Below are 61,028 nucleotides of genomic sequence, written 5' to 3' on the forward strand. Positions count from 1 at the left end.
CCGTTGCAATCACCAATGTAGGAATGCCAAAAATCCAATGCTAATTCGAGGACGTTTTGGAGGATCATGCGTTCGATGGGGATGCCACATCTAAATCCTCCTCTTTCTCCTATGTCCTGGTCACAGCATCAGCAGTCCGCGATGCCTAGAATCACTCGAGGTCTACTAATGTGGGAGCTGATGGAGTTGGTCTCAGATTCAGACATTTCGTTAACGAGTGTACATCGGATTTTGAAACTTAATAAGTTTCATCCGTATCATGTCTCTCTACACCAACAATTACAACATGGCGATGATTTCGAAAATCGTGTGCAATTTTGTACTTGGGCTATGGAAAAATTAAGATTGAATGAAAATTTTTTCTGGAATGTACTATTTTCACCAATCACGGCCAAGTAAATCGTCATAACATGCACTACTGGTCACATGAAAATCCTCGTTGGCTAACACAAGTTGATCATCAAAAACCTTGGTCAGTTAATGTCTGTTGTTGGCAATAAAATAATTGGACATTTTTTTATTGATGACAATTTGAATGGCAGAAAGTATCGGAATTTTTTGTTGAACGATTTACCGGTTTTATTGGAAGACCTTACTCTGGAGCGAAGACTTACGCTATGGTATCAGCATGATGGATGTCCATATCATTCTGCTCTAGCCGCAAGAGAAGTTTTAGACGAAATGTTTCCTGAAAAATGGATAGGACACAGCTAAATGGCCAGCTAGATCACCCGACTTAACTTCTCCCGATTTCTTTCTTTGGAGTTACCTCAAAGAAAAAGTTTATAACCAGGTTCCAACAGAGCTGCTTGCGAATCAATAACTGAAGAAATGCTTGACAATGTGCAGAGAATGTTTTCAATGAGAATTCAGAAATGTTTAGAAGTGAATGGTCATCATTTTGAGCATTTAGTCGATGTATAAAGGTAACTTTATAAATTTTAATCAATGTTCTAAGGTGACTTCAAAAATGAAGAAGAATTTTAGTACTATTTTACGATTAATTAAATCGTTTTTTTAATTACATTTTGAAAAATGTTGTTTTATTTTTCTTTGAGACCAACTCCATAAGAGTCCAAAGCTCTCGAGCGCCTTGTTTACTTACAAGTTCAAGAGTATTTACAAGAATTTAATTTGCACAATGAGTTTTAGTCGGGTTTTCGTAAAGGTCATAGCACAACAACAGCGCTTATTAAGATTACAGATGATATTAGGTATGCATGCGACAAACGTTGTGTTATCCTTGTACTACTTGATTTCAGCAAGGCGTTCGATTCGGTTGATCACGATCTTTTGTTAGCGTCACTTGGATTTACCTCTTCATGTTTATCTTGGTTTCAATCTTACCTTTCTTGTGATATTAAATGTGGTGTATCCCAGGGTAGTGTGTTGCGTTCGTTGCTCTTTTCAATTTTTATTAATGCCTTCACCTATTGCATTTCTTGTAATTATCAGGTGTATGCTGATGACCTCCAAAATTACGCCACGACAACTATTGATGATTTTCCGGAAGCAATTGCACGTCTTAATCATGATCTTTCTAATATTTTGGATTGATCTAAACGTTATGGTCTTAAATTAAATACTGCTAAAACTCAAGCAATTGCGTTTACTGGCAAAACTTAAAGATTTTTCACCCATTCCCCTATTCAGATACGATTAGAAACCTTGGGGTGGTTATGGATTCTACAATGTCTTGGAAACATCAAATTTAATCCGTCTGCAGAAAGGTCTATCATAGTTTTTTGCACTCGCTAAAAGTCTCCGTTGCTTCCTTCCTCCCATGGTCCGTTGTAATCTTTGTTATTCTCTAATTTTCCCCCATATAGATTATGCTGACACGGCATATCCTGATCTTTCGGTAACACTCCGAAACAAACTGCAAAGACTTCAAAACAACTGTATAAGGTATATCTTTGATCTCGAGAGATCTCAACACATAACTCCATACTGTAATTATTTACAGATATTAAGCTGGCAGAATCGTCGATCGTTTTGTATATTGATTATGTTATATACTGTTCTTCACAATCAAACACCAAAGTATCTGTACTGTATATTTCAACGCTTGATCGTTTACTGTGCAGGCGATAACCCTTTGGAATAGTCTGCCATCTAAATATAATTTGCTCTCCAAGTATCTTCCTGAGAACCTCTTCTTCTTTTATTCTAGCAACTAACATTCTGCACCGTTTTAGTGACCATAGGTTTAACGTAGCAGCTTGCCATTTATTTATTGTTTATTTTATATAACTCAGTATATTTTTCACGGATTTCACGGATTGTATATTTTTCCCTCTGCCAATCGTTGATGTCGTATGCAATAGTTGCATAGGGTGGGGCCTCATCGTGCGATCGTGTCTTCAGACTACAGCGACTTGCAGTCCGCGTCCTCAATAATGTAAAGTATCGTGGTGACTGCAGGAATTCTTTTGTTTCATTGAAAATTCTGACATTTCCTTCATTGTATATATACCACAGCATACTCTACATTAAGGTACAGAGTCAGCATTTTGTCACACATGGTGAGGTCCATAACCACCACACTAGAAACAATGGGCGTCTCATACCTAAATATTCCAGATTATCAAGGGGTCACCAAAGTGTAAATATTGTTGCTGTCAAGTTTTTTAATAAACTGCCACTCGCTGTCGTCGGATTGCCTCTTAAATCTCTAAGGAACTGTCTTCATAAATTCCTGGTTGAGCGGGCCTACTACTCATGTACTGACTTTTTAAACGACACAATTACGTCCGAAAATTTCAATATATGTGTATCGGAACCGTAATTATTTTTGACTCCTATGGATCATGTGCGTAATTTGCTGTGTTTTGCTGCGTTTATTTTTGTAATTACGACTATTGTTGCTATAATTAATGTATTGCGTTTGCTATGTTATAATTATTATTATACTTGTCTGTCTAAGTAGTTAAATGTATACATTTTCTTTAATTTGCATTTTTTTGTTATGACAATAAATTTATTATTATTTTGACACACACCAACAACCTTTTTCTATATTTTGGTATGTTTGAAACATTGTCAAAAAACATAAAAATCAATTTTTGATAAATTTTTTTTTGAATTTTATGGAAAACGTTCCTAATAACTTCTCTGACTCTCTTCTTATTTATTAAGTTGTCTGAAAACGTAACAACGTAACAACTTATTATAAATAATATACTTTCTGAAAGGATGTGAAGTAATAAAAAAAGTTTTTGATTTTAGAATGTTTTTATTTATAGCTGAGGTCTTAATAGGCATTATTACGTTCTCGTTTAACTACCCTGAAAAATACCGACAAAATATTTCCCCTTTTCACTTATGGTCTAAAATCGTCGTCGTTACCGGTTGGGATTACTTCAGAATTCGGCTGCGCGGTTGATGCGAGATCATTTATTCGTGAAAAATTCCTTACTCGTACGCGAAATTTTGGAGTAAATTGAACGTTTCTTTTTTTTTAAGGTTAACTTAAAAAATCGTGGATTAATATTGTAGAGAGTAAAAAGAACGATTTAATTACAATTAATTTTAAAGAAACTAAAGGAAGCGGGTAAGGGTGCGCTGAATGGGGAGCGCGAATGCGAAAGAAATTGAAGAATTCAATGGGACCCTTTACAAATCAGAACTTATTAAATCTAGGTGATAACTGCTTTGAAAAACATCCGGTGTCGCGTACAAAGGGCCTGACAGATTTTTTCACCCGGGGCATGGGTCGGCTTTTGTTCTTTTTTAAATAAAAGTACATTAACTTATATTAACGTTCTGCGTGGGGATGTGTGAAGAACGCATAAAAGACCTATTGTGTCTGGGGCGATTTCTTCACACCCGTCGAAAGAAGGAGTCTACGTTCCCTTAAACGAGATTACCGGTCACTAATCTAAATGAATTAATACCTACGAACGCCTTCGTTATTGCCCGCCGTGCCGCTACTATCGCGTCACGGAGAAAGCGTTGTTCGTCTTTTGGACCACCCAACTATTCACAAGTTTAGCTCAGATCAATCAAGTGACAGAACCATCTGCATTTCAGAGATAGATATATAAACAAAACCCACTAAAAGCAAATTACACAATAAGATTATTTCGTATACCACAAGAATTAAAATTTCTTCTTAAAACAAAAAAAAAAAAGAAATTAAGATATTGACATGAATAGAATGTAATTACACTGGACGTATATACCAACTGGATGACTTCTTTATCCTGACATCTTAGCATGTCAATACATTTACAACTCTTTTTCTTGTTTCACGACGTGCACGTTTGATGAAGTGTTTACGTTGCGTTTACCTTTCCTTATGAAATATTCAATATTACCGCGGTAGTATTCGCTGCAGGTTATGCAACAGCATGGTGATGCAAAAGTATGTAAATATGGTATTAGTCAGAGGCGATTTCGTCAAACGCACACACGTTCAAACCGACCTATGGTATTTGTCCCGTGAACGAAAATAGACGTCAGGGTAATCCGCGTCGTCTGGAAAAAAGGGCTGTCGCCCTTAACGGCATCTGTTGATGTAGGGTGGAAGATGACGTACTAATTCGAGATTATTTACTGTCTGACATCTCAAAGCACGTGTTCGTGCTTTTTTTGGTTTGAATATACTTTGTAATACGAAAAAAAAATCTTTATAAGGAGTTCTATTTTCAGTGCTAAATTATATAGGAAATATCGCGCGTCTAATAATTTTTATTATATTTAATAATAGGTAAACTTTTGACCTTAGTACGGTCGATGTGCCAATTTACCGTGAGCACATTCCATAATGGGTAACACTATAACATTTGACTCGAACTAAACTCTTGTTTATTTTTAAACCTTTGATTGCTACATTTTTAATTGCCCTTTGAGGGAGGAAAGTTTCCATAAATTTTAACTGAACCGTTGAGTGCGTTCTTCGCGTCGTAAGCTTCCAGATCGTAAGCTGCAGAAGTTTATGAAAGAACAGAGTAACATGATGTCCTATATATTTTTCAAGAATGCTTTTTCACTCCGTACAGAGACACGCAGTAATTAGAGGGGCTCAGCTTGGCGGTAGGTGGAGACATGAGCAGTTAACTTTGATGCTGAGTCCAATGTGACCGTCGGTGTGAAAGCGCATTTGATAGCGCTGACGGAGCCGGTAGCGGAAATATATATCAGAGCCGGCACGGTCGGCATTATGTCCCAGTCGTATCTTCATTAAAATCTAACGAAATACCCCCATACGGCTAGGCCGACGGTAAATCTAAAATTTAAATACCCGAAGCAGTGCGCCGCCGCCCCTCAAATATTTACCGTCAATTATCTTCTCGCTAAATACTTCATCGCCACCCGGTTGGACTCTGACGATAGATTTTTACGCCGTCAAAATAAATTTTGAATTATCTAGGTCAGCGCTAATGCATCCGAACACGAGGTCAGCGTAAAATTGTTTTTGTTGCATTAAAAATTTATCCTTGACAGGATCCGCTGATTTTCACACCATCGTTATGTATTTGACGAAAAATCATTTCCAGCCCACTCATTACCAACAAATACTACAAATTTTTCATTATTTGAAAGTGCATTTGAACTACCGTGAGAATAATAGAAAAGATATAGTCTAGGTTCCTATACCGCAATACTTTGATTTTAGTTTGTGGGCGGGAGTGTTTCGTGACGTAAGTGGCAGTGGATTGCGCGCGCAACCTCAAGGTCATGTTTAGTGAGAGTTGAGTTTCCCTCAATTATTTTATGATAAATGGATTTATATCAAAAATTAAGTTGAATTATTTTCCATTTCACTACCGCAGTTAATTATATACGCGGTATTATTTTCTGCCAATGACGTAATGTGCAGTATGGTTGCGTATAAACCTAGACATATATATAAACCTTGAGTAGGGCCCGCATCGGATCCGGTTGTTTGTGAGTTTAGCGATATCTATTTGAGTCGTTGAGACGTATCCAATCAATTCAATTTTAACGCCTCTCTCGTTAAGATTGCCATGTTTGAATAATTTTAAAATTCGTAATAGCAAAGCCACGAAAGGTGTCATTGCGGTGTCATTGCGAGTAAGACCATCGTTATAGTAATGCGGCGCACTGACCGTGAGGCATCGGAATACCTCCGCGGGATAAATTATACATCGAGACACGATATCTCATACATGCGACGCATGTCCGTACGCATTATGACATCAAATGTTGCGCGCTAAGGTACCTAGTACATGTAATGACATAATATAAGTGTAATGGCAGCGAGAAGTATACATAATGCGGTGGCCGCGATGAAGATTTGCGGTCGAGTCCCGGAATACCTGTATGGCCAATTAAAAACGCTCTCGCGGTAGTTGTAAATTTGAACATGATAATCTGAAGAATTTGAACGATTATGCATCGTTCAGTTATTTGCTAAATTGTCATTTACCTTTCTTGGTGTGGACGTAATGTGTCTTTTCGACGATTCCTCCGCTTTGGGAAGTAGCCGTAGAAACAAAGTTAATTATGTTTGTGAGAGCCGCCGCTCTATCATCCTTCTTGTTGAATTGTCACGTCTTGTGGTTTAGTTTATGTCATTAACTCCTTTTAAGCGATCTTTGTTTAATATACTATAACGGATTATTACGGTGCTTGTTTATTTTTAGGTGAGTGCTTTAATGTAGTAGCTGCGGTGGAGACGTTTTCTTTTTTGGGTTTTAACACTTTTTTCCAACCTAACCGAGAATTTAATGAATTCGAGATTTATTTGGTTTCCCGGAAGAGGAACGTTGGTCTCGTAAAGGGAATCGTGCTCTTTTTAGAATTGGTCTAAGCGAATCAATAACCCAATTATAAGTTTTAGCCCCATATTGACGCGTATGTGCTCGGCATGCTAGCTCAAGTCAGCACTTCACGAGTGTGTTAGACTTTGCAAACTAGCTCGCCCTTGGTCAACAGCTATTTCTCGACAGTAATTAGCATAAGGGCCAATTTCCCAGCTTCCATTTAGCGAAATGAATATATCAGGATGCGGACGAGATCTGGGGCCTCCGAGCGGGGCCTTCAAAACCGACTTTACGATGTCGAACGTCGACGGCCGTCGCTTTGGTGCATTGTACGGCGATCTTGAAATAACACAAAGTATGTAAAGCGACCGGGAGTAACGAAAAAGCGGCGTGCCCACGACCGCGCATGCGTGCAGCATGGTCTATCATGTCATGTATACCCACATTACAGATGCAAGCGAATTCATCCGACATATATTATTGTTTGCAGCCATATTTGACAGCACCTTATGCTCGAGTACGCCGGGGATTAAAATCATTGAAAATATACTGCATGCGGTCTCTTCGCCGATGCAGAGACGTCTTTAACATTTTAAGGACCCGGCTTCGCGAACGTATTGAGGAGGAGTTATGGCCTTCTTTCTCCGCGCTTCGTTCCCTCACCTGCATTCCAAATTAATATCGATTTCGATATTAAAAATACTTCCATCGGTGACAGCCGACGAAACCCAAATCTTTTAAAGTTAAGTAAAACTCATCTCCTGCAACGAAGCCCTGCAAAACTTTTCCGCATTAAAAGAATCCTCGGGGTTAGATATTTTTGAGATGGGTTAAGAAGAGAATATTTCTAATTCAACCCTGCTCCGTGGTCGCCAGTAGAATATCATGACGACGGAGCACAGTGATGCATCAGACAAGGACTACAATAACCTTGGTAACCAGGTCTGCTTACCGATATTATAACTTATTACCATACGGGTCAGAGAATATACAAGAATGTCGCTTCTTTTCGAATTCTAGCTATACTTATTCGGCACAAGTTTGTTCCTAAATCGTTATTTATCGTATTTCTACAATTTACTTGTATTTTTCACGGCATAAAATTCAGATATTTCATTCGTCGTCCCCAGAAACGTGCGACCGCCGCGGAGACAGAATTGATTTGTTGTCCCTGGCACAATGGGAAAAGTGAAAGCTATCGTATTGCACCTAATATCAACAGCCGTTTGATAAATGTCTTACACCGGCGGTATTTATATAAAAATCTCGGCCGGGCGCAATAAGAAAATAAATGGGTTGCCCCATTAACAAGATGTAATACATTCAAATGGGATCCCCTCGGCATTTATCACTGTCAGATCTGGGCGTTCTTCAACTTTCATTTCTTGGAAAAAATCAAAACGCGAAGACCTTTGCTCTACTATACCATTTAACTTGGTGTATCACACATTTCATATATTCAAACAAAAAAATCTATTTTAATTAGATTACAGCCAACGTGATTAACTAGCCCTTTCAACGTTCACCGAGCTCTCTCTATTGATCAGCTAATTAACACGTTACGTCATCTTCTAATGGAGCTTGCTAAAATCTGACGTTACATTGTCTTAGATCCCAGTCAATTAGCGAAGCAGATATTAGACCGGCAACCCTTTGCGTTTCACGGATTAAAACTGAGGCAAAATTGAAATTCGTAATCCCAGTTGAACGTGTTGTGGTCATCGGAAAGCGAGCAAACAGAAGTGGATAAAATACCTGGGCGTGTAACACTATCTGCTTATGTAAAACGGCGTTGGGGGCTCGCGCGTGAAGACTCTCACTGTTTTTGTTTATTGTCTATATCGGGCGTATTTCATCTAAAATCTATTGTGTGTCAAAAGTCCGTGTAAAGGGGGGAAATTTCCATTTGCGCATATAAATAATACATGCGGTATACATTATAATATAAAGTATGGTAAATTTTGATGTATGCTCAATGGCGCAACAAAATCGTATTCGTAACTAAAGATGACAAAATTATTTTGCTTTAATGAATAAAATTAAGACGAAATAAAAATTGGTTGTACCAATTTGAAATGCATTTTCTAAATAAGCCGATGATGGTACACGTTTCGATTGCAATAGATTAGGGGAGTCGGGTCGTGGGCTCCACGGAGGAGCAGGAATGTAAACATGAATGTTGCATGAGTTCTTTTGAACGGTGACAGTCATAACTCACGCGAGGTTGTGTCACTGTTAGCGGCCGCGAGAATCGCTCTCGACAAACTTGTCACCGGTCGACCATTTTTGCACAAGCTTTTTTACACGCAAATAACAAACGCCGTATTATAATGGGTACAAGGCGGTGCAAGAGGGGAAGGAGAAAGTTTTTGAAGTCTTCTTCAAACGCAATTTTTATCCAACGGTCAATTTTAAACGCCTAACGAAGTGCTTCATAAATATTTCTTGCTTATTAGCCTCGGAAAGGTGCCGCCAATGGCGTTGGCATCTGCATAGTGCTCCAAGGTTAGAAGTACAGGAAGCGAAAAACATTAATATCTCTCGATCTATTGTGCGATGTGAAACGACGATGGTAGTTTTTAATTACATTCCGTCGGCCTGTTGCGTCATCAAATGATTTATACGTGTCAATATTGAAATGAGTCCGGGTCAATTTTCGCCGCGTGAATCGTACAAATACCCCATGATAGCTCTAATTATTACTTCTTGATTTATGACTTATACATTTTATTTATTGTATTGTTGTCTTTGTGATTTTCGGTGGCGTAATTAACCGCCATCATAATTAACGGCGAAGATGCAAGTCTGATTTATTTCAATATATTACTACCTGGAGAATAAAAAAAGAGGTGGTGAAGAAGAAATGAAGAAGAAGAGGTGATATTTATGGAGGGACGTCGCGCCAAAATTACCCGATACCTGAGAATTTGAGGCCGACTTAGTCCCAAATAAACGTAAAAGGCGAGAAGTAAATAAAATGGCCCTATGCTCATTATTTTACATATTCAAAACATTTCGTGCAAATACAAAATAATCAGTTGTTAAAAATCACGCGAAGAGGGCAGACATATTTTTACAACAAATCTTCGGATGCCGAAAATGCTTCAAGGTACCTTTCCACATGCAGCCTTCTTTTTGCATTCGCATAGCGGACCCGGCAGAATTTTTTAATTAACCTCTCTGCGGCTGAACTAATTATTTAAAGCCTCCGCGCCAAAACAAAACTATTACTGTAAATGCGTTTGTCTCAGATTTCTTGCAATTAAACGGCGACGTCGCTACGCCGCTTAATAAGACCATTGTTAAATTTCATACAACAATCAATTACAACGGCGGACGTCATAAGACGGCCAAGAATCCTACGTCCTTCTTTACGTCTGCTGGAATTGTATATAATTTGAAATTAATTGAGCTCTTTTTATCAAAGCAACCACCTACAGGAATCTCACCCCATAAAAACTTAGTGGCTCAAAACGGCCGGCGCGAGGTAACATTCCGATCCATACTTTGTCGTTTTGTTAAAAAAAAAATAAACCGAACTGTCGAATTTATTATCCAAAAACCTTTTAGATAGCGTTATTAAACCTGCGGTTTCTGATAAATACTCATCATTCATTCACCAAATACTAACTTTTCACTTAACCATTTCCCATAACCACCTAATACGAAATTTAATTTGTTTAAACCTATGTTCATACATCATAAACTTTTTAATTAAGTTTAATCATTTCTGGTAGGTAGGAGATGAATATTCATTGGAAAATAGCCTTCAGAATTTCAGCAAATTTATTGTAGGTGGCAAGTATATGTCGCATAAATGACAGTTGGGGCTAGACTGGATTATACTGTCAGTGGGATATTAATATCGACCACGTCGTCAATGCCATTAATTAGTTAATATTATCATATCCGGGTCGACCGGGTTTTGGTGGACTTTCCGTCGATGTCGTACGGAAATCTATAGTAAATTGATGGTCGTCTAGTAATTGAGCTGATATAAATGTACTTTTGGATACGTGTCCGCAGAAATCTGACTCGACGAGAACCTCATTTATCAGCGGACCTCTAGATCGTCCTAGAAAAGTTCTTCTTGCGAGAGAGCGATTGATCACGCCATTACCAGTTTTTACATCTCGACCGATCAAGCAACGACTTGTTTTCGGAAAATAACTCGCCGAGACGGCAAGAGATTAAGCTGCGGTTGATATTAATTATCTGCCAATCAAATCGGTATATCGACTGACTTTATAATCCGGAGTTCACTCTATACGAGCGCCATTTCATTAGGCCGAATCGTCTCATTTTAAATAAAAACACGGAAACGTGGTCGCTCAGGTAACCATCCCCCGTTTCAATTTATATAATGACGCTCTGTCACGGATGCCAGCCCGTTCTTTCAAAGGACACATGTTTGTGTATGATTTGAAGAGATAAAACGTGTCCCTTTATCTCTTTGTCGGCCCACTTTCATGTACCCAATTTCGTCGGTCTGCTTGTCAATTTACTCACTTTTCCATTCCACTCCTCCAGTATTCCCAATAATAGCCTATCAATTTTTTTTAACTTAACCTTAAGTATCATACTTAATGATTTTTTTATTTCCATTATATTTACATTTATGTGTTTATATTTACAAGAATCAAAAATTATCACTTCAAGATTTACGAGCATATACATTCATTAAGTCAAGGATGTTGAGTCAAGTATGCTCCGCATTATATTTTAGCCTACTTGCACATCTTCTGCTAATTGACGAACCATGATCATTAATTAGGAGAAGTATGAAGATTATATTGCTAAATCGATACAGATATGTATAAAGTTTTTAGTGCAATCATAAAGTTGCGAAATTTCCAAAATTTTTGACATTGTTGGCAAAAGACTGATAGGTCTGAAATCCGATATAGTCATTGGAGGTGATTTCTTTGGTAAAGGTATCACATCAAAACCAACTGACGTATAGAAGAATTAACAATATGTGTAATATATTCTAAATTAAATCCTACTAATAATTTCCTATTTGAAACGGTAGATGAATACATTGTCGGTTCACTACTTTTGAAGTTAAAATCAGGCTCGGTTGGTTTTGATGGTGTTTCATCCTTAATGTTGCATCTTTGCTGTCCCCATATTCTACCTTTTGTAACACATATTATAAACTACTGTTTAGCTAACTCAGTTTTTCAAGACGCTTGGAAAACTGCTAAAGTGATCCCACTGCGTAAGATAGCCAATCCTACTTCGTGTGGTGACCTTAGGCCGATTAGTATTTTGCCTGTTTTGTCTAAGATTTTGGAAAAAATCATGGCCTTTCAGATGAGATTTTTTGTTGAGGGTTGCAGTGTTTTGCCGACGACACAGTCTGGGTTTCGTAAAAATCATGGATGTGGTACAGCATTGATGCATATAACTGATGATATACTGCGGGCAGCTGATGATGACATGGTTACGGCTTTAATTCTTTTCGACTTTTCGAAAGCATTTGATACGGTGAATTATACAGTTTTGGATTCTATTCTAAAGTACATTGGGTTTTGTACTAATGCTGCTGCCTTAATATTGAATTTTCTTTCTGATCGAAGACAGGTCGTTTCCTGTGGCATGATCGTCTCGGCTGCCCGTGGATTAATGGCCGGTGTACCACAAGGTTCTGTATTGGGTCCGCTCTTATTTAGCACTTATACTTCTGGTCTCCAAAATTGTCTCAAATATTCTAAAGCTCATTTTTATGCCGATGATTCTCAGATATATTATTCTTTCAGACAGGATGATGCTCCTGTGGCCCAACTTAGGATTGCGGGTGATGTTGCTCGGTTTACCAAAATGGCTGCCAGTCACAACTTAAGATTGAATCCCTTAAAATCGGTTATGTTGTTGTTTGGTAGACGCAATGCCCGCAACGCTTGCTCTCATTTTAGAATTGAGCTGGATAGTGGTGACTTGGGCGTTGCGGGTTGTTGTCGTAATCTTGGCCTCCTAATGGATTGTGATGTCAGATTTAGGGATCATGTTACTTTAAAGGTCCGTAAATCATTTGCGGCGCTGAAGCTTATTTATAATATTAAAAACTTTTTATCTAGGGACATTAGGGCGAGACTGTGTGACGCCTTGGTACTCAGCCAATTTAATTTTTGCGACACGGTATACGGCACTCGTCTGAATCAGGTAACTGCCGGCCGTATTCAGAAAGTTCAGAACGCCTGTCTGAGACTGATTTTTGGGTTGCGTTTGAGAGATCACGTTACATGTTTTTTGAAGGAGGTGGGTTGGCTTAATATGGCTAACAGGAGGAAATTACATCTGTTAACTTTTTATCATAAATTACTTTTATTTAAGTCGCCTTCTTATCTTTATAATAAAATATCATTCCGGACTGATGTTCATAATTTGAACATCAGATCCAAGGGCTTGATTACTCCACCTCAGCACCGCTCGGTTTTGTTTCAACGGTCTTTCTCTTTTAATCTACCCAGGCTTTACAACCCGTTGCCAAGTTCTCTTAAGTCGTTGCCACTGAGCACCTTCAAAAAAGGGCTCCGCGAGATCATTGTCTGTGACCAGAATGGGGCTAATGAGTAATTTATATCATTTTCGATTTTTTTACTATGAGTGTTATTTTTATTACTTTCTCTCTGAGTGGCTGTTTTGTTGGTATTAGTATTATTGTCAAGATTGAATGTTTTATGTTTTGTTTTTGAATTTTTGATTTTTTTTTAACGCAGGGTTGGGTGGTAGAGAGGACTATGGTCCTAACTCCGCCCTGCGCACATTTGTAATCTTTTTTTTTTTCTGTTGTTTCTATTAATAAAGGCATTATTATTATTATTATATGGTAATAAAAATGGTAAACAACCAACCGCAGTAGTTTTTATGGAGTTAATTATTCTTAAAATACTTTTTTCCAGTGCCTACATTCTTAATGAGATCTTTGTTCGAAACTAACAAAAGATCAAGAAGTGTCTGCGATGTGCAGGTAATTCTGGTGGGCTCATCAATTAATTGATACAACCCAACAGATGCTAGGAATGACTCAAGAAGCACCGATGATCCTGACCAAGAATTCAATAAATCAACATTTACATCCCCAACACACAACGTACAATCCGACGACGTTATGCATTCTGAGATTGAATTTTCAAAGTTATCCATAAAATTTGATAGATTATCTCTATCACTTTTATCCTTACCCAAATTTGCTCTATAGAATTGTCCGTTTCAATAATATTAAAAGGTATATCTGCCCTAATATAGATACCCACGACCAACACGGTCCCTTCTGACAAGATCAAACCCTGGAATTCTTACAGCATGTCATAATTCTGAGCATCAATGAAATCAACCAATAAATTAAATGTAGGTATGAGTGATTTGAAGAGATAAAACGTGTCCCTTTATCTCTTTGTCGGCCCACTTTCATGTACCCAATTTCGTCGGTCTGCTTGTCAATTTACTCACTTTTCCATTCCACTCCTCCAGTATTCCCAATAATAGCCTATCAATTTTTTTTAACTTAACCTTAAGTATCATACTTAATGATTTTTTTATTTCCATTATATTTACATTTATGTGTTTATATTTACAAGAATCAAGAATTATTACTTCAAGATTTACGAGCATATACATTCATTAAGTCAAGTATGTTGAGTCAACTATGCTCAGCCTACTTGCACATCTTTCGCTAATTGACGAATCATGATCATTAATTAGGAGAAGTATGAAGATTATATTGCTAAATCGATACAGATATGTATAAAGTTTTTAGTGCAATCATAAAATTGCGAAATTTCCATTATATAAATAAAGAGAATAATACACATACACTCTTGAATTCTTTTTAAAATTTATTTTTTCTTTTAATAATTCCTAGTAGATCGTTATAATCGAGTCATCAGATATCAGGTTCATATTTTCCCGGATACTTAATAAAGTCCGATAAAAACTTGATCGGAAAATAAAGAAGTTTATCGAAGGTGGGATTAGGTTTCGGCGACAGGAAAAATTTTTAATAGAGCTCCCAATGGAAATTGTTTGCTCGGAAAATTGATCCTTAGTCAAAGATTACGTTTCGGGCAATCTCTCGCTCAGTGGGACTCGGCTAATCGCTTCTCTCATGGATACGGGCGAGAAATGTCCATCGTGACTTGACGTCATGCGGAAAAATAGTACGTTGCTAAAGCCGCTTAATTCGCTTTTAATTTATAAGGGAAATAAACCGGATGGAGGATATTTTTGCGAATCCAACTTTCAAGCTGGATCGAAAATAGAAAAATAATAAAACGGAGAGGATAAATCACGATTGTATTGTTTTTGAAATGGGGCGACCGAATTGTTCGGGATATTTATAAACAATGGCGAAAAGCGCAGCTTCCAATAACACGGTTGTTATTTGTTTTGACCGATGAGGGGATGAAATGGTTTTTTTATTAAAAAATCTCAATTGCATTAAGTCGGGCGGCGTGGCGGAATTTTACAAATCGGCAACATGTAAATGATCGATTTCCGAACCGAACGTTAAAAATGTGAATTTGGATCACGAAATTCAATTGAGTCCCAATACTATATACAATTCTATACACGACCCAAATATTTGAAATCATTGAATTTGTTTTACAGCTTTATCGCAGAATATAGATATTGAATAATTTTAACATTATATTTATTTTTATTTATAACGTTAATTTTTCTATAGATTTTATTTTTTGACTAAAATTATTTATTATGGAATAAAAATTAATAATAATTTGCCAACAAGGTACAACTTCAAACTGTTCATACGAACGTCTGCTCTTCCACTTAATCCCTATTTCGAGGGAGCTAAATACATATACTAAATCACTAATGAAGCAGCAATAAGCATAACAATAACAAGAACAAGGGCAAAGCAAAGCGGAAGCACATTAGCACAAATCAGTGAAAAGTTGACGTTTAAAATATCTAGTGATAATGGGTGTATTATTACAAGTCTTCGGGAAGCATGTCTCGGAATTGTTAAAACGTTTTTCCGTTGAATATTCACATTGTGAACATCTGTTCTATATGATAGTTTCTCAGCCAGATAATTACTTTGAAGTACAACGAAGCACAGTGCAACTCACGTCTCTGTTGCATATTTAACCAACCGCTGTCCATCAACGTATATGATATATGATCATATTTCCTATTGCTATGGATCATCCTTAAACAACAATTTTGAAGTTTCTGTATCCGGCAGGCAGTCACCCTTGTAAGATTAGGAGCATACACCACATCGCAGTAATTCATGCGACTCAGGACTAAGGTATCAAAAAGACGTGTTCTTTATTGTTTATTCAGCACATGCCTATTCCCATAAATCAATCGCAACGCAGTATACGCCCCCCGCAAACAGTTGCTCAAATCTCAACCTATGATCAATTAGCACACCCAAGTTTTCAATTTCTACAATTTTTTGAGCAAAACAGTCCCAGCAACGACTTTTGAGGGTTAAAAGCCCGTGTGTCCTCATTAAGTTGCTCCACATCCAATGGGGGAAAATGCAAGTACAATTGCGTGTCATCCGCGTATAAGTGTATTTTACAATGTTTTAAAACAGTATGAATATTAGCAGTATACAGAGCAAATAAGAGGGGACCCAAGACCGAGCCTTGTGGTACACCCTACGATATTTTCAATATCGATGACAGAGATGACCATGTAAATAAGAAGCAACCAACTGAATAGCAGCCTTTGAAAAATCCAAAGTCAACAGCATTGTAGCCAGTCCGCGACTTTGAGCTGCGAATATATTGTTAGTGACCTTCAACAGGGCTGTAGAACAACTATAACTCGGCCTAAACCCAGACTGGTGATTGGGTAATACGTTATTAATATCACAATGGCGACGAATTTGTTAGCTAACACTTGTTCCAAAATTTTTGACATTGTTGGCAAAAGACTGATAGGTCTGAAATCCGATATAGTCATTGGAGGTGATTTCTTTGGTAAAGGTATCACAACAATATGTGTAATATATAGTAATAAAAATGGTAAACAACCAATCGCAGTAGTATTTATGGAGTTAATTATTAAATACTTTCTTCCAGTGCCTACATTCTTAATGAGATCTTTGTTCGAAACTAACATACCATCAAGAAGTGCCTGCGATGTGCAGGTACTTCTGGTGGGCTCATCAATTAATTGATACAACCCAACAGATGCTAGGAATGACTCAAGAAGCACCGATGATCCTGACCAAGAATTCAATAAATCAACATTTACATCCCCAACACACAACGTACAATCCGACGACGTTATGCATTCTGAGATTGAGTTTTCAAAGTTATCCATAAAATTTGATAGATTATCTTTATAGATTTATCTCTATCACTTTTATCCTTACCCAAATTTGCTCTATGGAATTGTCCGTTTCAATAATATTAAAAGGTATATCTGCCCTAATATAGATACCCATGACCAACACGGTTCCTTCTGACAAGATCAAACCCTGGAATTCTTACAGCATGTCATAATTCTGAGCATCAATGAAATCAACCAAAAAATTAAATGTAGGTATGAGTGATGTCAGATTTAAATGTGCAATTTTTAATATTTTAGTTTTACTGTATATAATAACAGTTATGGTATTAGAAATAAAGCGGGTTAGGTTTAGAGAAACAATAGTCGGTTTGGCTAAGATGGGGTGATGTAGTGGTTGGATATACAAATGTAACGAGTTTGAATAATGCGCGGTCTTATGAATAACAGGTTTTTATGCAATACGCGACGGCGATCCGAGTCGCGACCGCCAGTTTTGGAGAATAGAATTTTTGATTTGCATAAATCCAATAAGGGGACCAATATTTACGGGAGTACTTTATGTTTGGGTTGGTTATCGCGGGGCCGAGCTGCTCGAGGCCTATCCGTCTCCGTCAATAAGGAGTTTGTAGTTTGTACTACATAATGCAGCAACTAGTCGATCTATCATTGTCAATTACCTATAACAAGTATTTATGCAGGATCGGTTTTACATCCAAAGGAGGCGAATTGTCCATCTGCCGTGCTATCCCTTTGCGAACAAGTCACGAAAGAGGATCGCCAAACCGGTATACATTGCACGAAAGAATTATATTTCCTGCTCGGGGATATTTATTATTATATACAGTGCGTTCGCTCCAAAACGATTCACCGCGAGCAATTCCGAACCAGATTTAAATTAAGTTGTATATCAGTTACCGAATTGACTCTTTGTTTTTAGGAGGAAACGTATTCGCATTCAATAGGTAAAATTAACCCAGGTTGAGTAGAATGGTGTGTTTGAAACGTCACGGGAATGACTGTTACTCACCGATCCGATGGGGAAATGCATTCGAATAAAGGATTACCTCAATTACGGTTCGGATTTGACCGCCTAGCAGCGTGGTATTTAATCCCAAATCGTCTATAGGCCACTTACCTGATTACAATGCACGGACTGACGCTATATTGTGCATTAATTTAGTGTCCGAAACCCCCCTTTAACCCGCTATCGCGATATTTAGCATCGGCTGCGGTGATGTTTTCGTGCCACCTGCACGCAGCGCTTTGATAATCGCCAAAACGGTCGGTCCAGTACTTTTAAATTCTATTCTGGACGGCCGCGTACCAGATTAATTTGGACGGCCAGTTCGAGTGGCCTGTTGAATTACCGTGCGGCACGGTAATTGGTACAACCGTTTGCAACCAACAATGGATAGCCACCTACTAATTGGAATGAAAACAATGACGTGATGGAAGATCTACATATCATATTGGGATTTGGGAGTTCCTATATGAAAAATGGCGACGATGACGTAATTTGCACCTACTACGATGTGATTCTAGAGGTGATAACGCACTGCATCCCTGCCATTGAAGGGTTTATTGATTTCAGCACCCTACGGCTGCGTGCGTTATAATATAGGTGGTGTGACGTGCCCCTTCATTTCCTTGTGGTGCTGCATTCGCGAAACCTCTTATACATATGCTCTCACACATCAAGCCCGCGGGGTGAGTATTATGACGCCTTGGTAACGACTGATTTTTTTATTTATTGTGACACATTGCATAGGGGTCGCTTTATACGGAGCTCTCTCGGCGCACGAGTGTAATTATTTCACGGTGTGCCCTTTGTCGCCTATTCACGCGTCGCGTCTCGAGTTATTCTCGAACGGGGGGGAATCAAATTAAAAATAAATATCCCCGATCACGAGAGCCTCCGAAAATTCCTCCTGCGATACCCGGTGTCGACTGAGCGTTCAATTAATAGTTAATGGTCGGAGTGGGTTTTTCTGTAGCACTCCGGCGTTGTCAGGAAGTCTATTTAACGCGAGCTACTCCGCTACTGAAACTTCTTCGGGGATGTATTACATAGGAAGCGTACGTTCACCCCACACAAGAACATCGATAAGGGCTTATTTTGACCGCACTCTATATATATACATATATATCGGAATTCCTTGTTAAAAACGCAAACGTGTTATGCACGTGTTCATAGATTCATAGAAACGTCTTCTTATTTCAATGATTCATTTGTAATATGACTACACATGTTCTTATTAATTAACGAAACAAGTGTAATGTATAATTTTTTAATTAATTAAAATAAACCTTCGTTCGGTCGACGACCTAAGATATGCGACGAAACGACCCCGCTGCGAACGAAGGGGTGACTCTGAGAGGCAGAGACGTTAAAAATGTTTAAAAGTCCTCCATTTCTTTTAATCTCGCGATAGAAATTTGCCGGAAGTTTCCACCAGCAGCCGAATCGCGGTGGAAAAAAAACGTCAGATCCGTCCGCGAAAACGGGGGCAAATGGGGAACGAACTCTTCCCGGTATTGTTCGTCTTTATCTAGCTGATAGGTATCAAAGGGGTGAGCTGGGGTGCGTGGATGAGTACCGGAGGCATACGCAGCGGTGTGACGTCAGAGTCCATTGTGAGGGGCAGCTTGCGGAGAGTGGGGTAGGTTGGGGACGCCGAGTTCTCTCCACTTGAGGAAGCGTCGTTGGGGATGTGCGTGCGGAACGAAACTATGTCACCACTTTTATGTGTTTGATGTTCTACAGAGACGCAGATGCGAAGGATGCGAACGAGCACTGATGACAAAGAGTTACTTAGGAGGAGGTTATTATCGGGATATAATCTCAAAACGACAAATCGCCATCACATTCAACTTAAATTTACATCTCCAACGATTATATTAAATCATGCAGTGCTTAATGCTTCGTTGCGCGACGTCAATGGTACATTTACGACTATTAGGCAGCTACAATCGTTACTATTGCAAATGTTGTTTATCAAATTACATCCCGAGGAGTTTTTACTACATCTAATGAGACGAAACGATGCTCCTGTTTAATTCTTTAAGATCTTTTAAGGCGTGCATTTGAAGAGACAATTAAAAATAATTGATGAGTGCAAATAGATAAGAGGTTCGTTATAGCGTCTGCGCCTGGGGTGTGGAGAACAAATAGGGGTGTTAATAAGGCGAAATGGTTAAAGTTTTTATTTAAATCACTCGGCTGCCCATTCAGTTGCGTCAGCGCACAATAGCCCGGCGCGAAGTTTAGTTGTGAACTGAGCACTCGACAAACAATACTCCTAAACAGGGCCATATCTAGATTATCAAACGTCTTTAAAGCTCTTTGTGGCCTCGAGTGTATTCTGGGTGAATAACGTTCTTTGCGACACCCTCTCCTTCCTTCAAAGGCCTTTCGAAGTAGGCCGCTTGCATTTTCATTTATGTAACGATCGATTCAAATTTATGTTTACTGCTCGCGGAAAATTACAGCTTGCCCTCGTTTGCTGGAAAAAATTCAATATCCTCCTGGAAACGCTCTCTATAAACGTACCCCTCGAATATTATCAGTTCATTACACGTCATTATTAAATCAACACTCGACTACCAGACCTTTTTCAACCTTTTTGACTTAATAACTAAAATTTGCTTAATACCTAAATGGCCATTCCATTTTAAGTTTCAAAGATCAAACAAACTCTTTGAACAAAATTAATTTTAAATTAATGCCCTTCATTATTATTATTATTATTGGCGATGCTTATTTTTACACATTAATTACCGAATATTACATTTCACCCAGCGGCGCGATTAATATGTATAGGTATGTATATATATATATATATATATATCTCTATGTGCGAGTGCTTTGCCGAGGTGATATTGTTATTTGGCGAGAGGTACGCAATTTATTTAACGCGCATTTATAAAATAAACAAATTACAATATTAAAAGTTCACTTTGTAGTCGCGTGGAAAACAAATACGGCGGAAAATTTACATTCGCCGCGGCTGGCATCGAAATCAAGTTACCACTGGTCGAAATTAAAAACACTGTTTTTCGAGAGGACACGTCGACCCCAACCCAAACTCTCTCGCTGCGTTTAACTCCCGCTTGGTTACGTTCCAAAACATAATTTATACCGATACGACCTGATCTGAATATACATAAATACGAACTGTTTTCGAGTTATCTCGCCACTACTTACTTATTGTTAGTAAGAAAATCAGATTTCGTTGCAAACACAATATCAATTCTGCAATTCAAACCTTCATTCAATTCTTCAAAGGATACAATTATAACTCTAGACTAGAAGTAATTTCTGTACAAATTTAGACAACACAAAATGTTGTCTAAACTCTTCGTCTAAATATAAGGAGTACTTATGACATCGTCTGGTTAAGCTTGCAATAATATAACATTGATACTAACTTGGACAACACAAATTGTATCACCTTGGCTAAATCGAAGGTGTCGAGACGGTGAAGCTCAAATATATATATAACTATGTTGTACTCCAAAATGGTGTTTCATTGAATTTGAGTTAAAGTAAATAAAATATCTAGTATACAAATAAGTTTGGTAAAGCGCGTTCATTTTGTTAAAATGAATCCGATGATAATTTGGGTAATGGTTGAACGTTTTGTGTATTCGAATTGTAGCTTGCTTTAGTGGCGTGGAGGGGCCATTAAAATTTGAAGAGGGCCAGGGGAGCAGCGAAACAAAGTTGTCCCCAAAATATAATGAGGGGATTGTTGGTGCCTCTTTAAATGATGAAAATGAGGAAATTGCCAGGGCTTTTGTCTAAATTCGTGCGGCTGTAGTACCGATCAGATATATTCCTCGAAAGAGGTATCCTGATCAATGGGACGTCGGCGAGGGGGATTGGTTGACACGTGACACTCCGCGCGTAGGTACTATCCTTATAAAACTTCCCGCCGGCTTTTGTTTCTTCCATGGGCGGCTGTAAACATGGCTGACGAGTTTCTACGGTCCCTATTGGTCAATTCTCCTCAGACGCCCTCGTTAAAGCACAATTCATTATCTTAGTATGAATATGTACTTCTAAAGAGTAAGGCCAACCCTTTGCGTATTATAGCGGGTGTTCGGTTTTCAGATCCCCCTATATGGCAGCCTTACATAGACTCATCAAATAAGGCGTCCCATCGTTACTACCGCTCTTGTAAATAAATTAATCCACCGTCTGGAAGGGTTCCACCGACGTACACTTCTTTCAATAAAACAATAACGTAATCACCTAATACATAATTATTAATGAATCGATACATCTTATTAATGAAATGTCCTAAAGGGAATCTGAGCATAAGGAATACGAGTGTAGATGTATAGGTGGGAAGTGGTCTACAAAGAAGAATGCGGTCTGTCTTTCTGTCTTGGTAGTGGCGTTCGACTGTTTTAGGTGTTTGAGACGTGTAGCCGAGCGTTTTCGGTAGAAGGTATCGTGTTACGACTTCTTGTCGAGGAATATGTCTTCTAAATATATTTACATGATTTCCATATTGGTAGGAAAGTTAGCGAGGTTGGGTTACAGCGTAATTGTATCCGATTCCGTTTAATTGGCTCCAATCAACATGGCGTGTAAAAATCGGTGAGAAAAGGTGTGAAGAATGGGAAGGCGTGTTGCGGGCATGGCTTTGTTGTTCCACCCGGGAGGGGTGGCCCGTACCCTCGCAACGGCAAAACGACGACCGTCGCCAGTCGAAAACTATTGGTGATTTTTTTGTTATGCGCCCAACGCCATGTTCGTTTTATGTTTCACGACCAGATGCCATCGAGGGCCCCGTTGTCCGCGCTATTCTTTTTTCTCACGATCACGATATGTATTCATTACACAAGCACCTCCTTGTACGCGGCACCATGAGGCCAACCAACCAACCATTGGCTACCGAGGAACGCACTCGTGGCTTTGTTTTCCTTTGTCTTCTTCGGACCAACCCTTCTAGTATGTGTAATTAGAAAATCCGCGGTGTTGTATTTCTCGTTAGTGACTGAACCTTATGTCAACATTCGATTGAACCAACGGTTCACTACTTGCTTACTTAATCAACCATACCACAAGCATCATGTCTGCGTTAAATCAAGCCCAACGGATTATGATTTCAAATTTTCTGTTTTGAAATTGCTTGTACATCACAAATTTTGTTATCGCTTAAAAAATTCGCTGTTGACAAATTTTTTTTCATGCATTTGTAAAGGAAGAAATTTACAAACGTAGCGACGTGGTAGGTTTTGTGAGAGCTGTGAAGGTAGTTGTAAATCAAAAGCGAAACGCAAGGCCCGGCCGGCCGTGAATGAGCGCGATAACGCCGTTTTAACGTTATTCTAAATTTCCATTAACACCGCGTTATTAACACTTCCCCGTGCGTGTGGTATTTTTATTATTATCGTATCCTCTTACTCCCCGAACGGGACGCGTTTTCGTCCGCCATTAGAGATAGATACGACTAATGGATTTGAGGTGCAGGCGACTTTACTACGTCTTCTCAGAGAAATAAAATCACATTTCACCAAAATTTCGGGTCGCAGCCACGTCACGCATAAATTATGTCTTTATTCTGCTCGAGAGGCGCGAGAGGACGCGTTTCGGGTAATAGCCTTATCTGCGTTTCCGTGAGCCTTCTATTTAGATTAACACCTCGCGGGCGCCTTAAAATGAGTTTATCTCCACCCCAGGCATTAATATTACAATAACCAATGAAAACCGATCTATAAAGAAGGCGTTATCCCGTCATTTCCTTATCAAACAGGTTTACTACGACCCTGGTAATGTACTGGTATGACTCCGCGGACAGTTACTTTACATAAGAATGCTTTTAGCTAATACGGTCCGATTCTAACCGCAAATCGGCCATGTACAAGAATTTGCACACCCAGTCTTACAACCCGGTTACAAACGTCTTACAAACGTGTTATAAACCAATTATAACTATTTATTTTTTTAAATTTTGTTTATATTTTTTTTTTTGATTTTTCTAAATAAGGAAAAAGCATTCAATAAAATACGAAAATCGAACGACACCTTGCGGCCGAAAAGGCGCAGCTTTGGATTGAACCAGTTTCGTCCATACAGGGGACCTCTTAACGTTCTTGTTTTATCGCCAATCCAAGACTGTATTTTTATCTGCCCTAAAATAAATTCGCCCAATAAAACTAAGTGGAATCGCGATAATAACGCACTTATTTATTGGCTTCGATGTTTAAAGAAATTAACACCGGCCCGATGCGATGCGTTTTTGTCGCATTCGTTTTATTCAATTATCTCAAGACGCGGGTACATTAACATAACTCTTCCCTCTCATTTATCAACATTTATCAATCGGCTACAACACACTATTAATTGCAATTACTTAATTTAAGACTATTATCAGCACCTCGAGAATTGCCCCTTCCCTTACGATTTATTGCCCTCTTCAATACCTATTTTTTCCAAAAAAAAATCTATCCTAACTAATACTTAGATTCAAATTTAATCAAAAACTAAATGTATCCAATTCGAAAATTTCAGCTTTATACATAATTTATTACGTGATTTCCGGAATTGCTTTCCGCGTTTAATAGTCATCAAAACCCTCGCTGTATCAATTAGCAAGTCGTCGTGTCGTCGAGATACAGAATATGTAGAAACAGAGCGTTTGAAAGAACGCGTAATTAATATGGCGTGCACGTAATCACTTATGATTTATTATCTAAACGATTATTGTCGGCGTATTTAGATTAAGAGCGGGCAATGAGGGCACTTAGTGCGTTCGCTTTATCTACATAATTAGTTACAACGGTCGCGGCGCTGAGATTGCGACTTTGTGCCACCAAAAGCCACATTGTTTCTTTTTCTAAAATCAATACTAAAACATCACTTTATCGAATCATTACGACGCGTTATTTACATACCCTCAAAACTAACAAATATTTATTAATTAGGTAATAAAAATATGTTTTTATATATGGCACTATTATTAGTTGGTGTAAAATTTTCATATTTTGTAAGGATACACGTATCTTTAATTAAACAAATAAATTCGTGAAGTAAACTGTTCGAGAAATCTTCAACGCCTGTTATGAAACTAGTCCCGTGTCCGTAATTAAAGGCGAAAATACGCCACAAACGAGTACATTGAAGAATAATAAAAAAGTTGCAGAGAGCTAATGATATTGTCAGAACAGGCCCGCGTATGCCGTAAATTTGCAATTTATTTAATAGCCTTCGACGGTTGAATGCTTAAGTGCGGTGTATAAATTTTCGTATTTCTGCTAATACTGGTAATTGTTTGTATACGTTAATGTAACCAGTAATTCAAAACAATAATCTTGTACCGCTAGTGCTTATGTAAATGATTTACAGGCGTTGCTCGACAAGAAAAGCTCGCCCCACGTTGTAACGCTATTGCCAGATATAAACAAGCATAATCCTCGCCCGTGATTTTATTCAACGTCTCAAAACTAAATACAATTTACTGCACTATAAGTTCAGTTGCGGCCGCGGCAATTATTTTCGAGACGAAACCCTTTAATCCTTGCTAATATTTGGCAACAAATTATAACTCATAAATTTACTTCTTAAGCTACGTTTGCTGTACCACGCAGGACCGTACTATATATACTTTTTCTATTCCTTTTTTCACCAATTTTATAAACACTATATAAGTAGCAAACTCCCAGCGGACTAAATGTCTTATTTTACCCTTCTTAACATATTCATCCACCAACTTCATATATATACATACATAATAATCCAGTTGTAAACACTACTTATTTAGGATTATTTAAGTGATGATGTAAAGTTTTTGCAATACATGGATATTGATAACTGAAGGGATAACAAAAGCACATAATGAACAGAAATAAAAAAATTAAGAATATACTTACCGAGTCGGTACTTGTATCTCTGCTTAATCTAGTATCTTGCTACTCTTTTAAGCACTTGTAAGTCCATAAAAAGCACCAAACCATTACACTGCACCTTTATCGTCCATTTCACAGAAAGGTTTCGTTCGAACTTTTTTAGGTTCCACTATTCGTACAGTTTTGAAATTTTGGTAGCATGGGTTGTTTATTCGGAACCCGTCGTCAAATGTAACTAATGACAACAATAATACAAACATGGACCAAAAACTGTAGCTTTCTAATAAAAAAGACCTGCATTCCATGCATAAAATCAAAATAACTCGAAAATGAAAAACGCTAGGTACCAATAACTTTGATCAAACTTAACATATTTTTTTACGTACAATTAAAAGGTGCAATAAAAACTATAGTATTCCATTTAAAATAACGAAGTTATGGTCTACTTCCGGTAGACCGGAAATAGCGGCCATCTTGAAAATATTTTAAATCGAAAGTTCCTAATGAATAACCCATGCCACCAAAATTTCAAACCTCTACGAATAGTGAAACCTGAAAAAGTTCTAACGAACCAATTATTTGAAACATCCTGTATAGAGTTGTTAATCATATCTTCTCTTCCAAGCTTTACAATGTCTTGTCCCGGTTATTTGCTCACACACAAGATTAACAAACAAGTATCACTCGTTTCAAGTTGTGATTTATACATTTTTTAAGTTCCAGGTGGGGAGCTTTGGAATTTATGCACATTTTTGATACCTTTCCGTCTCCTTCACCACCATCCTAACCCTAAAACAGCATTACTTTATAGAAATTCCCACCACAACATATCAAACACCCAAGTGATGTTTACAAACAAACCTCTGAGCCTGCCGCCTGATCTACTTTTATAGCATTAAAGCCCTCTGATCCTCCAGGTCCTTAATATCATTGTAGCTATCTAAAACCTCACTGCTTCCACATTATCCGCCATACTAATTGCTATAAAAATATAAAAATACATTGCAAAATTTAAAAAAAAATTAATTGACTTAATTGCCTTGATAATTACAAAAGTTAATGATATATTCTATATCACACCTATTTATTTAATTGAAAATTTTCAAATTTAATCACTTTAAATTACCCATTAAGTGTGTTAATTATCGTGTCAATTAACGTTACAAGTTTTTGAAAGTGTCAATTTTTTTATGTGGCGCCACCTATCGCAAATACGCGAAAGCGTCATCATTCATTACACGAATAAACAGATATCTTGAAAATTCGAAAAATATTAATAAGCCCATCGTTAAAGAAACTAAAAATTTAATAAATACAACAATATTCTCATCTTAACAATATTTTTTTGATAACAAATACTTTTTAATGTCGATAAAACAGGTCACATCATTAAAAACATAACCTCAAATTAACATGACAGTGTATCAACAACACGTGTAATTTAAAATATCGCGATTTAACCCAATTTTTGTAGATAAAAATGTCGTTTTTTATTAAAAAGAAACCCAACCTGCATGGAAAATCTAAAGTAAGTTTTAAAAAATTAATTAATTAACTCAAAATTGTAATTTTATCTTCTCATGTGAAGGGTGTTAAAAAATCGTCGAAAAGGAAACATTTAAACCAGGATGATGAGCTTACAAGTAGCTCAGAAGCGGAGAGTGCTCAAAGTGATGATCAAGATGAATCAGATCCTGATGAAACTGCCCAAGCCAAAAAAATGCGACTGGCTAAAGCATATTTGAAAGAAATTGAACGAGAAGGTGTGTTAAATTTGTTAATATAAAAATTTATATTAATTATTTAATTTTTAGTTGAAGAAAGAGAGGAGGATGAAGAACAACACGACGATCTTACAAGCAATGAAATTAATAAACGATTACGTACTGATTATCTAAAACAAAGTGGAAAATTACGAACAACCATAGCCGATAAATACCAAGGGTTTAATAGCGAAAATATTAAAATTTTACGATGTAAGGATCATAAAAACTGTATCACATCTACTTTTATAACAGCAGGAAATGAATTTATTTTCTCTGGAAGTAAAGATGGAAGCATTGTTAAATGTAAATATATATCATGAAGGCACTTCATGAAGTTACTAATCATTCAAAACATTTTAGGGAGTATAAAAGACTTGAAAAAAGTAGGAAGTATCCCATTCGTTAAGAAAAGCTCATCTGAGACATTTAAAGGACATTCAAAAGCAATTTTAAGCATAGCAATATCAATGGATAACAAATTTATGGTATCTTAATTCTTATTTGTACAGGGTGTCTCAGCAAAACCAAAATGGGGTTCTAGCCAACATTATTTTCAAAATATCTCCCAAACTATTAATGTAAAATGAGGCGCCTAAGACGACTCAGTAATAATATATGAGGGGTACCATTTAAAAAATGCATAAAGTTTCTTATAAGAAGACTTTACTCCTGACACCGCCGAGGTCGCTTGCGGGCGAGGCGCTAGATTTGGTTATTTAATTCGAAATCGTCTGCCTTGGAGAATTCTAGCGCCTCGCCCGCAAAGCGACCTCGGCGATTTGAGACGAAATCGTTCTTTATAGTATATCTTTGTAAAAGTATAAAGTTTCTTAACACTCACACCGCCGAGGTCGCTTGCGGGCTAGGCGCTAGATTTGGTTATTTAATTCGAAATCGTCCACTTGGAGTATTCTAGCGCCTCGCACGCAAGCGACCTCGGCGATTTGATACGAAATCGTTCTTTATAGTATATTTTTGTAAAAGTATAAAGTTTCTTATAAGAAGACTTTACCTCTCACACCGCCGAGGTCGCTTGCGGGCGAGGCGCTAGATTTGATGTGTCAACACGAAATGGTCTGCCTTGGAGGATTCTAGCGCCTCGCCCGCAAGCGACCTCGGCGATTTGAGACGAAATCATTCTTTATAGTATATCTTTGTAAAAGTATAAAGTTTCTTAACCCTCACACCGCTGAGGTCGCTTGCGGGCGAGACGCTAGATTTGGTTATTTAACTCGAAATCGTCCACTTGGAGTATTCTAGCGCCTCGCCCGCAAGCGACCTCGGCGATTTGAGACGAAATCGTTCTTTATAGTAATCTTTGTAAAAGTATAAAGTTTCTTATAAGAAGACTTTAATCCTCACACCGCCGAGGTCGCTTGCGGGCGAGGCGCTAGATTTGATGTGTCAACACGAAATCCTCTGCCTTGGAGGATTTTAGCGCCTCGCCCGCAAAGTGACCTCGGCGATTTGAGGCGAAATCATTCTTTATAGTATATCTTTGTAAAAGTACAAAGTTTCTTAACCCTCACACCGCCGAGGTCGCTTGCGGGCGAGGCGCTAGATTTGGTTATTTAATTCGAAATCGTCTACTTGGAGTATTGTAGCGCCTCGCCCGCAAGCGACCTTGGCGATTTGAGACGAAATCGTTCTTTATAGTATATCTTTGTAAAAGTATAAAGTTTCTTAACCCTCACACCGCCGAGGTCGCTTGCGGGCGAGGCGCTAGATTTCGTTATTTAACTCGAAATCGTCCACTTGCGATATTCTAGCGCCTCGCCCGCAAGCGACCTCGGCGATTTGAGACGAAATCGTTTTTTATAGTATATCTTTGTAAAAGTATAAAGTTTCTTAACCCTCATACCGCCGAGGTCGCTTGCGGGCGAGACGCTAGATTTGGTTATTTAACTCGAAATCGTCCACTTGGAGTATTCTAGCGCCTCGCCCGCAAGCGACCTCGGCGATTTGAGACGAAATCGTTCTTATAGTATATTTTTCTTAAAAGAAGACTAACCCTCACACCGCCTAGGTGGCATTAAATCATAATGCATCAAATCAAATTGCAAAAAAGTAAAGTTATTCATAAACCTTGAAAATAGACAAATTCAAATAACATTTAAAAAATAAAGTAGGTCGCGACATCTGGTATAAACAGAAGAATTAGAAATCTGAATTTTCAAATTTTTAGTTTGGCCAGAACCCCAGAAACGTCTAATGAACGGTCTAAGACACCTTGTATTTTTGTTAATAATGTATTAATAAAAAAATTTTAGGCAATTGGAGATGAAACTAAAGACATCCAAATTTGGAATCCCCAAACATTAGAACACATCAACACCTTAAAAGGTCATCGATTGTCAGTGACCGGTGTTGTTTTCTGTAAAGAAACGCACACTTTATACTCATCGAGCAAAGATCGTTCTGTTAAAGTTTGGTCTTTGGATGAAATGGCTTATGTGGAAACTCTTTATGGTCACCATGATGCTATTACGTCTATAGATGCGCTCTCACGACAACGAGCTGTTACAACTGGGGGTCGAGACGCAACAGTACGACTTTGGAAAATTATGGAGGAGTCTCAATTAATTTATAATGGCCCAGATGGTTGTTTGGATGTAGTGAAATTGGTTAATGAAGATATATTTGTGACTGGCGGTGATGATGGGCAGTTATCTGTGTGGAGTGCGAATAGGAAAAAGCCGCTTTGTGCAGTTAAAGAAGCTCACGGTTTGGATTCGACTAATCTACAACCGTATTGGATTTCTAGTTTATGTTCTTTGGTAAATACGGACGTTATAGCTTCTGGTTCTCAAGACGGTGCAATTAGAATATGGAAGTTAAGTGATAGATTCAGAAATATTCAGTTATTATTCAAAATTCCATTAAACGGCTTCGTGAATAGTTTAAATTTTACTTCTGATGGAAAATTTTTGATTGCCGGAGTTGGACCAGAACACAAATTAGGAAGATGGAATGTATTAAAATCGATTAAAACAGCCATTGTTGTTATACCTTTAATAAAAGATTCTTAATATTTATTTATAATTGTAATTTATAAAAAAAAACAAAAACCGTCACCAAACTTAAGTAAACCTAAAAAAATTATAAAAACAAATACATTTAAAATGTATATTGCGTAACTATTAGCAATATCTTTGCTATCATTCTACTACGAACGCCGTTGTGTTGAATATTCATCTCCAATTGGACATCAATTTCTTGCGGCCCCTCTATCGATTTTAAAATCGATAAAAGCGCTCTATTATCATATTTCCTCATTTTAAAATAACTCTGATCAACCCTTCTCACTCCCGGCGGACACCTCGCATCCTCTATTTTCATTACAAAATCAACCCAAGCATGTGGATAAGTCGGACCGCGCATTTGAAAGAAATCGATGGGTCCTTTAACTAAAGGCAATTTTGATGTAAAACTGAGAAAGTGATAAGTATAATGGAAAGGTTGTTGGTTGCATTGATCGTCTCGTGGATCGCATAAAAATTTCGAACGTTTACATCGACTTTTATGATCTTGATCTCGGACGTAATTCGGTGGACAAATCAAACGATGACATTTGTAACTTCCTCTTGTATTTATACAGATATCTTCTGAGTTGGGACAAATGTTAGAGCGGCACTCGTCTATATCTACAAAATAAATAAATTAAAGATAAATTTCAACAAAATTCTTATTCAATATGAATTTCGCCTTGAACTAGTTGCACGTGAATCGATTCGTTTTATTATTTATTGACCCAAATTGAGAATTTTGGATCTGATAAATTCCAGTATTTGGTAAATAAAGAGGTTTGATAAGTAAACAAACACAGGAAACGGCGTAATTCGTATATCGGAATCGCGATAAACTTTGTAAACTTAAATTATTTAAATTCGACTCAAAAAAATTTACCTTGGCAAGTTCTGCCATCGGTTCCGAGGGTGTATCCTTTTGGACAACTGCAAGTGTAGCTTCCTGGTGTGTTTTCGCAATTTCCAACGCAAAGAAAGAGGTCGCGAAACTTCTCGCATTCGTCCACATCCGTGCAAGTTCTGAAACGGGTCAGAAAAAAATGTCAATATTATCGTACTAATATCAAATAATAAAGTAAATAGGTACGCACCGATTATCCGGGTTAAGCGTGTAGCCTTTCTCGCAAGAGCACCTATAACTTCTATAGATGTTTACACATTTTTGTTGACATAAACCTGGTATTTCAGAACATTCATCGATATCATCACAAGACGAACCACGATTTCTTAAACCCGATTTGCAACGACATTCGAAGGAACCAAGCGTATTTACACAGTTAGCAGCTTCGGAACAGGGCTGCAAAAAAATATTTTTTTTAATAAATTGATTCATTAGGAGAGATTTTTTCCAAACCCTATAAAGAGAACATTCATCGATGTCTTCACAGTGCTTATTTTTGTTTAATGAATGCCCAGGAGGACATTCACAGATGTAATAACCTCTGGCGTTCTTGCAGATTTGCGTGCTGGAGCATTCGTGAAGCCCACGTGCGCACTCGTCGATGTCTATCAAAGAAACCCTTTCAAAACACGAACGAAAATAGTGCTTTCATATTTACCTACGCATTCAGTTCCGTTGTCATTCAATTCGAAACCGAGTAGGCATTGCATCGTTGATATACATTGATAACTTCCGTTTAAATTTAAACATTTTTGGCCTCTATTACACGGATTTCCTAAACACTCATCAATATCTAAAGAGAAATATTAATAGCATTGTTATTAAAATAATTTTCTTTGTTACCTTCACAATCTCCGCGATTATTCATTTTATAACCATGCAAGCATTGTTTGTGGACATAAACGTACGGTGGAACATGAGGTCTAGGCGTTGTTGAAGTAATTGTGCTAGGTGTTAATATGTGTGGTCGAATAGGATAAGACTGACTAGGTTTGAAAGGGTTTGGTTTTGGAGTGGTAATATTATATTTATACGTTCTGGGAATTTTCTCACACCTAAACGACCCCGCAAAATTTTTACATTGATAAGTGGGTCCGTAAAAATGGCAATTATGTGTCCCTAAAGCACACTCATCATCGTCTTCACAAATTCCCGTATGATAATTTAATGTATACCCAGTTCCGCATCCAGCAGTACGCGAACATAAATAAGAACCAATCGTATTATCACATCTTTGCCCATCAATACAATCGTGTTGACCTATTTGACACTCGTTTATATCTAAAATAAAATGAATCAACCAAATCATTTCTTAATTAATTTAATGACATACCAGTACACGCCATAGTATGGTGATCTTTTTGAAACCCTCTTTTACAAATACACGTGTAACTTCCGTGGGTGTTGTAACAATCTTGGTTGCTATCGCAATCATTTTCTACATTGGCACATTCGTTGATATCATCGCAGTTATGCTTAACATCGGAATATTTAAAACCAGGCGGACATGAAATTGGCACGTGCGGTCGATAATGTTGTGTAGGAATTATTGGCCTATTTGGAAGAGGTATTCGTCTTATTTCTGGAAAAGGTTTTGATGTTGTTGTTGTTGTTGATGTTGTTTTTGTAGTTGGAGTTGTTTTTGTAGTTGGAGTTGTTTTTGTAATTGAAGTTGTTTTTGTAGTTGGAGTTGTTTTTGTTGTTGTAGTTGTGCGTTGTGTTGTGGTTGGTTTAATTGTAGTGGTACTAATTGGTTTAGTAAAAAGAACGGGTTCTTCAGGTTTTGGAAGAATTTCAAGCTTTTTAGGGCCATACGGAATGTAAGGTTTTTTAGGTACGCAGTTATGTCCACCGGATTCATTGATGCAATCTTCATGGGGACCACAAACGTTTTGATTCTCAACGCATTCATTAATATCTTCGCATGCTAAAGTGATACTATTTTTTTTAAACCCAGGTGGGCAACTACCCTCAACCGTTTTATCGATGCAAGTGAAACTTCCGATTGTGTTCAAGCAAGTTTGAGATTCTCTGTTGCAATCGTGTTGTCCATTGATGCACTCATCGATATCTTGACAGTCCTGGATGGATTCTTTGTAATAAAATCCTGGTGGACACTTTGGGGTTTCATCATCGACGCATTTGTAACTGCCTTGGTTGTTTTCACAAACTTGTGGTTTTTTGCAAACCAAAGAAAATGCGCATTCGTCGACGTCGTCGCAAATTTTTTTGTCGGCGTTAAACATGAAACCAATGGGACATCTGTCGTCGTAATCGTAATCTTCTTCAGTGCTTTCACACGCGTAAGTTCCTTCCTCGTTTATGCAAGTTTCATCTTCGATACAAGCATGGGTGCCACGTTCGCATTCATCAATATCGATACAAGAAAATTTATTTTTCGCTAATTCATAACCAGCGTAACAAGAACATTTTATGGAAACTCCGGTATCTTCGCACGTATGATCACAAGGGTTGTAAGCTTCACATCTATTTCCTGGTTTATTGGTACTCGTCGAAATAGTTTTTTTGTCAATTTTGCAAGAAATTCCGTCGTTCATTAAAGTATAACCTTCTCTGCAGGCACATTTATACGAACCCGGAGTGGGTATGCAGATTTGGGCGCAGACGTCCGGGAAGTAACATATGTTCTCCAATGCTAAATGGGGCGGTGTTAAAATCGTAAATGAGATTCCCGGAATACTCACATGGTGAGGCGACGTCTTTCTTGGAATCATCACTTGGCGTAGTCGACTTTGACCCTACATCATCTTTAGGTTTAACCGTAGTAGAAATAGTCGTTGACTCGGTGGAGGAAATTAATTTTGGAGTTGTTACACTTGTACTTTGTTGCGAGCTCGCTTTAGACATTTCTTCGCAACAACTTGTAAATGCTTTATCGAGCGGAGGGTTAAAATTTAACACATTTTCGCAAGAAGGATTTGATGCCCCCGTTTCTATCGCTAATTGGCAAGCCGAACAACACTCTTTTCGGTAATCTATCGAAGTCCCACCGTCAAAACTTACGCAATCTTTGGCGTTTTGAGCGTCTTCTTTACCGAGAGTACATTGCGAATCCCTATAATGATATCTCCTTATTTTTGATTTTAAACAATCGCTTTAATTACCTATAATTGTTTTTGCAGCAAACGTCTAGCGAACTTAAACAAATACCTTGCTGAGAGCTTGGTATGTTTGATGGAATTTTATAATCTCTGCATGGTAAACCTGAGAGGCTATGACTCGTCCCGGCGGCACAACATGATTGAAACAATGTTCGTAAATCACCTAAATTTAAATTTTTGCTTGAAATAAAATTAAAATAATTCCATTCAAAAAAAAATTTGTATAACATTTATGCTACTTCTGATAATAAATAACGGAATAGATTAGAATAGTAATCTAATTTAATTCTCCGCGTTGATAATTCTTGTAGATAGTTACAATTGTTTACATATTAAATTAACGTTCAATTAATTAATGACGTGATTTTTTTAATGAGATTAATTGAAAACTGCAACAAATTACTCGTCTATTTTATGAATACAAAACGAGAAAAAAACAATAAAAGGAAAAATAGAACTCGACCAATAAGTTTCAATTAACATAAATGAATATTCGACGACGGTGACGATCAAAAAATTAAAATTGTAGAATTGGGACAGAGCAATATTAATTAAAAATAACTTACATACACCGCGTTGGGCCGTTACGAGAAGGACCAAGATCAAAACGAGCAAAAAGTCGCCCTTCGACCCCATACCAAAAATATCTTCGCAGAAGAGGCCACGGTCTGTCCTCGACAGAACTTCACATAACACTGACAGAACTCACTTACTACTTATCGTGCTCGAGTTCATTCGAACAACGAATCAAGGGTGCATTTTCGATTCTTATCTAAGTAAATATTACGTCGAAGTTTTATTTGGACACAGATCATCGGACGTTTTTGTAAATTCAAATTTCAAATGATAGAGGGAGCTTTTATATTTACTTCTTCTTCTTTATGACGTCAATAAATATATATATATATATATTGAATAGTGAGCGAATTAATATTTTTCAAAAATCATGATTTTCTTTGTATTTGCAAGTAATAAATAAGCAATAAGTGTGAAGAAACAATTATTTAATTTTGAGAAGATTGTTGCAATTTATGGACATATTTAGTTTTATAATTTTCATGCCAAAAGCAAATTAATTATTAATCAAAAATTTTGAAACAAACTTAATTAAGTCATCTAGTAAGCAATAGTGGTACTAAATACTAAATGAAGATAATTCTTTTTGTACCACATCTTTTTTATTATAAATTATTTTTCTTTTCATATTAATAATTGATTTTAAAAATGAAAGTGATCATTTTGTTGGTGACGTCACATATAATTATGTTGGGGATTTTTATTGTTTGTAAGTTGTTCTACTTGATGCTTGACAGCTACGTGTACTCTTTCAATATACGTGTCCCCGTTTGAATTTGTTTTGAAAGTCCGCGATTATTTTTGGATAATTTCTAAAGTTATCGCTTAAGGTGAAGGTTTGTTTTCAATTAACATTCAATCATCTTCGCGTCGGCTCCCTTCAGAACCTCTTAAAACTGCATTCCCCGCGTTAACATCAAAGAACACCCCACACTTTTTTTAGGTTATCATGAACTTACTAACCCATATTGCAACGTTACTCTACTTATTTTCTTGTATTTACGCCCAACGTGTTCCTCCCGGTGTAAATCCTAATCATTATCAGGTAAGAGAACCGAATTGTAATATTATTTTTCAGCTTTTTAATAAAAATTTTTTATAATTAGCAACAGCAGCAATTTCAACAACAACCCCAATATCAACAGCAACAGCAGCAGTTCCAACAACAACCTCAATATCAACAACAACAACAGCAACCACCACAATATCAACAACAACAAGTTCCCATTCAACAACAGCAGGTAGATTTAAGTTGATATAACGATGTATTGATATAGATTTCATGAACAATTTTTAATTAACTTAATAATCTGGAGTTTATTAAATATCTGGAGTTTATTAGATATGTGGAGTTTATTAGATATCTCTAGTTATATAGATATTTGGTTATCGTTAAGATGCAAAGCTTAAATATCATATAGATAAATTTATCTTATTAAGTATATGGTTTGTTGTTGATGGTTTAAGTGATTCAAGTTAATGTAAAAGTAATAACTCAAACTTTATTTTAGCTAAGTATGATGAAATAAAGAATAATTTGCAATCAAGATATGCTGTTGGAGAACTCTGAATGATATATCTAACAATTTGTTGACTATGGATGGATTCTACCTCTATTGGCAGAAATGTGTTGTATACTGTATCTCAATTACACCTTATATTGGATTTTCAAATCTTTAATATGTCAAAATACAATACAATAAAGTCAAAATTAATTAATTTGAAGCTTAGAGAAACAAAACAACTCTACATTATAATATTCGCTTATTAAAAGATTTCTTCTTCTTCCTTTGGCTGTATAATGTAATGTGTGTTTTGGCCTCCCTTGCTATCTCAGCAACCTCACTCCATTCTTCAACAGGCATAGTTGGTAAATCCTTTGTGGCCACCCTCGCCATCTCTTCTCTGTTGGTTTCCATTCAGTCAGCACTCTGGAGTATGACAACTTGGCAGAAAGTGGCTAGAACAACCATTTACAGATTTAAGCAATACTGCGCTACTATATACTGTGCTATTAATGCCATCAGATTTGGCGGGACCAAATCTACCAGATTGTACTGCCTGAATGGCAGTCCTGGATCAAAAATAAAAATTCTCTGGTTCAGGCAGATATTTGCTTATTTTATTTATTATTACAAGCTTACAGCCTGGGAATGTACTGTACTCCAGGCGGAAGTATTTGCTATTGATATAGATGCTAAAATCGTTCTTGAGAGAGGGGTGAAGAACATGTACGACTTTTCTCAGACAGTCAAGCCGTTCTCCAGGCGCTGCAAGCCGTAAAAACGGTGTCGGCTCCGGTTAATGATTGCAAGAGAACATTAAACAGAGTTGTGATAACAGAGTTTCTCTGATCTGGGCCTCGGGTCACTCTGGGATTGCTGGCAATGAAGCGGCTAGCACGAGAGGGCAGCGCTTAAGTGTTTGTGGGGCCGGAATCAGCAGTTGGTGTATTATTTCCGATGGCCAAATATAGGATTGGACTATGGGCTGAAGAGAGACTTCGCCTACTATGGACCTGTTTTCCTGGAATGAGACATGCTAAGGTGTTTATTAACATCGCCACTGTCAAGCCCGGGAATATTTTAGGACTTGCTAAAAGTTCTAATCGGTGTCTTTACTGGGCGCTGCCGATTATTAATGTTCATTAAGAGCATTGGACTGCACGGTGAAATTTGATAACAATTTAACTTGCCCTGCTCCATCTTGTGTAGATGCCTCAGCTATATCCTCGCCTCCCATCATGGTACCCAGATTGTGATTCATCCTGTGGCGGTGTTATTATTCCACACACATATATTATAATGTTCTAAACAGATTAAGTATTTTTTTAAATATAAATTATTTTATTTTGGCAAGACATATAATACGTGTGTACATGACGAGTTATAAATTATGACAATAAACAAATGTATCGTCTTGGAGATCAGAGTTACTTGATCTTATAAAAAAAAATTAATTTCTATGTAGAGGTTGACTGAGTTGGCCCGACTTATTTTCTACTCAACTTGATTTTTATACCAACATCCAATATTTTGTGATATACTTGACAAAATATTAAAAAATTTTTTTGGCAATTTAACAAATAAATATTAAAATAAAATATCATTCGAGGTAGAAACCATTCTTTATATAAGTTTCTTGTAATCCACATTTCAGGTACCATTAAATATTAATACTACATTTATGAATACATCACTAACCATGTTGAATTTGAATCCATATTCCCTCGGGAAATGTTTTTAATAATAATAAAAAGCCCTCTCAAATTTTAAAAATATTTTAATTTAATGTTTTAGCATCGCTAACCGAATCAATTCAATAAAATGAAACGAGTTTTTTAAATAAACACAACGTAAAATTATTTTTACCGCGAATAGATTAAAAATAGTATTGAGGTGAACAAAAATATCGGTTCATTTCGATTCCCACACATTCCAATCATGAACAAATACGCGCTTTGACATAATACTACTTGAACCTCTCAATAATATTCATAATTTCTATAGCGGTATTTTGATTTATTAAAATATATTCCAAATAAATTTGTATTGTTTTAGGTTCCTGTTCAACCTCAAGTGCAAGTTCCACAAGGTCATGTACCTGTTCAACAAGGACACCCACAGCAAGTACACCCTCAGCAAGGACATCCACAGCAGGGTCATCAGCAAGTTCCGCATCATGGGCATCATCAACAAGGGAAAATTTTAGATGCGCAACACATCATGCAAGAAAAAGAGTGAGATTTTTTTTAATTATTTTTTTTTGTGTTCATAAATTTGAAATAATCATAGACACATAGCTGAACATATGGAAATTCCAATGGATACAAGCAAAATGACTGAACAAGAACTTCAATTTCATTATTTCAAGATGCACGATGCTGATAATAATAATAAATTGGATGGTTGTGAATTGATAAAATCTTTAATTCATTGGCATGGTAAATAATTTTTTCATTTCTTTGTAAATATTGGTGATAATCTTTCTTCAAATTCTTCTAAATCTTGGTGGTTATTTGTTTTGTTGCTTTACAAATCTTTTTGTGCATTTGTTGCCGTATCAGAACAAGGAAACACAGAGCCCGGACAAAATCAGGTGGAAAATAAAATTTTCAAGGATGATGAATTGCTGACATTGATCGATCCAATCTTAAATATGGATGATAACAATCGAGATGGTTACATTGATTATCCCGAGTTTATTAAGGCTCAACAAAAAGTGGCCAGTCAACAGAAACCCTAAATAAAAACAGTATGTCCTGCTTTGATCCTTTTGTTGCATGTTGTCTTTCTTTTCTTCGCAATATTTTTGATCATTTTGATTATGTTTTAAAATAAAATAGGTCCAAAAGCTAAAGAAGAACATCCAGCTATTTCCGATGAAGAGCTGGAACGTACCGTCGATGAAGCAATGAAAGTGGCCGACATCAACCGTGACGGCTTCATCGATTATAGGGAATACAGAAAAGCTGCGTAACTCGTGAGTTTATTAATAAATTTCAACCCACGGACGTTCGACCACAAAATCTAATCAAAAAGGTGTCGGTATTTCATTAAGACTGCTGATTAAATGTCTTTGTTCACCAAGTTGTTTTTTTTTTTTTTGTTTAAATGATAATGTTTTCGTTGACGTAATTTTATTTCACTCTCTTTGGTTGTGCGCCATTCAATGTATATAAATAATTGTATAATAAATAATGTCTTTTAGAATATCTTTTATTTGAAATAATTTGGAGCGATTCTTTAAATCTAATTTATTTAGATAGGTGGCGCGAAACCTGTAAATGATGATAATAATTTTAACTTTTGATTCATAGATGGCGACGTTAGTATGTAATTTGAGTACATAAATGTATTCATTCATATTTTTCATTGATAAGAACTAATACGAGAATTGAATGCGGCGTTATTCAATGTGAGGGGGCGATCAATATTGAGGTCGCCACAATGAAATGTAGGTCAACAATATTGTGTCGATAACGATTTTATACTCCGAATGAGATATATATTAATAATGATAAAAAACGGGAAATAAAACTAAAGGAAAAACTGAATATCCTGCATTTATTGTTTTCAACCATACAATGTACATTTATTCAACAAAGTTCACCTATTTATACCAGCATCGAGAAACGCCTCATAATAAAATATAACAGCAAATGAACAACTTCAATAATTCTTTTGAGCATAAATTGTTATACAATAGTTTTCGAGTGTATCTTATTTATTTTTTTTTTTGGCATTTTTCTGTGTATATATATCTTATGTATATGTTCCTCAATCACGAATACAAATAAAAAAAGCGCTCGGGAAATCGGGAGAACGTTACGCTAGTATATTAAACGCTAAAGAATCACTACAACATCATTGCCACGCTATCGACAACTACAAGAACGGACATATGCGGTTTTCGCTACGCTACGCATTCGCTCGGTGGTCACATTCACGCCTGGGTGGGTTTGTGCTCGCCTTTTTTGAGGTTGGTGAACAGTTTCGCGGGAGGGGAAGGACACAGAGACGGGGCGCCGAAGGGGGCAGACACGAAAGCGAAACTTAAAAAATGATTTGGGCCGTTTACCATAAACGGCAGCGGCAGCAACAGGCGAATTAGTGTTCTTTCATCGATCTTATTTTAAACCCAAATTCGCCAAGTAAACCAACACGATATAGAGTAACCGTAACGCAGTTACAAGCCACCGTAACCCGAGACCTAAATTAACATTTAAATGAAATGTAAAATGCTTTGTAGGTAGATGAACTAAAAATCTTGAAATGAAAATATGATTAATAAAGCGGTTCGGTAAATTGTCGCTTGTAAATCCGTACGATTCCTCGCTCTATGCTTTTGTAAAATGCCCAAAGAAACATTTTTGTTTTTTCATTTGTTCTTTCATTTTTATTAAAATCGTATTAAATTCTATCTGTTAAGTTACTTCATTATTATCCAGTAAACAATGTTATTGTTTATTATTAAACGGGCCTCGCGGCCCCTTAACCTTTATGGTATAGAAACTTGCATAGTAATGAAAAATTCGAAGTTTTTTTTTTTTTATTAAATATGATATTAAAAATGGTATATGATATAAAACGCAGACAGTGTGTGCTCGTCTTGTTTTGTTTGTTTTTTGTTGTCGCTATACCGTATAAAAAGAACGAATCAACTATACATAGAAGACGTTTTGTTTCGATATATTTATATATAACTACATTTTGCGATATAAATAGCGAGTCGGGCACACAACGCCTGTTGAGACACGTGCGGAGGTGGCATTAAGAGCTTACATCAGGTAAGGTCCGGCCCTGACATACAAAAAAAGGTACCGAGATATATATAACAACGTGCATCTTAATGCCTCCTCACCAATGTATATAAAACATGCGCATAGCGCAACTTACCCGCAACTTCGGATTTCTTTTTTTATATAATATATTCTATTTAATCTTCATTTTTTTTCTATAACTCATATAATTAAAAGATTTATAATTAGTTTGCGAAGTTCATCACATTTTTTTTATTTCCTTTTAAATATAGGTGGACACCTTTTATTTGTATCAATGGGCTAACAAAAGGCGGCCGCGCGTGCGCCGTACGGGTCTCGTCGCTGGCGCTCTGTTCATTTCGGGTCGATTCGATTTGATTCGGTGCGGATGCGGTACGTTTCGGCTCGTGTTCCGGTGATATGAAGCGGTCGCACGGCGCACGCACGCTCGCCCCTTAGTTGTTCAACAGCTTGTGAATGTTCCACATGGAAGGCACATTGCTGCTGTGCCAAAACGATACGCTGCAATTGTATCACAGTAAACGTTCATAGTCTATCTAGCAGTACTATAAAATAGTATTGAAAACTGCGTGATTGTAGGCTTTGTCCCTACTGGACAATGATGTGCGGCGCCGACAGCAGCACCGCCACCGTCGCGATGATGGTAAACAAAGTGAATATGATCAGACAGAAGCGGTCGACCACCATTGCAGCGAACTTCCAATCGCTTATCACCTCCGCCTCTTCATCCGCCTTCTTCATCCTGTTGGTGATAAACTGCAACTCCCTCAAGATGTTCTGCAGGTCCCTCTGCGTGCCGGAGCTCGGCACCGCTGCCTCTTCAATAGTCGTTGGATGTCGCATGAACGCCGTGCCAAGGCTCGTCGTCATCGAGGCGTTATTCCCCCCGGGAAGGTTGCGGAAATCATCGTCGATATCCAAAACGTTCGCCAACAAACTCTTCGACGACCTTTCCTTCAATTCCAATTCCTTCATGCGGCTATTCATTAGTATTGTCTTCCTCGTTATCTTCTTCCCAGGTCTGCTCATTCCCAAAATCCATGGTAGCCATTGCAGGAACACCGTTTTAATCTGAAAAGAATCGTATGTACCTTTCTTAATTAAACAACACCATTGCACTTAACTCACCCATTGCGGCATTTCGTGAATATCGGCCGTACGATGATGGTAGTTGAGGACCACTACGGTGAGGACCACCGACGATGCGACCATGAACATGATGCAGTTGAAGTAGGTACCTGAAACGCGCGCCGCGTCACAGTCTGCTTTCTGGCTGGTGGTCGCGTTTAAAGGTCGGCGGAAAAGGAGACTAAACTACGACACTACGACGAAAACGGGGCCGGGATCGCTACTGCACGCAGTCGCCAAGCAGAAACACGCATCCTCGTTTCAGAAACGCCCAGTCGCTCCAATTCGCTCGAGATACACAAACGTTACTACACATAAACAGTCGGACACTAACGTCGCGATACTCGTACCCTCCTCAAAGAACGCAAGGGCTGAAGTCCGGCCGAGGTATAGTGGTAAATTCGTGGCCCACAAGCCACGAATCTACCTCTTTTTTGTTGTTAGCGCGATTCAATTAATTTAATCAGATTGCTTTTAGATCGGTTTAACGGGTGTTGAGATGGGATGAAAGCCTTAGAAAAGACGAAGAGGACAAGCGAAAGCGTAAACTGTTTGTACGGATGGCGGTGTTCATTCGTTTTAATTGCTAGTTTATCGTTGGCTCGAAGCTGTGCGTTATTGGCATTGCTGAATCTCGCACTCAAACAAGCACAGCTCGCCAACGTTGAATTATGAGTCGGCTTTAGTTAGTTTACAACGTGATTGACGGGCGGTTTAGGCGACAGTTGTTTAATCTGATACGTTTAAGCGTGTTCGTGTTAATATATATATATATATACGTATCTTGACGAGGAGGTAACGAATCGTATTACAGGGCGTCCGTTTTGCATCGGTTAACCTCTGGGTGACGCATCAAAGGCCGGAGATTGGTCCATTGCAATACGGATCCCTTGCAGAGAGAAATCATAATGATAGTAGTAATAAAGAAAGAACGGAAAAGAGTACGAACAGTAATAGGGAAATCAAACATATCAACAACAAAACATACAGATTAGATACTCGTAGAGGACAGAGCCATTTGATACTTGGAGGTTTGGTCGTTCCCCTCTTGGCTTTGCATGGCACGTCCTGCAACACGGCATCCAGAAGTACAAGCGGAACGGGTCTTAAGGAACAGGACGTCTTTGGAACATGAAGCTACATGTTCACAGCGATTATCAGTTTCATGTTAGTGTTACTTTACTAGTTACAGTTTAGCCTCGGTCGTTGCACCCGCATCCCTCCCTCAAAAACTAACCCGCATTACTAAATTCAACATCCTCACCCACTAAAACTTAAGCGCTAAGACCTTCCAGCCTAACGGCACTCGCGTTATTATTGTTCTTTACTCATCTCTCACCAAAACTTAAGCGACCAACCATCCATTTTAAAATACAATTATTCTCTAAATGAATGGATAGTTAGTTTAATGAAAAACTAAATTTGAAAGAATTCCCCGAACCTTCGGCTTAATGAAGATTCCGGGAAGTCGCCCTTTAAAAATTAGATGTCATCTATTATTCCTAACAGTCGGGCGCACGAAGTTGTTTCAGGCAACTGATGATAGGGTTACAAAAGGGCCCGAATTCGATCCTTACCGAGAACCCAGTTCGCAATTTATCATTCGCGATAATCTGGGAGGCCGCGTCTGCACAATAGGTTTAATTAATTTACGCGTTATATCTCGTGGATCATCTTTCGGTTCGGCAAAATTTTGGCGAAAGCGCTGGTTTGGTAATAAGACAATTAAACATTTGTCATGCGGCGATGTTTAGCATTCATCTAAATATTCTAAATTGTTTAATACTTATTTACACCGCGTAAAATATGGTGAATTTGAAATTTTAGTAAGAGAAAGTAAGATCTTAAGATAGAAGAGGAAACTATTAAAGTAATTAAAGGGATAGCTAATAGAGTACATTACCTTAGTCGTAAAGATAGCATTCCTTATCAATCAACGTCAACAAGTTTTGGTAAAAAAGATGAGTAGACTGGCGCGTTAAGCAGGAAGGGCGATTTGAAATAGTTTTGGGGCAGTCAGAGTAGTCGCATTTCGAGTAGATCTAAAAAGCACTAGTCGTGTAGCTTGTGGTTACAGGTAGGCGAAGTGCTGTTAAGAAGTGGTACCCCCGCGACTTGCCGCGCCATGCAAAAGTCGCGCCGTCGGCAAGGCAAAAGGCAATTAGGTAATTTGAATTCCGTGACTCTAACCTATGAGTGGCACAGCGTCCGAGGTCTGTGTAATAACGTGCGCAACCAGGAGTGAGAAAACGGTCTGTGAGAGCAGGATAGTGACACCTGCAACAGATCTTGCATCACGCGAGGTCTGACCTGTGACCTGTGCCGCGTCAACACGAGTCCTCTCCAAGTATCCGGCTTGTCCCACGCGATCCAAAGAGGAAATGTTTTGCGACCGAATTGTTTCTTTATCTCCCACTTCTCGAATCGCGCGACAGCACTCCGCCCCCGGCCCCCTCCCACCCACACCGGCTGCCCCAAAACATTTCTTCTTTGATCGCATCGATTACGAGTAACCGTCAGCGCTGAAGCTGGCTCCCGGTGGACAGACAATCACATATACACATAATGGTACGCATCTCATCAGGCAGCACTGAGGATGTAGTCAGCACAGGCAGGTCAGACAAACAACGGTTGGTACCTAACAAAGGAATGGCATCAGATACTTGGGGCAAAGTTTCTGCCACGAGGTTCAGGAACACAGTCAACGATAGCAAGATGGTCACTCCTGCAACAGAACACAGCTTGAATACGGCTACAGGTGTACGGTTTCTACTATCCCGACCAACACGAACTTCACCCATCATTCTCCGTTTTCTTCTACGCTCAAACTTCTTCGCGCCGTTTTACGAAACACTTACCGTCTCAGTATTTGCTCACTTGGAGTTTCTGGTTGGTCCTTGAAAAATTAAACAGATGGCTGATAAATTAAATAAAAACATGTTGACGAAATCGTTCGAAATCTACAATGAAGCGTGTCTTGAATGTTGATACGAAAACTTCGATCGGATCGCATGAGGGAAACGAAATAGCTAAGAGGGAACACACAAACGATAAATATACGGAATAAAGTAAACGGTGAGCAAATACTGCATCGTGAGGTGTTTATTAGCCTGCTTGGTAAATGATTGGAATGAAGATTCGTGTTGTCGAGGCTGGACGTCGACGCTATCCAACGCTATCCAACGTCTATCTACGTCAAGAAAATAATTGTGAGCCAATAAGACAAATGGGGAGGTAATTAAGGAGTTCGATCGAAAAATGCATGCAACGTCGTGGCCCTCCAAGTATCAACAGGCGGTCCACAGGGACACAGGGCTGTCAATACACACGATGCCTCCACTTCCAAGCATACCTATCAACGGGACCGCATCAGACGTAGTCGGTATCTTTTCTGCTACTAGGTTGAGAAATACTGTCAATGAAAGAAGTATGGTGACACCTGCAATAAAGATTTTCGCATTTTTGAAAGTGTTTGCGTCCGCCGCTGCAGCAACCGGCTCTCGATGTAGTCTTGTGTGGTCGGTAGATGTCTTATTGGGTGTTTTTGAGTGTGTGACGCCGCATTGCGCGTGAAGTAATATTAGCGTGGCCAGTGTGGTCAAGCGGCACCCACACAAACAGGAGTGCAAGGCACAACAAATACGACACTCGAGCATGTACCTAGTGTGAGCTTCTCGCCCGAATCGGGCGGCAGCGTGAAGCCCAGCAACGCCATCGAGGAAATCAGCACGCAAGGAACTATCAGGTTGAAGAAGTAGTACAACGTGCGCCGGCGTATCTGGATTGTGAACGTTACATCCACGTAAGGCTCGGGGCAGCACTGGTACACTATGGTGTTCTTCTTGCCCGGCATTCCTATAAAATATAACGACCTCGTCATTTTTACCCACTATTCAATTGTTTCAACAACACCTATAACCAAATAACTACCGAAATGAGTATTGACGTCTCAAAAAAAAACATTATTTATCAACAACTCATTTCGGTTTAAAAACAATATTCACTATTGATGATGACGGACGATGACGTACCTATGAGATACCATTCGCCGTTCGTGATGAAGTCTGAAAGGTCTCCGCCATCCTCTGAGTTGAGAACAAGGTCCAGCTGCACAAAACTTGATCATGTACTCCCCGCCAGGATTTGCTAGCGACAGCATGCAAGCGCTAGGCGTGTCCGACATTAAGTGATCATGCTTAGGACATCTACGTGGTAATGTAAATAATGTGGAATGGGCAAACTCACGTTTGCGTGGCTCACCGGCAAGTATTAAAAGGGGATCGGAGTAAACTTGCCGTGTGGTTTCGTAACAGAAGGCTGAAAGACACTACTGAGACATCGACAGACAACACGCCTATTCGTTTCATTGCTCCTGGAGAGACATCTACGAGATAAGATTGAAACCAGACGAGGGGGAGGGGCATGCGTTCGAGGACGTAAGAAAATGTCAAATTTCGTTTCAAACTATAGTCGTTATAGTTAGCCGATAAAACGTTTTAGTAACAATTATAAACGGATTGTTACTTTTAAGAAATATATATATATATAAAACGAGAAAATACACACATGCACCATGCCCAATTTGTTCCAATAAGATAAAAATAATTATTCCCAAAAACTTCCAATCAATTCGACTCAATACCATGCACGCTTTTTTTGAACACATTACATTTTAGATTACGAGAACTCCCATTTAATTACCTCACTTGTTATTGATGCAGTAGATTACTGATAAAATTAGAGCTATATTTAACGTTTGCATTTCTACACTAAACTCAGATAGAATTAGGTTAGGAATTCAAAACGTTCTATAAAGATCTATATGCTTTCTCGTTGGAAATTGCAAAATACGGCATTCTACTACACCAACACTTGTTCAAGGCGAAGCGTAGCCGAGCTCTTTAAGGCTTGATATTTACCGGAGAAAAAACTGGAGAAAGATCCTCCAGGGGTTTATTTTTCTGGGATAAATACTAGGCCTACGAGATGCTTGATTACGCCACCCTCCAACACTATCTCGTCAGCCTCTTCATTTATGTCTTGTTCGAATTTACTTTAAAGGGCATTTTAATTTTTCTTCATTTCAAAACGTTATTTTTTTATTTATTTTTTGACCCCCTGCGTGTGTTTATGTTTTGTTTTCGTGTGTGTACTTGAACAACTTAGTCTAAACTATAAAAAAAATATATAAATAAAAACGGGATGTAATCCGCCTAACGTAATCGGGTTGCCCGATTCTTTCCGGCCTCATTTGTTGTTTTCTTTTTAGCTTAGTCAGGTTTTGTACAGCCCTACCAGAAGCAAATTCACGATAATTCCTCTGGTAACGACTTCGGCTCGTTGCGGGAATGCGAAATTTTTGGTTGGGATTTAATTGGATTGATTTGAAAAACGGGAATGCACCAAAGTCAGTACCAGAGAAATCAAATATACAGGTGCTCCATGCAAAATAGCAAATCTATATGATATAGTCACATGGTTCCTCCTGTGACTAGCTTGTGTTCGTAGTGTGTAACCTAACGAGTCATTATGCTTCGACAACGACGATTAATGTAGTTACAATTAAGTTCGTCTTGTCGAAATAAAATGACTACTTTGAATTCGCGGTAAATATACAACACAACGTGACCAAATCCAAACTGGTGAGATTAAAATTTTTATTTGTTATCATTGTTTATCTCACGCAGCCCGGTTAAGATCAATGAGTGAGAGCCTAATCTAGAGCTAACATTAACATAGTCGCCGCTGTTAGATTTGCGTGCACTAATTCTATTCTGTTATTGTATATTGTTCCGTAGACAAAATAGATAGATATTTTGCCTACGGTATGTTATAATCTGTCTAGTCTGGGTTATAAAATAGTCTTTGATGTGTACTCGTCCCTACAGTGTATCAATTAGTGAGTAACCGTATCAATTAAGACTGTCGGTGAGCCAACGTAATTGACGAAAAATGCGTAAGTGGCGTGTTAATGTTGAAATGGCGACTGGTGGAATGCGCGCGTGTGAGTGTGGGTAGTATTGGGCACAGAGAACATGTAAACATTACAGCAATACCTGGTTGCCGTCATAGGTCCAACTACCAAACTTCATGTCACAATGTTGGTCATCAAAGGGGAACCACGTAATGTCTATCTTGCATGTGCTCTTGAAGATCCCCGGAGGGACGTACAAGCAGCTGCCGTTATGTTTGACCACAACGTTTGTTTGGAATGTCCCATCGAAACCCTCATCAGCACTTCATAATAACACAAATCGTTAAGTACTGTGTCGCAGGCAAGCATTGGACGGTGCTGCGTACAGTCGTGAGCTTGTACCGAAAAAGGGGGCCCCGCGCGCGTTTGTCATCGGATCAACATCTCATGCAACAATCATCCACTTATCTTCAATAATCAACACTTAGCATCGCACAACAGGAGTTACATCTAGTAGAACGCAGTACGGATCAATTTGAGCAATGAGGAATCTTCCAATCAACACTCAATATAAATTCAAAAATGTTTGATTACTAAATGCTTTAATATAATTCGCTTTATATAGCACAAGAGATGCGATAACAATAGATTCGAGATTTCGCGAATATGAGGAAACGGTCAACGGAAATCCCCTTGAAATTCGAGAAACAACCAGCTTGCGGTAGTATCGTGGATCCAGATTTTATTTTACTACCGACTCCGTCCCCAGAGAACCCGTCCCCGATTTTCCGAGCTAGTATTTTTATTTACTTCGGCTTCTTTATACGATTTTTATCCGTGTAAAAATGAATCAATATGAAAGCATATATTTAACAATAAACACAAAACTTACTTTTTTGACGACACGAGAAAGGAAAATTCCTCATCAGACCCTGTATTCTTCTTATTTTCTGATCGTATTTGATCTAACCAATGCTCAAATCAATCGTTTAACCCTTTTGCTTGTGAAGTTGGGCAACTGAGAGCACATGTGCAGTAACCACGCTAAATATACCATGTAGGCTCGTTCTCCTCGACGAGAATTATATGTTGTTGATTATTTTAGAGGTTGGTTAATTAGCTGATTAGCGTTAGGGCTTATTTAAGTAGTTATTGATTAATACGCGCGACAGTATAGTTTAAAAATTCTGGTTTTTATCTCAAGTCGTTTAGCTGAGAGGGGGTCTTTTAGTTCGGTTATTTTACGTCGTGCTGTTATAGAGAGAGTTTTGGTGGTCTTTCCGGCCAAACAAGAGTCGAAGGATTCATATTGTTACCTTCCTAGAAAGAAAACATCGATTGCCGATATCGGTACGTAAATTAGGTATCAATAGTATATTTTCGACTCCAGAAGGTCGGAATCTAGCTGTGGCCTACAGCAACGGCTCGCTGCCAGTGTACTCCACCCCAACTTTTGCTACATACACATTGATGAAGCAAATACGTCCGTTAGCCTCGTCGACGTGAGTCTCCGTCGACGAAACTTGCGGATTGTGATCTTTTCTTAGCCGTTAAAATATGAATAGGTACATCCCGTTCGGCATCATTCCCAACCGACAATCGCAAAACAAAGGCTAGTTGAGAATGATTACAACGACCATGCAACAATGAACTCCCTGCTGTTTGCGAATTTTAAACGAATACGATGGGAAACAACGTGTAATTCTTTTTTTAATTATTTTGCTAGTAAAGCTCACTGAAAGGTAAACGTTTGTCGAAATAGGTGTGGACGCTCGAACGTCAGGCATTCCACTAAACTTGTTACCTGTTATACATAAGCACGTCGGGCTTCCACAGTTTGTTCGGCGTGATTCGAAGATCTTTGACACCACCATACTCCGATTCGTTCCAGCGTAGGTTGTAGTCGTTCCATTCCTGAAGAAAGGTTAGAAACGCATTCAGCATTGGCTCCGCCTTCTATCGACGACGTATTCAGAAGTATTGGAAAATTTTGAAGTCGGCAGAGCTCGAAAGCGGAAGCTTCAAAATTTTGCCAAGCCGCTGAGGGAGCTAACAACATTCCCAGATAAAGCAAAGCGCCATCTACAAGCACCATGCGCCTTTTCGCCGCCCTTGAAGTTGTCACTACGAACCTTGGCAATTTTCTGTTTTCTCAGAATATTACTATGGATTGCAGTTCCTAAGAAATAAGCTAAAGAAATTTATCAAAAAGATATGTCGGTTGAAAAATAAAAATGTTAGTCGTGTTAGATTGAAGTGAGAAAAATAAAAAAAAGCCAAGGTTCGTACTTACCGGTTCAGCGTGACACAGCAATGGCGTTTGTAATGCATGCGACAACTTGACAAGCCGAGAAGATGGTTGGGTCATGCGAGGAAGGTAGTTTTAGTCGTCACCATTTTAGCTGTTCATGTTTAGTGTGGTCTTTTACAGATATGTTTCAGTTTAGATGTACGAATCGAAGTGTCTTAGATTCCATCGGAGAGAGATAGAGAGAAAAAGAGAGACGGTATTCGGAGAATTGGAGAAACGAGGGAAATTGGAGGGGAAGTTCTAATTTTCGCCCTGAAAGTCTGGGAAATAGGACATTTACCGAAAAAAGTGCGGGAAATTCGTGAATTTCCCGTCGTCGCAGGGCGACTTCGGTGGAGACTTTTTGATTAGTTAATAAAGCGTAATTAATAGTATAATTTAAAAGGCTACACACACGGCAGGAAATCCGGTAGTGTGACGTGACACATCGTTTTGATGTCCTATCATAACCTCGTCTACAACTACATCTAGCGACCGTCTTTCTTACATAGGATCGTTTATACTTTTCACCTTTCACTACCAAATCGGTTTCGCATTACACTAATAATAATAATAAATTCAACTCTTACGGGATACATTCGCAGCTAGTTCAGGACCGATACAGCCAGGTTTAGATTTAGATCTTCTGGTAGAATAAAGACAACGACGGCGGCGACGTCACAAAGTGGATTCACCAAATCAGGGAATAATGGATATCAAATGCCGATAATTGCGTTTTCGGTGCCATGACAACGAGTATTTACTTTCCGCCGACCGGCGAGCGGGCAAAAATTGCTCTCCGGGGTGACAAAGAGCTTATCGCGCCGTACAATTTGCGATAAATCAATTTACACGACGCGTTTTTAATAACCGACATCGGTCAATAATTCCACAATAATCCGGGTGGCGCGTTGTTTTTGGGTCGCGTAAATTATAAATTGTGACGTCGCGATCGACGCTATGTTGCCGCTTATTCGACCAAATGTATACTGTCTACGTAGTTTACGGGATTCGCAACAATCTGTCAGACTCGGGTTCGAGAAGTACAGCTAGAAGAAGGTCAATATTGTTGGGTTGGAAGTAGTAAATATGACAAAAATAGATAGTAGGTAGATAATAGGTAGCAGTAGTAGTAGTAGTAACGAAGACATCATCGAACTGCCGTGTGTGTATGTTTTTAGTTATTTAATTGGTTTTCACTTACCAAAGAAAGCCAAATATTTGTTATAAGGAGTTGATTCTTCTCATCCTAGGTAAAACAACAAAAGGGAAACAACGATAGTTAGTCCACATGACAAGACATGCACCCCGCGTCCGAATCGCGGCCGATACGTCAGCGCCACTTTGTCCAAGGACGACCCTTGGCCAAAGGGAACGGTTTCACGTTCATAGCCACATAGCCCAGTGACAAACACTAGTGATACCAATTGAATACTACTAAAAAAAAGAAATACGTAGGGCACGTAGTGTTTGTACTGCTATCACATCGCCAATGCCTGGGTACATCACAGTGGCACTTACCAAATTCAACCACGCGTTTGTCGTGAGTATCTGATTCTTTTCATCCTACACAGGGAAAATATACGATGAAATAATTTCGCTCATGACTCCTTCTTACTCGATCACCACATCTAAACATTCTTACTAGTATTGCATGCCGGATTATTTTAAAACCTGATATGCAATCTAGTTCATGTCACGTCAGATAAGGATTACTACTTTTTAGATTCTGATGTAAACAACAAGTATTAATTTAGAGCAGTAACCCTTAACGATCGTTATTAATGGCCTCTTTAAAGCTTCCCACAAATCGATCTCCACAGAATTATTATTACTAGTTCCACTTGCAATTATCACCTAAAGTAAACGTCATCGCAAACTACAAACGAGGGTTTAATTCGTAATGAACGGTTGTTATCGATCTGTTAATGCTGTGAATGTAAACTGAAACAAGAGCCGCGTTAGCGCAATCGGTTGTGATGAGCTGTTATGCATACGGCGTTTCAAACGTAAGAGGGATTTCTATTTCATAATAAAGTCGTGTACGTGCATACATCGATCAGAAACCAGCTGATTTGTTAGTAACGCTTGCGCAAAACGTTTGTCTTTCGTTCCATAAATTGGGTCAAAACAGAGGTTATTAGCTCTTAAATTCGAGCTCAAGTATTATCCGGTTTAACTGAACTTTGAAGAGGCCATTCTACAAAAACTCTTTAATTTTACACTTTCTCTAGCCGATTGACTATTTTGAACTTTTACCTTTCCTCACTACACTATGCCAGCTATATCCGGCGCGACCGTAACGCGGGCGAGAAATGGAGTGCGAAAACATAAAAGCGCATTGAAATGTGTGCCAGCTTATCCGGTCGAATTGGAAAAACGCCAGCAGTAGGTTTACATAAGTTAAAGCCTTATAAAATACGATGGGCGTAACCTTCGCGAGGAAATCTAACAGGTCTCCCTCCGCATTTTACAGCTCTGATAGTAGGTCAAGTAGGACGTTTGCAAATTAACCCTCAATACGAATTTTACGTCCCTTCAAACAACATCGTTCTACCTACCAGCGTTTTATAGCCGTCTTGACTATATATACCACAAGATATATACAACCTGCACGGTCGTTACGTTCCATATTTTATTCGTTCCGTTGGCGAAAACGCAAAAGCGCGCGCAAGCGGGTCCTTTGATGCGCCGTTTGAACTCGACGAGTGCTTATTTAACAAGAACTAACCACATTTGCTTCACCCCTCAAGACAAAGGACGACACGGGTTTCTTTCCCATCCTGACATATTTCTTAAGAATATGAATGGACACTTGACGCTTTCATTTCTAGGATCGTTGAATTGCATCTGACCCCGAAATTGAAATTTACCATCGTCGTTTTTTAATAAACAACGACGTTTCTTTATAAAAATTTATAATTTATCAATCCTTAGATACAAATAAAATTTATACAAACTTTAAATTAAATAAACTTAAAGATGTAGCTATGACCGGGGTCAACGACCTGAAAGTATAAGTGAAAAATACGAGAGAGCGTATCCATAAAAATATCTGGTAGTAAACTTCCGGTCCTAAATTAAATATTTTCCACGCCATTTTAGTTAGTTCATTCCAAAGGCTTCAGGAACGGCACGTACCTCTTTAGTCAACATCGAGAGTACACGTCACAGATTGAATAACCTCCGAGAATACACGAACTACAATGAATGAGTAACGAATGTTTTTTATTGAATTTCTGATTCATGTGAAAATATTAAATTTTATATATAAATTAAATTCCGTAATATCGAATATACAATATATAAATTCATGTATAAATATTCGTACTAAACTTATATACATCATTGCAAGTATGCAACCAATATCACAGTGCTGGTATTGCAATACGCGATTTGCGTATTCAGATATATTCAGTGTGATATTGGTTGCATACTTGCATTGATGACATAAACTGATTTCGGCGATAAACATTTAAGTAAAATATATTAAAAAAAGAACTCGTATATCATTTTAAATGTATCTAAGGAATGATTTGCTAGTTTTGATGAACTGTAAATAAAAATAAATAAAATATTACTAACCACATCGATAATTTGCTGCAACGTTAGGCCAAATTTAACTTCCAACGGTTCGGATTCATTCGCCACGGGTCTTTCGAGGATGTTGTACGGTCCGAGTAGGTTGTTTAGAAGCCTTTTCTCGTGCGGACCTTGAAGAGATCCTGAAATGAAGAGAAAATTTATGAAATAATAGAGTTTATGAATATTTCATAAATTAAGTCAATAAATATAGGGGGGTTAGGTTGAAATGTACGCTTGAATGCGATGCCGTAAATCTTCGAGACACAGGCCCAGGTCGCAGCAGGATAATTAATTTAATGAACGGTGCAGCAGGTATTACTTTTGGGACTGTTTCAAGAGCCTTCATTTCCCGATCGGGCTCGTGCTCCGCCGAGTGAAAACTTCGAGGTTAACTATTAAAGTCGCTCTCCAGGAAAGATATGGGGTTATGGGGAACAACTGGCGCTGACGGGCCGATGTGAAATATAGATGGCGTCGAGGGTTCGTTGTCGGTGGTGCTGCCTCTTTGATCTCACTCACCGTCAACCGATCGACGGGCCTTTCGCTTTTCGCGTCAACGAAATATTCAGTTATCTTCCAAGCCTTGGAAATCGATTCCGACTTCCACTTCCATCGGGAGGGGAACCGAACAAAGGACTTTAATTTGTTCACATTATCACACGTGCTTCAATTCTCTCCACCTTTCAAAATTTTTTTCAAAAATTTGAAACGAAAACAAAATAAATTTAAGATTCATTTATAAAGTACTTTCTTGGCATTCAGTATGTAAGAGAGATAAGGTAATGAAGTGGTTCGCCAGGATCTAAAGTTGTGGTTCGATCTCTCTTTACCTTTTAAGAAAATTCCCTGCGAGCGTCGAAAACGATTCGCGCGAAAGCTCGAGAAGTCTGTTGAGAGAAAATAGAGGGATCAAAAGTTGATCCACGCCGAACGTCGACTTTGGTCAAAATGGGTTCAAAATAAGCAACTGTTCCCGCGAATAAACGGAATAAATTATTAATTATTAAAACCCCATATTGACCCATATTTCTAAATTCTAAATTGACGATTTTATGTAGATAGGGGAAGTTAATTAATTCCAGTCTTTCTTGTAGCAGGAAATTAAAAACAAAGGCTGGAAATCAATTTATAATAATGGTCCGACGCGAAAATAAACATGCCGTTTATTACATCCCGCGTAATTTACATTTCAGATTAAACGTAAATTTAAAAAATCTGAAATTCGGACAACGAATTTAATTTTTTATAGAGCTCGAAGGCACGTAAGGCGTGAATATTTAAGAAGAGGGTTTTCCGTCGGAGACTCGAATTTTTTATTAACGAAACGCGAAGTCGGTATCGTAGCAGTGGCCTCCTAAGTTTAATTATTTAAAGACGAACACGTCGAGGCGGCAATCGGTGAACGTGCCTGAGTAACTATGAATACGTTCGGGATAAGAGACCCCATCGCAGGATTGAATTTGAAAAAAATAAATAAACAACAAAGTCTCACCTGGAGGCATAATGATGAGTAAAAAGGCGACTGCCAAAAACGAGATGGGTTCACGCGCGACCATTCTAGCTATTTCGCGCGCTTTTCATGTCTCCATCGAGGATCCCCCGGACTTGGCCGTCATGCTACTGGTCCTTCACACGCCCACAGCAGGTAAACAACTTCTCCTGCTACTAGCTTAGCGCGAAAGGCTGCACTCGCGATTGCAGACTGCCCATTTTAGCTACGACCCGCGATAGAGTCAGACTGCGTGGTTCTCGCGCCTCCCGTAGACGAGTGCGAGATGCAGAACTGAAATCAATATGAAGTTAGTGCGCACGCACGTGCCCGGGTGCCCTCGCTGGTCCTCCAGCTCCGCAGTACGGCCCTCCGAAATCTAACGCTTGCGCCCTTTCTGGGCCATTCGGCCTTTCCCTTTCCCGTTTTTATCCGTCCCTTCACCAAAATCTCAAATTTGGTGAAGGTGCCGCGGCTGTTCGGCCCATCCGGTCAACGGTGTACCTCGGAGGCGTTGCAACGCCTCCTCGACGGCACCATCTCGGCCGTTCACTTTCGCTTTTATCATAAAACGCGGCCGACAGGTGTTCGGGCCGCTTCAGAAACTTTTTTCCGCCACCTTCCGGGCTTTTATCCACTTTCACTCTTTCCTTTCAACCGCCAAGGCACCCCTTCCCCCACCCACAGTTTGTTTTATATCGCGTATGCGATGATTACCTACTTCTATCATATTATAATGAAGACATACGATGAATAAAATTGGATCATTCATAAAGTTTAAAAAAGGGGGAGAAAGTTTTTCATTTTTTTTTTTTTTGTAACAAGATTATTCAAATTTAAATACTTCATTACGTCAAGAAGGAAGGAAATAGTTAAACCGGGTTCGTGTAACTACAAAAGCAAAAGGGTCCAGAAAGCAAAGATACAAAGGCGAGGGGTTTAATCAGATAACGATAAATTGAGCGAGCGAGTTTGGGGGTTAAAACAGTGTAATTAAAGCTCTATCAGGGAGAGGAAGGCGGGTAAATAGATTCACTAGTCGTCGTTAGCTGTGCAAATATGGAATTCCTATTACTGGCGACTTATTTCACTATAGCTGCTAAAATTACATCCAGAGCGCCCGCACTTGTCGTCGATTTGCGCGTTTCCTGCTCGGGCTTTTGTCCCCGCCCTATTTAATATTTCCTCGTGCCTACGGGATGCCGTATCCATTCGACCATCTTAATTACCACCTAACAGGTCACGTAAAAACGACGTTTCAAACGGCGCTCAAAGTCGAATTCGTTGAAATTCACGAAAGGTCAGAAAAGGAGTCGAATAAATAAATTCCTTTGCAATTCCAAATGGATCCTCCCGAAGGAGCCGTCCTTACACGTCCTCTATTTTGTCGTTTGCTTTGTACACCGCGAACTCCCACGAGCGTCATACGTCAATTCCTTCCTTGTGTATTTCCAATATTTGTCGACCGGGCCGGCAAACATCCGCTTGGGGCGCCCTTGAATGGGACGCAACATCCGCGGATCATTGCATCCACGACGCGTAGGATTACGGATTACGACGCGCTTTCGGCACAATCGACACCGATTCTAACCAGATTTCGGTCTAAATGCCTGCCAGGGTTTTCATGCTATGAATGGACTCGTACACACCTACGTCAGCACACGATTATGTCCCAGTATTCGCATTCACTAGCTTACGTATCGAACGTAATCCATTCCTGGTATTGCAACACTGTCTCATCCAATAATCGCCTTTTAGGATAATATCCTTACTAAAAACCACAAATACATTATGCATTTACACGAATCCTATTAACAGATCTATATATATAATACTATAATTCACTATATATATACACTGTGATAATTAATTATCGTATCCGACGTCATCATTGCAAGTATGCAACCAATATTACAGTATTCGTATGGCAATACGCAAATCGCGTTATTGGTTGCATACTTGCAATGATGACGACGGGTACGACAATTAACTAACACACTGTATACAGGGTGATTCGGGAGGAAATGGAAAGGTTTTAAGGACATGTCTAGGAAGCTAAAATAAGCCCATATGTTCAAATCCGATTTTCATTTGTTTGAGATATTTTGAACAATAATAATTTCAAAATTAAAGCAAAATTTATTACTAAACTATCAAACCAAAAAAACAAGTAGCATTAATTCACATTAAATTTTCGAAAACTCCGCCACTTATTTGCGCGTTTATAAATGGACCTGGTAGCCAATTTCAGTGAACGATGATTCGCTCTAATGAACGCCGCAGCATTAAGAATACGATCTAGTAGCGCATCCCTTGTGTCTACTTTCCTAGCATAAACTAAGGACTTCATCCATCCCCAAAGACAAAAATCTAGGGGAGTGAAGTCCGGTGATCTCGGTGGCCAAGGGTGCGGGCCTCCTCTGCCAATCCAGCGATCGCCGAAATGCGTATTTAGAAAATTCCTCACATTATTTGAATAATGAGGGGGTGCTCCATCATGTTGGAAGAATATTCAAAGGTACATCGTCCAATATTTTCTCTAAATGGTCTTCCAAAAAATGTAAATAACCTTTCCCAGTAAAACGGCCATCCAACACAAAAGGACCAAACAACTGATCATTTAGAATGCGGCACCATACGTTAATACTAAACCGATGTTGGAAATTGTGTTCTTGCGTGGCATGGGGATTTTCGTCCGACCATCGATGATTATTATGGTAATTGTTAATTCCATCTCTAGTAAATTGAGCTTCATCAGAAAATAATATGCATTTAAGTAATCTTCTGTTTTCACGAATCCATTGACAAAATTGTAGTCTTAATGGATAATCGCCTTCTTGGAGATTTTGTACTTTCTGCAAATGAAAAGCGTTTAAGCCTTGCCGCTTTAATGTTTTCCAAACCATTGTTTGTGGAATTTCAAATTGCATTGCCATGCGCCTACTTATCCCTGGATTATTTTCTACAACATCCAGAATATTTTCTTCATGTTCCAAACTGAGCCCTTGCTGTTTTTCAGAAACAATGGGAACATTCCACTTTCGCCAGCACGTGTAAAAACAGTTTGAAACACTTGCCTATTAGGAATTTTTCGATTCGGAAAACGACGTCGATACTCTTCTACTGAACGAACAGTATTACCATTACAAAAACCATAAACAAACACCATATTGTCTATGACTGAAAATGTGAGGCATTTTTATTATTTCGTAACAATTACAACTATCACTTTAATTAACATTTTGTTTCAAATTGTCATATAGAATAACGTTGTCAAACATAACTTGATTAACTTTTTAAAAAGAAAAACCTAACTATCTCGGAAACAAATGAAAATCGGATTTGAACATATGGGCTTATTTTAGCTTCCTAGACATGTCCTTAAAATCTTTCCATTTCCTCCCGAATCATCCTGTATATATATATTAATTTAGATTAATTTTGATATATTAATTTTGAAATACGTTATATGTATTAGAATCTTAATTTCATGCTTAGGGCGGCCGAGATTATTTCTTCCATAAACTTCAAACAGATCTACCCTGCTTGGCTAGTTTTAAACTCTGAATGCCCATTAACAAGTTTATGGAAAAGATAATCTCGGCCGACTTCGAAGACTTCGGCCGCCCCAATGCTTTATGATACTTGGGGCGGCCGACGTCTTCGAAGTCGGCCGAGATTATCTTTTCCATAACCTTGTTAATTGTATCACTGGGCATTCAGAGTTTGAAACCAGCCAAGCAGGATAGACCTGCTTGAAGTTTATGTAAGAAATAATCTCGGCCGACTTCGAAGACGTCGGCCGCCCCAATGCTTCATGATACTTGGGGCGGCCGACGTCTTCGAAGTTGGCCGAATGCCCAGTGATACCATTAACAAGTTTATGGAAAAGATAAATTCGGCCGACTTCGAAGACGTCGGCCGCCCCAAGTATCATGAAGTATTGGGGCGGCCGACGTCTTCGAAGTCGGCCGAGATTATTTCTTCCATAAACTTCAAGCAGGTCTACCCTGCTTCGTTGGTTTCACGCTTTGAATGCCCAGTGATACCATTAACAAGTTTATGGAAAAGATAAATTCGGCCGACTTCGAAGACGTCGGCCGCCCCAAGTATCATGAAGCATTGGGGCGGCCGACGTCTTCGAAGTCGGCCGAGATTATTTCTTCCATAAACTTCAAACAGGTCTACCCTGCTTGGCTGGTTTCAAGCTCTGAATTGAAAGTTAACTACCATTAACAAGTTTATGGAAAAAATAATCTCGGCCGACTTCGAAGACGTATTTAAAATTGAGTTAGCAAAAAGATACAAATATCCTCTTCCAATTCCTTCCTGTGGATACACTAATTTCTGTTTTGCTCTCATTTTTGCTAAATTTCATTCCACTCCATCTTATGCATCCTTGTCTCCACCAAAGCACATTAAATTTATTAAAAGAACCAGTTCGATCTAAAATTAAGAAATTTAAATTTTAAAAGAATTTTAGCATAAACTAGGAAGGAAAACAAAATCTTTCGTTTGAAGATTTTGACATAAAATGGAATGATGCCTTAATAAGCAATTAAATGATATTTGGAACACGGAATAATTCATTTCGAAACGCACACGATGAAGGGGCTGCGGAAAGAATAACTTAAAGCACAAAGAAGTTCTGCACAAAATGCGATTGCCACTAAATTGCAGTCTGCTTTTGATTAAAATCAAATTAATAGAGAAACGTAACTAACAGCAATAAATTTGTTCATTAATATTAAGTTTCTAGATAAAAGCTGAAATCGTTTTTGTGTACTGAGTACCTTTTTGCTTTAAACCTTTTAATTAATTAGGTTTTTAATTGAAAAAGTCTTTAATAAAAAAAATTATTTAATTAATTACTTTTAGTCACAAAAATGATAGAATTTAAAATTACCGATACCAACACAAAATCCCAATCGACCAATATAACTTCATTAAGTTAATGAAGCCTCAAGCCTCAAAAAAAAGAGATGAAATTTTATGTAATTGAGATGACAATGTTTCCCTTTAAAGGATAGTTCATAAATTAAATCTTGGAATTGTTCCTTTTGATCCCATTTCAACAGTGAATGTA

The 61,028-nt window shown here is 38.4% G+C and overlaps 4 protein-coding genes across 22 annotated transcripts; 2 read left to right on the forward strand and 2 right to left on the reverse strand.

Moving 5' to 3' along the window:
* Positions 1-27,249: 27,249 nt before the first annotated feature.
* LOC111425489 (U3 small nuclear riboprotein factor 55K) lies at positions 27,250-30,663 on the forward strand. The gene is made up of 5 exons (XM_023059553.2): positions 27,250-27,390; positions 27,451-27,625; positions 27,677-27,931; positions 27,989-28,113; positions 29,899-30,663. Exons 1-5 carry the CDS (start codon positions 27,343-27,345, stop codon positions 30,655-30,657), a joined length of 1,362 nt encoding a protein of 453 aa, XP_022915321.2. The 5' UTR covers positions 27,250-27,342; the 3' UTR covers positions 30,658-30,663.
* Positions 30,626-35,445, reverse strand: LOC111425480 (fibrillin-2-like). Its single transcript, XM_023059524.2, has 10 exons — positions 35,244-35,445; positions 34,681-34,840; positions 34,261-34,631; positions 32,889-34,211; positions 32,399-32,836; positions 32,214-32,348; positions 32,009-32,160; positions 31,746-31,951; positions 31,535-31,674; positions 30,626-31,272 (listed from the first exon to the last, which is right to left on the reverse strand). Exons 1-10 carry the CDS (start codon positions 35,311-35,313, stop codon positions 30,746-30,748), a joined length of 3,522 nt encoding a protein of 1,173 aa, XP_022915292.2. The 5' UTR covers positions 35,314-35,445; the 3' UTR covers positions 30,626-30,745.
* Positions 35,446-35,974: 529 nt separating this feature from the next.
* LOC111425494 (lymphotoxin beta receptor inhibitor) lies at positions 35,975-39,965 on the forward strand. Of its 2 annotated transcripts, XM_023059559.2 has the most exons (6): positions 35,975-36,298; positions 36,360-36,494; positions 38,814-38,992; positions 39,048-39,196; positions 39,320-39,507; positions 39,599-39,965. In XM_023059559.2, the coding sequence occupies exons 1-5, from the start codon at positions 36,203-36,205 to the stop codon at positions 39,496-39,498; spliced, it is 738 nt and encodes a 245-aa protein (XP_022915327.1). In that variant the 5' UTR covers positions 35,975-36,202; the 3' UTR covers positions 39,499-39,507; positions 39,599-39,965. The 2 variants fall into 2 exon arrangements, with proteins under 2 accessions (XP_022915327.1, XP_022915328.1); XM_023059560.2 differs by lacking the exon at positions 39,320-39,507.
* A 335-nt stretch (positions 39,966-40,300) lies between these two features.
* LOC111425486 (nicotinic acetylcholine receptor alpha6) lies at positions 40,301-56,240 on the reverse strand. 18 transcript variants are annotated; one of them, XM_023059536.2, is made up of 12 exons: positions 55,946-56,240; positions 54,454-54,593; positions 52,390-52,434; positions 52,073-52,117; positions 50,383-50,492; positions 48,721-48,901; positions 46,696-46,771; positions 46,325-46,519; positions 46,017-46,103; positions 45,303-45,389; positions 42,665-42,774; positions 40,301-42,607 (listed from the first exon to the last, which is right to left on the reverse strand). In XM_023059536.2, the coding sequence occupies exons 1-12, from the start codon at positions 56,007-56,009 to the stop codon at positions 42,125-42,127; spliced, it is 1,623 nt and encodes a 540-aa protein (XP_022915304.1). In that variant the 5' UTR covers positions 56,010-56,240; the 3' UTR covers positions 40,301-42,124. The 18 variants fall into 18 exon arrangements, with proteins under 18 accessions (XP_022915304.1, XP_022915306.1, XP_022915308.1 ...); XM_023059538.2 differs by lacking the exon at positions 52,073-52,117 and having other exon boundaries at positions 55,946-56,239; XM_023059540.2 differs by lacking the exon at positions 45,303-45,389 and having other exon boundaries at positions 55,946-56,239.
* Positions 56,241-61,028: the final 4,788 nt, after the last annotated feature.

Source organism: Onthophagus taurus, chromosome 8, assembly GCF_036711975.1.
Source record: "Onthophagus taurus isolate NC chromosome 8, IU_Otau_3.0, whole genome shotgun sequence".
NCBI classification, from domain to species: Eukaryota; Metazoa; Arthropoda; class Insecta; order Coleoptera; family Scarabaeidae; genus Onthophagus; species Onthophagus taurus.

Coding starts and splice junctions, on each gene's coding strand:
- LOC111425486 (XM_023059536.2), bottom strand. CDS start 56,009: ATGGTCGCGCGTGAACCCATCTCGTTTTTGGCAGTCGCCTTTTTACTC. Junction 46,520..46,695: donor CGGCGAATGGTATCTCATAG/GTACGTCATCGT, acceptor TATATTTTATAG/GAATGCCGGGCAAGAAGAAC. Junction 46,104..46,324: donor GGGCGAGAAGCTCACACTAG/GTACATGCTCGA, acceptor TCTTTATTGCAG/GTGTCACCATACTTCTTTCA.
- LOC111425480 (XM_023059524.2), bottom strand. CDS start 35,313: ATGGGGTCGAAGGGCGACTTTTTGCTCGTTTTGATCTTGGTCCTTCTC. Junction 34,841..35,243: donor AACGGCCCAACGCGGTGTAT/GTAAGTTATTTT, acceptor ATTTAAATTTAG/GTGATTTACGAACATTGTTT. Junction 31,952..32,008: donor ATGAATGTTCTCTTTATAGG/GTTTGGAAAAAA, acceptor ATTTTTTTGCAG/CCCTGTTCCGAAGCTGCTAA.
- LOC111425494 (XM_023059559.2), top strand. CDS start 36,203: ATGAACTTACTAACCCATATTGCAACGTTACTCTACTTATTTTCTTGT. Junction 36,299..36,359: donor TAAATCCTAATCATTATCAG/GTAAGAGAACCG, acceptor TTTTATAATTAG/CAACAGCAGCAATTTCAACA. Junction 38,993..39,047: donor CACATCATGCAAGAAAAAGA/GTGAGATTTTTT, acceptor AAATAATCATAG/ACACATAGCTGAACATATGG.
- LOC111425489 (XM_023059553.2), top strand. CDS start 27,343: ATGTCGTTTTTTATTAAAAAGAAACCCAACCTGCATGGAAAATCTAAA. Junction 27,626..27,676: donor GAAAGAAATTGAACGAGAAG/GTGTGTTAAATT, acceptor TTTAATTTTTAG/TTGAAGAAAGAGAGGAGGAT. Junction 27,932..27,988: donor AGATGGAAGCATTGTTAAAT/GTAAATATATAT, acceptor AAAACATTTTAG/GGAGTATAAAAGACTTGAAA.